Source organism: Lissotriton helveticus, chromosome 8 (genome assembly GCF_964261635.1).
Source record: "Lissotriton helveticus chromosome 8, aLisHel1.1, whole genome shotgun sequence".
Classification (NCBI taxonomy): domain Eukaryota; kingdom Metazoa; phylum Chordata; class Amphibia; order Caudata; family Salamandridae; genus Lissotriton; species Lissotriton helveticus.
The window spans coordinates 237,701,571-237,773,659 of record NC_136069.1 but is presented as its reverse complement, the minus strand read 5'-3'; positions in this window follow the sequence as shown (position 1 = coordinate 237,773,659).

Genomic DNA, 72,089 nt, shown 5'->3' with positions numbered 1-72,089 from the left:
GAAAGTCTTTGGGCCACAGGCCTGAATGACGTGGGTTGTCTTGCAATTCCACCATATGTTGTCACTATTAAAGAAAATGTGAGAATGCCGCGCATTCCCCAATACCGTATCTCTGCTGATGGGGAGAGAGCACTCTTGGCTATTGTCACAGCCTCCTGTTTAATAAATACTATCTTCTACGCCAGACGAAGAGTCCGTGTCTCTGTTTCTGACAAGGCAGGTGAATCCAGGGGATTTCAGGCGTACCCTGTGCCACCGAGCCATAGGGCTACGGTTCTCCAAGAGGCCCAGGGAAGGGGGCCCCTCCGAAGGACCTTAATTGCAAGGCGACACCTTTCTTTGAAATAGATCGCCAGGGAAACAACAGGATACATCACCAGTGCGTGGGCCCATGCTGGTGGGCTGAGTGCGAGGCCCTGGGCAGCTGCCCATGCTGCTCATGCCTAGCGCCGGCCCTGGAGTCCACTCCTTAGAAAAGTGCTCAAAAACATCTATAGGAGATGGTGGGGCACAGTTTTGGGCTCTTCCTACTCAAAAGCCACTCGCTGGTAGATCAAGAGGGCAGATATGTTGTGGTAGAGGTAATATTGAAAGGTGCTCTGCTATCTCTGGTAGCGTTTTATGCCCACAATACAGGACTGGCAACTTTCTTGGAGAGTCTGACTTCGGGTCTGCTCTGATAAAACACTGCACCCTGACAATGGATACGTGATCTCATTGGGGTGCTCAACGCTATGCTCAACAGATTGAATTCCCTGTTATGGGGCACATTTCCAATTGCAGCCTCCAGATCCTTATGCCAATTGGCCATCCATACCCAAGTAGGCGCACTTCTCGCAGACACACTTCTCGGGGAATAGAGACTTTTCCTTCTACTCAGGCCTACATATCCTACACACCAGGATTGACTTATTCTGGTGCAACTCAGAGGCAGGACAGAGAGTGACAGATGTGGAGTATCTGGGATGCACACTGTTGGATCATAATAAGGGCTCCCAGTTGTATGGATTTTTGTTATTTTTTACATTTCTGACAGTATTTATCCATATTTATTTTTTGATCATTGTATCTGTAATATTCCACATTTTATTTTGTTTCAAGCAAAAACAGAAGATGCATCTAGTTTTTTTCTTTATTTCTTTCATTGCGTTCTCAGTTGTTATAGGTTTAGATAGATGTATGTAGATGGGTAAATGGGTTACTGCTTTTAACAAAGAGATCCTTTTGTTACTTGCAGCTAATACATGTCAGTCCTTATATGTAGCCCTCACTGTCTTATGCAGCACATCATATACATGGATTTACACACATATGATATAGTGTCAATGTATGATGTAAAGCAGTCTGACACCTTACATTATGATGAGTAGGGCTATAGTGCTATAAAATTAAAAAAAACACAATAGTGGAATTTAAATTGTTATTTGTGTAAATACTGTGACAGACTAACACATCTAACATCCCTACAGTGCGTGCATATCTCTTGACTCCAGGGGCTAAACAAAGTCAAAAGCAGGCCTTTCTTAAGTACCTGTGAAGTGATAAGTTGTGCGCATTTGTTTTCCCTCAATTGCTTTTAGGTATGTGTCTTCCTCCTCACGGGGCCCCACCCCCTATAGCTGCCAGCCAGGATACTTAAACAAAAGGAGACCTGATGGCCTCTTAATGTCGACCTTTGCTATAGGCTCATGATGACATTTGATATGCCCTCTCCCCGTCCTGCACTCGGACAGGATCGTCTTCTCCTCACAGACAGCAGCAAAGGTAAACATATTTATTGGCATTTTTCCGTTTCTATTTATAAATACAGACTAAAGAAAAATATTATTCTGTCTGTATTTATATGCAAAAAATCCAGTTCAACGGAAAACCGGGAGCCTTAATCATAATCCACTAAAGCTTTCACTCTCAAGGGCCCTCCACATTCACGTATACCTACCCATGTGGCGCCTCAATGTAGAAGCGCTGAAGGAACCGGGCTTCCGAAGGGTAGGAGGGGTTCACATCATCCAGTACTTCACCAAGAATGATGGCACTGCTTCGGACCTTATGTTGGAAGGGACGCTTTCAATGTGGTAATCAGGGGCCTGTGCCTCAAGACCATGTTCACATCATCCAGTACTTCACCAAGAATGATGGCACTGCTTCGGACCTTATGTTGGAAGGGACGCTTTCAATGTGGTAATCAGGGGCCTGTGCCTCAAGACCATGTACAGGGTGAAACAGGCATTGTTGAGAGAGTTACTTTGATGGTAATCGTGGGTAGGTGGTAGCGATGGCATGGTGCTCAGTCCCCTACTGCCACTCGCTGCATCCATCACCAATAGACACAGTCACTATTTCCAAAAGGCAGTTCTTCCTCATCTGCTTTAAGTTTTTGATGCTCTACCAGTAACAATCATCATTTTTTAGCAACCTTGTGGATTATTTACAAGCAACTTGTGCTGAAGATACATCACTTTTTCCCATATTAAAAGTGATGCACCGATGGTGCAAGGGGCTTGTAAATAAGCCACATGAACTCTTTGGTAACAGTGCAGATATGAGGCACTAGAAGATGTAGGTTGTCCCCATCAAAACTCTTTCAACCCTGAATGGAGTGGGGTCCAGGGATTCCTAAGTAGGAGCTGTACTATGCTGCAGCCTAGCTCCTATGGCGATGAATTGGCTAGCCAGTTATGGAAATCTGGAATGAGGCACAACTGGATAACCCCCTCATCTTACAATGGCTTTTAATAAGGGGAGGGTTGACAACACACTCATGACAGTCACGAAGTGGACATGGGACACATATCACACCACACGGCAGACAGACACCATGGACCCTATTATGTAAAGAGCGCACACTTCACCCCCAATGTCTGGGGGATCCATGGCACACAGTTCACCCCCTCCAGAGGGCTGCCATCAGGTGGCACTGACGTCTTATTTGCCCCTGCCCCTGCGTCTGTAATAGGGCACAGGTGTAGAGACACATGAATGCCCTCATGTGCATAGGATCATACCCCCATTCAAATGAGGGAACACGCTTTTAAGATAGTGCTTGAGCTTTATGTGCACCAGAGCTATCAGTATCACAGAAGAGGATGCACAAGCACCTGTGGCCCCTTCTGTAATAACAAAGTGCCCCAGGGTGCACAAAGCAGGCACTAACGCTCAAATACACCCGAGATCCTCCTATGAACCCTCCCTGACTGCTTTCAACTTACACATCACTACAACACATAATTATGGAAGGAGGCAGGGATACATAACTGGGGATATCTGTTTAGTGAGGGCCTGTGAATTCCCTTAAAAGACCTAAGGGGCCGATTACGATGGCGGGCGGCCTTGAGTCAATGCAATGCAGCATTCCTACACCCCTAATTATGATACGACTGCCACCGCGGTGGTCACATCTGGCAATTTAACATTGCGGCAGGTGCTGCTGGCTGCAGCACCTGCCGCAATGGTAAATGGTCATGTTGTGCATTTCCCTGCACAACATGCTGCCACTTTGTGCATGGAAATGTAGGGGGGTACCCACAGGTGTACAACTGCCCCCCCACAGAAGGGGCCTGTAACGGGCCCCCCGAAGCCAGTCTCCGCTAGCCTTCCTGTGGCGGTTCCACCACCATGGAAAGGCTGGCTGACGTCAGTATTGTGATCTGGCAGGCGATGCCTTCGATGCAGTGCCCCCATATCCCCGGCCTTCTCAGCTCCACCAGGCAATCGTTACGATTGCCTGTGAAGGAAGTGTGGCAGGCGCTCTTTGCGCCCGCTACGCTTGTGGCACGATTCCCTCCTCCATCCTAATGACGGGGGAAATGGGAGCCAGATGGCAGAGGGATCGTCACCACCGGGCCTGCGGTGGCGGTCCCTCTACTATCGTAATCAGCCTGAAAGATCCTGTTACTATGTAGGACCAGGTTCCTTCCTATTACACTGAGCTCTGTAGAACCAACTCCAGATAACTTGAGGCACCGGACATAAAGAACCAGTGATCTTGACAGGGCTGCGGGTATTGATTGCATATGAAAACCACTGTAAAGCCATCACAATACTCTACAAAGCTCTGTTGTAGGTGATAGACACCTCGATGTCCCAATTGAGACTATGGTGGGTGGATGGCCTGCATCTGGAGATCACGGATAACCCATGGGAGAGTGTCAGGAAGCAATAAAACAGTCTCCAGAAATGAGAGACTGAAATTCAGTTTATTTTTTATTTGACCCTGAAGGGCATAGGACAAATACATCACAGGGCAACAACCCAATGTCCACGCTATGCAGTGACAGAAAAGGATTCCCTCCACATGGTCTGCCACCGGGTGGGGCTCTCTCTTCTTCTGGATCGAGTGTTGGAGACCCTAGCTGATATGTTATGTTATGTTACGGGTTTGTTGAGCGCGACAGCTGCCCCAGCAACGGGGAGTCCCGGCGCTAAGAACCATAGCATAACCTACTGGGAGGGGGAAGGGAGGGCAGAAGCTTACAGTAGTGGGAACAGGTGAGTTTTTATTGCTTTGCGAAAGGCGGACAAGTTGTCAAGGCGGCGGATGTTCAGGGGAAGGGAATTCCAGAGTTTTGCTCCTAATAGTCTGAAGGAGCGACCCCCGATACGGCAGAGTTTCGTGCGGGGGACCACTACTAAATGTGGGCCCATGGAGCGAAGATTGCGTTGGGGGGTGTAGGGTGTTAGAAGCGGGCGGAGGAGTTCGGGGCCATCAGTTTTTAGGATTTTGAAAGCAGTGGTGAGGGCCTTAAATTGAATGCGGGCTTCCACAGGAAGCCAGTGGAGTCTATGTATGGTGGCTCTAGCAGAGCATCTTCTGGGAAAGCCGACTATTGCCCTAGCCGCTGAATTCTGAATTCGCTGAAGCCTGGTTGTCTCGGCTTTGTTAGCGCCTAGCAGTAGGACGCTGGCATAGTCCAGCCAGGAAAGGATGGTGGATTGGGCTATGAGCTGCCGTGTTTTGGGGTCAAAAAACCCTAGAATGGAATTGAGGCTTCTCAGCAGCCCGATGCATGTAGCTGCTACTCTTTTGGTGTGAGTTTGGTAGTTCAGCGAGGAGTCCAGCCATACTCCTAGGTTTTTAACCAGAGATTTAGAAGGAGGGATGGGGCCCAGCAGGGGGGGGGCACCACTGGTCATTCCAACAACTGGGGTTCTTACCCAGGAGCAGTACCTCGGTTTTCCCTGCGTTCAGTTGTAAGCAGTTAGCCGTCATCCAATGGGCAACTGCAGCCAGTCCATCCCTAAATCTTGTGGCAGAGGTTGAGGGCGCCTCAGTGAGGGTGATTACCAGCTGTGTGTCGTCGGCGTACGACACCAGCGTGAGGTCCCATTCTTTAGCCACTGCCGCAAGGGGCTGCATATACAGGTTAAAAAGGGATGGACTGAGGGCAGAGCCCTGCGGAACTCCTTGGCCGATAGAGTGAGATTGGGAGGTGAACAGGGGTGCTGAGACACGGAAGGATCTGTTCATCAAGAATGAGCGAAACCATTCAAGGGCCAGATCACTGATCCCGATGTTTTCCAGGCGACTCAGTAAGATATTGTGGGAGACCGTGTCAAAGGCTGCGCTGAGATCAAGTAGTATCAGCGCAGCACTTCGACCGGTATCCAGTATCTTCCTGAGGTGTTCGGTGGTGGATAGAAGGACGGACTCCGTACTATGCCCAGGCCTGAACCCGTGTTGGGAGGGGTCCAAGATGTTATTTTGGGCCATGTGGTCTGATAGTACGGTGTTCGCATGGGCTTCAGCTAGTTTGGACACCCAAGGGAGCAGTGAGATGGGCCTGTAGTTCTCCGGCTTTGTGGGGTCCAGGGTGGGCTTTTTGATAATGGGAGTGACCCATGCCTGTTTCCAACATGTAGGTACCGTAGCCGATGAGAAGGATAGGTTAAGGAGTGTGGCCAGAGAAGGAAGAAAGAAGTCCAGAGCCTCTAGAAAGTGAGCCGGTTTCATGGGATCTGAAGGGGCGCCGGATTTCACCCTTCTACAGAATTTAGCTAGATCCTCATGAGAAATAGCAGGCAGACAGGTGAGTCTGGAAGCTTTAGAGGAAAGGTTGGGAGATCTAGTGCAGTTAGAAGGATTCTGTGAGAAGGTGTTATAAATCTTCCTCACCTTTTCAATAAAGAAGATGGCGAGGTCTTCACACTGCTGAGTGGAAGAGATACACGAGGCAGGATTGCCGCGGTTTTGTAGCTTTTGGACCAGTTTAAAAATCGTTTTCGTAGGGTTGGGGCTGGAGTTGATTTCCTTGGCATAGAAGGATGCGCGAGCAGCGTGCATAGCTTTATGATACGATTTGAGTTTGGTCAGGTAAAAGGTTTTGTCCTTGTCCCTATAGTCTTTTCTCCAGTATCGTTCCGCTCTTTTGCATTCCTTTCTAAGAAGTTTCAAGTTCTCGTCGTACCATGGATTAGAGGGGGTGCTACGTCCTCTGGTCCATTTGGCTGGTATAAGTGTGTTGAGTCCTTTAGTGATCCAATCCTGAAAAGCGGCATACGACGTATTGATGTCGTTAGTGGTTGCGAGGTTAGGTTCTCCTAAGATAGCGGGGAAATCCTTCTTTTGGAGTTTGTGCCAGGGCCGTTTAAGACAGGAGGAAGGCAAAACCCTGTTGGGGTGTGTATCGGCCGGTATCACAAATATGACGAGGAAGTGGTCAGTCCAGCCCATGGGTTTGGGAGGATCAGCTCTGGCTTCCGGGATATTGGTGAATACCGGGTCAAGTAAGTGACCAGCAGAGTGAGTGGTGGATTGTATAAGGGGGATCAGCTGTAAGGCTGTTAGGTCCGCTAGGAGATTACTGATGGTAGGATCCGAGGTGGAGTGAAAGTGGAGGTTTAAGTCTCCCAGAATCGTAAAGTTGGCGGAGCTCATAACCAGAGCGTGGGCTACCTCTAAAAGTTCCTCTGTGAATTTAGAGGTGGGCCCCGGGTGTCGATAGATAAAAAGGCTGGAGAGGGAGAAATGAGGGCTTGTGGTGATTTTAAAACGGGCACACTCACATCCCGTGATGTCTTCCTTCAAAAATGAACAAGAATATGACGTTCTGTAAATAACGGCAATGCCGCCTCCCCTAGAGTCTCTATTAATGGATGTCATAGAGAATCCATCCGGTAACGTAAGGTTAGGGATGCTGGTTAGTTCACTGATCCCTAAAGACCCCGGCCCTCGTTTATGAGGTTTTGCCATAGGGAGGTCACCATAGGCCTTACTGCTATGCTGCCCATCTTCAAAAGAAAAGGACAGGAATGTGGTGTATCTATCAGATATGGCACATTCCCGTCCTTTTCCACTAAACTGGCTCACAATGGGCTGCCGTGCGCCAACACAGGCACCTTTGCACCATGGTGCTAGCGTGCCTGCGTAGCAGGGATGGATATTTTTGTGGAAACCTTCCCACACAAAAACAATCACAAGAGGCGTTTTTCTCTATTGTGTGTGCTGCAGAATGGTAAAGGGGCATCTGACCGCAGTTTTTCCACTAACATGCAAGATGCAATGATACTACTGTACCCGGACAGTTTGCATGCTTTGGTTGTGATGCTTTCCGTTTAGAGCTTCTTATGCTGTACCTCTGTATTTGTTTACCCTCTATGTTGCAAGGGGGTCAAACCCCACTCACATTGTATATGATAATGAAAGGCAGAGCCGGCCTCTGGCCCAAGTAATATGTAACAAGCTCCAGTTGATTGCTAAAAATCAATAACAAATTAATAAAAACCAATTGCTAGCTTGTAGAATTAAGGCGGAAAAATATCAAATTAAACGAATTTAAGAGCTTATTTTTTGTATTCAATTCTACACCAATAACGCATATCCAGTTCGTTTTTAAAAAGATGCACACATGTATGCATTAGAAAGGCCCAAAATTGAACTTTAAAGCCAAGCTATAAAATCAGTTAAGGGTCATCTCAGACATATAGTTCAAAGATCCGAATAAAAGTCACTCAGCACATTAATAGCCGGAAAGTGACACAGAACTGACAAGCGACTCACTTCCATTACACCAGGGAGATTGATTTTTTGCGAAAGCAAAGAATAGCAGCCGAACCAGTGGTATTTACTCCATTAAGGCGAAAGGCTACTGCAGCCGATGTGAAGTGTATAATTAAAAAAATGTCTCCGCAGATCCCATGAGTTACAACACATTGCGCACTGTCACATGGCTGTCACGGAAGGTCCTTACAGTACATTATATATACATTCGTTCTAAATAGGAGCAATCGCTTCTTTATTTATATAAGTAAAATTATACAATAAAAAGGGGTACATTTTTTGATTATAGGTGTCCATTGCTGAATACAGAAATAGAAGCAAGCACTGAAACTACAAAAGAGGACGGTATGTTGAAGCCCAAAATGGAGTGCAAGTGGCATTTGCAGTTACTGTGAGCTTTTCAACAAAGACAAGTTATATTTATAGATCTGTGGCCAGATTTGTATTGCTAAAAGGCAGGTCAGTAGCTCGTGGTCCCTGGAGTAGCTCGATAACACTTTGAAGCTTCGCTTCTTGCCAGTTTAGGTCAGTTCACTGCAGAGTGCATAATACAACTTGACAGTCTTTTAACTCATCTGAAAACATTCACATTTTAAAAGAGATGTGCTGCGCGACCTCCTATTAGTTTGAAAACATTGCCACTTTTAGAAGCCTTATGTAACCAGATGACATTCTGAGACTTCACGTTCTCACATAGCAAGTGAGTACTGTTCTACTGTTGGGTACTGTGGCAATACATAAATATACAGTTTGCGAATTTTAGAGATTACAAAGAGAAGATTCAATCCACATTTTAATTATTTTCCTATGTATACTTATTTCTTTACTGTGTCTGTGCGGGACTCGAAAAACATGATTCGTTTATAACTGAAGTTTGCTTAAGATTAAGTAAGCAATAACAATGAACCTATAATTTTTAAAATCAGATGACGAGAAAATCCCAGGGAGATCAATGAAAAATATTGTCAAAGCCAATAGATCTGGTTTAATGGGCCAATTCATGTAATAACGAAAAAATATTTGCATACACAAATGCTTTTTTTCACATAAAACGCCTCCTTGTATTGCCAGCTGTAGAAAACATTTTTTTAAAGGATTAGTGTCTGCATAGACTGCATATAGGTGATAAAGAATTGAATGTGACAAGCAGGGAGATATGTGAGTGTACATTTCAGCCTAATTAATCCCCCATGCGTCCCAATCGGGCACTCTTGCGGAAACAGAATGATACACTACATAGAAAATAGCATAAACTATTAATATTTAATTATGTATTTAAAGGTTTTTGTAGAGCTCACAATTACTAACAGTTTCCTGGTGTTAAAAAAATAATACACTCTATACAGCAACTTGCAGAGTTTATGGGTCCAAGCAATGGATTTTTAGAGCCCTATGAGATGTTAAGATATTTGGCTCTATGCGTAACTTGGGCGTCAGTCTTTCCATGCCTGAGCATTAACTTCAGAAATAAAAGGAATTTAGGTACAGTGATCAGACAGGTGGAGGTTTTACGTAGCAGTGTGGGAGGAATGTATTTGGTAGATATCTCAGATATATCTGAACACTGTGGTACTGGGAAAGGTACTTATAAACCATTAAAAGGTCCCTGAACTGGCATTTCATATGAACAGAGAGTCAGTGTCACTGGTCAAGTAAAGGTGAGATACTGTCAAACTTACTCCTCCAACAAATAAACCTAGCTGCCTCATTTTGTATAAACTGTAACCTCCTTATACGGAAATCCAGAAGTCCAATTTAGAATGCATTGCAATAGTCCAGTCTTCCTAAAATCAGGGTTTACCCAAAAAACTGCCATGAATGTTGAGGAATAAAAGGGCTGTTTCATAAGCAGGAAGCACATATACATTAACTTATTATACTGATACTCAAGTGAGAGTTTGCATGCTACCAAAGATTGGGACCACCACATAAAGGACCAGATCGAGGTATTATCAAATATCAAAACGTCAATTTGACCTGAATTTAGCCAGAGAGAATTGGCATTCATCCATCTAGGTATCTTGATCAAACAGCCTTTGAACTTCTCCTGGAGTTGGGAAATTATGCCCTCTATGTGGATGGTTATTTGGCTATCATCCACACAGTGATAAAAATGGAAAGCCAAAGGAGGCAATCAAATCTGCCAGGGGATCAACATATATATTAAAAAGAGTGGGACTGAGAGCAGACCCCACAGGAACACCACAATCAATATCTTTAAAATCTGAGTGAAATGTTGCCACCTAGACTCCTTGAGTTCTATTTCTAAAAAGGATTCTAGCCATCTAAGTGGCTTGCCTCTCAAGCCAATAGTAAATAATCTTTTCAGTAAAATAGCATGAACACATTTAATGAAGGTAGCTGACAAATCAAGGAGTATGAGTGCCTTCCAACCAAGACCATATGGCTGTCATGGGTAGCTTAAATATGTGTGTGTATTGTGCACGCCTTTATATTAATCACTACACACCAACTACTCCAATTTATCCTGTGCTGCATGCAACACTTCGACATATGTTGTCAACATCTGTGTAACAAATTAACAAAATAGGGCCAAGTTCCAGTAGTACCTTGGACTCAGTGTGGACTGCATTGGGATTTATCATCAATGTTGATCAAAATATTCCAACGTATTATGAAGTTTATGCTTGTAATCGTTTAACAAACATCAATAAAATAATTTGAACCTATTGCTAATACATAGTCCACTCCGGTTCTTATGACCTAGCAAGCGTAATCCCAACAGTTCATGTGCATTTGTAAATGCACCGTTTTTTACAATCAGAATTGTGATTTACAATGGATTTCAGGATGAAATCCCTTCTTTAGGGGCCACTCTATCAAAAGAAACAATAGTACAAAGAAAGGTGTTGAACAGTGGGTAACTAATGTTTATTTACAAAAAGCAGGTACCAATTCCCTCTCTAAGGATTTACTACTCATAACAGTTATCGAACGAGAAAAAAAAGGGGGCCATCTCTTTACAAATCCTACTGGTACTAGGGTCAAATGGACACACCCAACTTGATTATATACATTTTAGATACCATCTTCTCCTCCATGATAAGTCTAAAATCTGGCCATCAATTAAAATGTAGTTAACCTTGACCCAACCTTTCTTCAGATTCCACTGTCAGGGCTAATGATGATGAAATTAAAGACATTTTATTCTGAAAAAAATCTGCCAGTTCTGAGCAATGCATTTGCTTTGAGGGAGCCTTGGATACATGCTGCACTCTTTTTACCTGAGATTGTAGACCGTAAAAAGTTCTGTCGTAGGATTGCTTGTGGCAGAATTGTGTTATGAAAATAACTACACCTAAAGCCTTTCGCAAGCTCTTTATATATCCCAAGTTCTATTTCATAAGTTTCTTTCCCTGCCACAGAATAATGTCTCGAAATCCCATCTAGCCATTTATATTTCTTTTTGCCTGAGTGAATTCTCAGGCGAGGTGTCCAGGAGCTAACGACAGACAACAGAGTAGTAAAACCCAAGCAGCTATTCCCTTTTCTTAAAGAGCCTGACTTTCAGCGCCTTTCTGAAATCCTGCTCCGAGTTCAGCAGGCATAAGTAGGGAGGTAAGTCATTCAACAGCTTGGAAGTTCCCACTGAGAAAGAACTACTCCTCCTTCCTAGCTTTTGAGAAGCTGGGGACAGCAAGGTAGCTTCAAAGGTTGGATCTTAAGGTCCGCTCTTGGTGGGAGGGGCAAAGTCTCTTCCTCAGATAACCGGGGCCCTTACCCTGAAAGGGCACAGACAGCAATGGTCAGGGCCTTGTATTTAATCCTCCTGGCTACTGGAAGCCAATGAAGTTGTTTGAGGTACAGGGAGAGGTGCTGGCGCAGCGAGATCTTGCGGATCAACCAGGCTGCTCTGTTCTGCACCATTTGTAGCCTTTTGATCAAGAGCCCTGGTAAGCCCAGAAAAAGGCTGTTGGCATAGTCGAGGTGGGAGGTCACAAGGGCATGAACCGTGGTCCTCCAGCTTTCTTCTGGTAGGAAGGCCAGACATTTTCTGATGGTTCTCATCTTTCCGAAACAGGCTGCCAAGACATGCTGGACTTGAGCCGAAAGGGTCAAGTCTTTGTCCCACCTGACTCCAAGGTTTTTGACTGAGTCCTTAGGTACAGGTAGGACCACCATAGGCCTGAAAGAGGGGGGAAGAAAGATTTCAAAGTGATCTTTGAAGGAGAACACCAGCTGGGTGTCATCCACGTATGAGAGCATGTATGTTATCAAAATATGGTCTGCCTTGTGGGCTGGCTATTGGGGAAGCTGTTGCAGCTCCACATCTGAGCAAATATTGGCTATCTGAGGGGTGACAGTGACCAGAATATTATCATAATGAATGTTTAAATCCCCCAAAACTACTAGGAACTCAGTCTCCAGAAATTAGATAGATACTACTTCTTGAAAGAAGCCAATAAAGTTCTTTGCAGGACCAGGTGGTCTGTAAATAATTAAGGCCTTGCTGCTTTTGGAGCCTCTATGTGTCCAGGAGGAAGGGGCACATTGTGCTTTTAATTGCTCCTTCTCTCCGTCAGCGCAGGATGCTGTGCTTGAGACTTTCTACTAGCTGGCCTTACTGCTTTTGGAGCCTCTGTGTGGCTAGGAGGATGGGGCACATTGCACTTTTGTAGCTCTCAATCTTTGTTGCAGAGTGGGAGGCACCCGGGCGCATGCCTGGGCAAAGTCAGGGCCAAGAGTGAGCCCATCTATGCCCGTCATCACCTGGAGGTGGTCGGGCTGGGCCACCCCCTTTTCGCCGCACTCAAGGTGTTGATGACATTTCTGTTGGGAGCCGTATGAGTCAGCCTTTTAGCTTCAATATGGATGATGTGCAAAGCTTCTGCTTTTCCCTTGTTACCCATGCCAAGCAATACTATGGATGACTTTCTGCAGTGGGCACAGGAGTAATTCACAAGCATGTCAAACTGGATGAGTGATGTTTATCTTTTTCCTTGCCACTTGATATACAAACCTTGCAGACTACGCCTTATAGATCCTGAGCTGATGAGGGCCCTAACCCAAGTATGTTAGAAGCGATGGCAGGTGCATCTGATACCTTAATTGATTTTGTTAGTACCCCAGTTATGGAGCCTTTCAGGCACTCCGAGGGGCTCCAATCTCAAACTCAAATTCAAATCACTGGTGCTAAAGCAAATGGTCAAGTGGGAAAGAGGATCAATGGGAGATAAATCAAAGAGACAGTGCCTGGCACTTCGACCCTATTACAAAGCCCAGGCCCCAATTACATGAGGAAGGAAGGGGAAGGAGCAACAAAGCTAACGTAGGGCATCTTTGATGGGAACCCTGAGCCTGATTTTGACCCACCTCGAGAAAATTGAGGAAGCGTTGGCCCAACTGAATCTCACCTTTGCAGGGCATCCATCTACAATGGTGCCTCCTCCTGACACCCAATTGACTCTAATGTCATCCAGCCCATCACCTGCACCAGCAGAGCCTGCCATCTCATCTCTTGGGTCACTGTATCATCAAGTAAGGAGGGACAGGCGTCAGCTCTTGGAGAGCAGATCCAGATCCAATGGTAGATCTGAGTGGAGAGGAAATGCTAGGTTGCAAGCTAATGGGCCTTTTGGTGCTTCGGGCCATAGGCCGGGTAACTTTCATGAGTCTTTATCCTTGGAGCTCCCAACATTGCAACTGCCCCCACAGGTCACCTCTTTTATTCTGGGTTTGAAAGGTGTTTTTCCTCTGAGACAAGGTATACAGGAGTACTACTATCAACAATTAAATAAGGTGGTGTACTAGCTAAACAACAGGTTGGGGGTCCATTGTAATTCCATAGCAGAATTCATTTGGTTCAGAGAGTCTCATGGGTAGGAACTAATCCTAAACTTGATAACAATGACTGTATCCTTGTCAATTTTAATAATAGAGAGGTACCTAAAGACATTCTGATAAGTCTCAACTTTACTGTGTCTGCTCCCTTTTGGCTTTTTTTATAGACCAATTAGAGAATGATCTCAGCGTCCACCAATCTTCCTCACCCTGTGACTGTCTCTAACAGATGTATTCAAAACAAATAGTTATGAGCACTTAAAGTTTGTAAAGGATTCAAAATTCCATTCCAAGGAGTCATAGCGTTTCAGTCAGCTTTAATCCGATTCACATTTCATCTCAAAGCCCAATATATTCCTGTACATCATGGGGTGGATAAATAAGAACAGCCAGCCATCACGTGTTTTGTCACCCTGCAATTTAGCCTTAAACTTCCTCAGGGCTGAGGTAGAATACATCTGTAGCAATTCTAAGGGCGAGGCAGTGTAGGCCAAAGATCCAATTTCAATATCAGTGATATATTGTTTATTGTTTCAAGTCCCAAACACTGAGAGTGCTCCTTCCAAGATATGTATATGACAAAACGACAGGACCGGCCCTGCAAACAGCCTTAGGAACTTCCATAATGTGTTGAATTTCCTAATTTAAAAAAAAGTCATCCCAAGGCTGTCTTTAATTTTCAATTAAATTTTTCTGTACAAATGAATGTAATAATGTATATGGTGTAAATAGTAATTGTAGTGGACTCTAAGGAGTCGGTATGAATGTTGGTATGGAAGGTGTGAGAGGATAGAATAAATGTAATTGTTCGTTTTAGGTTGTGTTAAAAAGCAAACACTAAGAAATGTATATAAATGTTGTGATGGTATAAAAATAACTAAAAAATGTTGCTTTGATAAATAAGAATAAAAATAAAAAGGTTCAAGTCAGGCAGAAAAAGAAGTCTGGGGAATATGGTGTTATGTTTCACGATGTCCATCTACTTGGTCTAAAGAAAAAAATTGCGGTACTGGTATTTCGTTTTGTCATATAGTTAAGTGAGGCTTGACCTTACTGCATTGAGCCCAAACCCTATTTTTGGTTTCAAAAAAACCTTCCAAGATATGGGCGTGGTCAGATGTATGCCTATTTCAAAGTTACACCAGCTGGATCGACTTTCAGACTAGGCCATTGCATCCAGTCAGCCAAGTTGCTCAAACGTTGACTGCAGGACGGATAGCCTTGGATCTTCTACACCAATCATATTATCTATGTCTACTGAGAGAGGCACTGCTGGGAATAGCCTTGAGAATGGTATAGGTAAAACCATAATGTTAGCCTCATGGAATGTGGCAGGTCTGGTAAACAAGTTAAAAAATCTAGATTGGCAAAATGTAATCAAACAGTATACAGTACTTTGCTTTCAGGAAACCTGGCTGACTGGTACTGTGTCCATTGATTAGTTTTCTACGTACGTATGCCACACCAGGATCTATGGGCCGGGCCAAGGGAGGACTTATTACTATTGCATCCCTTACCTTCCCCGGTCAGGTTATGTGGACGAGCTTGAGTTCTCCACATTATCAACTTATGTTAATAACTTATCTAACAAAGAATATGCTACTGATAAATTACAGGTGTGGCAAAACTACTGCACGAGGAAATTGAGCGTAGTTTAAGTAAGAGGTTGCTTTTGCCTCGTGTGGATGGGTGATTTTAACACCAAGCACTGCTATTTGTCATTAGCTGATTCGCGCAAGCTGATGGGTGATGATGGAGACCCCATCACCCACTTTTTTCATAGCCCTTTTGGCGATGAACTTCACTTTATAATTATGAAATATAAATGAATATTTGTCTTTGACTCCCTGAACATTGATCCAGTTATTACCTCACATTTTTGGGAGAGGTAGTTCTAGTCTTATTGATTTCATTCTATTTTGCTAAACCTAATAGAATGGGTAGTTGATTACACCCTATCAGTGCCCCCCCTTCAGTGATCATTGGCTTTTAGCCATATCAATTCACAGCGCTTTCCTTGCGAAGAGATAGTTGGAGATCAACCCTTTACTGCTGACCTATACGAGCAATTTAAACACAAGGAAATGATGGACGGAGTGCTGAAACTTTTCAGACACTCACCTCCAGTCACAGATCTGGGTTGAATCCATCATCGTTCTTTAGCTCACTTCGCCACCCCAGTTCACACACAGCTATGTGCAAATCAGCCATGACCTTGTGCGTCATGGGAACAGTCCAGAATGAACTGCCAAGCCGGGTCTTCCCTAGACTGGAAACAAGCATCCTGGGACCGGGTCCTGGCTAACAGCCCTCATCTGCCAGGCTTGCTTGAAGCCAGTGGCAAAGTGAGCAAGGGACCCACGTCTGGGCATACCCTGCCAACTTAGGGCGAACACACCAAACACAAGGAGATGATGGACGTAGCGCTGAAACTTTTAAGGACACTCACCCCCAGTCACAGACATTGGTTGAATCCATCATTGTTCTTTAGCTCACTTCGCCACCCCAGTTCAGACACAGCTATATGCAAATCAGCCTTTACACTGTGCCTCATGGGAACAGTCCAGCCCAAACAGGCTTGCCACGATGGAGTGGACGTCTGATCCCACTAAAACCTTAATGTGGAATACAACTCTTTTGTATTTGAAGCTGTTTTTCCCAGTTTAGAAATGTTTCTGTGTTTGACCTTTAATTTTAAATAGGCCTGATGCAGTCTGTGTTGTTAAAGATCTATGGGCCCGATGTATGACCTGCAAAATAGTGCATCGCAAATTGCCAGTCATTTGAGACTTGCAATTTGCGAGGTGCTATTTTGCATGTACAACAGTGTGTTTAACACTGTGTGCGATTACCGATGAGGTAGCAAATTGCGAGGCTCCTGAATATTAATGAGCCTCTCACAATTTGTGAGCCCATTGGGAATGACAGGCCCTCCAAGTGATGCAGTCTTGCTGGGCATGTCTGGAACTGCTTTTTTGATAAAGCTGTTTTTCTTTAAATGCAGTCCGTTTTCCTTTAAGGAAAACAGGTTGCATTTAAAAAAGAAAAAGAAAACTTTGCTGTTTCATTTTTTAAGGGCAGGCAGTGGTCTCTGGGACCACTGCCTGCTCTTAAAAAAATATTTTCCAACATACTCATAATGGGGAAGGGTTCTCTGCAGACCCCTTTCCCTTTCCGAGTGGTTTGACACCTACTTGAAGTAGGTGTAACTGCAAGTGTTTTGGGGCCACAACTGTGGTCGCAAAACACTAGTACATAGCATGTTGACTCGCTATTGGGAAGGAATCCCCCTTCCTAATAGCGAGAGTTGCAAATTAATTTGTACATGCTCCTAACCTTTTTTGCTGCTGCAAAAGGGAGGTTCTCATGTTAGACGCCACAATAAAGTGTCATACATCTATCCATAAGAGCATTATTTCAGTTTGATAGAGAAGGAGTATATTCTGTTCTTTGTAACAAATTTTAATCCACTTTATTTAGTTTCTAAATCAATGATGGTTGAATGTCTGTCTTCAATTTGCTTCCCCTGCCACACTCTTCTTCTTCCATTTGTTTTTGTTTTGGTCGAAAATTGATGGAAGATCCATTATCATACCTTTACTATATGTGCTATATTTAGAGTATGTCATTCACTGGTGAATCCTCCACATCTGCGTTGGAGAAAAAAGAATACATACAGGAGCAAACCCACCCCACGCGTATATTCAAAATAAACAGACCAAGTTGTCCTTGTCATTCAAACCCTGGAAATGTATCTTCAACTAGTTGCGGCCCACTAGCAGCTGCACAGCAATATCAAAGGTCAGTGAACTCATACTACACATTTCAAATTTGTAGTAAATAATATAAACATCTTGTGTTACACAGATAAAAGTATGCCTTTAGAAAACATAATGAAACAATACCTGACAACGGTTCAAACATGTCAAAGTTACTCTTTGATATTTGTTTCTCTACTGCCCCTGTAGTGTGTTGACCCCATAATCCCATATGTCAATGTTTTTCATTCATGATATGTGTAGAAATCAGAACTTGTCTGAGGAAAAAATATAATTCATAAAAATGTATCATTTATATAAAAAAATTCTCACTTGTGAGTTGTTCTAAGTGTACATTGTGTAACCTATTCACGTTAGATATACAAAGTATATCACAGCATTCCATGTTACCATATCATTTGTGAGCCTCTGCCTTTCTAACTAAACATGTTTTGGTCTGTCTCTAATATTGATAGCTATATAATTCACAAACTGTCAATTCCACAATCCACCACAGAGGAAACCAAAGGTTAGTTATTTTCTAAAATACTTTCAACACAACAAATATGATTATGAAGAATTATATTTAAGCCTGGGCAACACTTAAAATATGCTTGCGCATTTCGTGTAATATGGTGAATGTTTTTGTCACGTTTGCTGTGACATTCTCAACATTACGCCATACACCACTTCACAGGATTGCTGTAAAGATTTACAGTGAATGCAAAGGAACAACAGAATGCAGACGCCTATTGTTCATTGAGCTCTTATTTCAGTGCATTCATGTTTCAAAAATGTAAACATTTCAGAGTGAAATTAAAGGCAAGTAATTTTGTGTAAATATGCAGTGAATTTGCGTAATTCACAAAAACAAATTACATGAATTTTGAAAACCCATAATCATATCTACATGTGCATGATTATTTCAACTCAATAACACAATATTAAAAACTTCTACATCTGCTTTTTTGTTGAGAAATTCAGATTGTATTGCAATGAATACATTTAATAGGTGTCAATCCATCAAGGTAATGTTCACCTTTAAAATTCTAATCATTAAGACATACAATTTTTATTTTGAAATAAAAAATAACATACTCTAAAAGAGAACAATTGGCAAATATATATTTCCCGACTAACCACTAAAATTAAAACCCAAACAACATACTTTTTAATTAAAATAAATACAGCCCCAAGTTTGGATGGGGTGGGGTTTGAGTGTAAACTAGGTGGGAAATTGTAGATGGTAATTAAAAGGTAGATAGTACATTCAATTGTAGACATGTACTTCCTTTGCCTACTCACTAGCAACCTTGTCCTCCCTCTGCATTGGGAGCTTGCTCCACTGGGCAGAGTTGTCCAGAAACCTGGGTGGTGGGGTAACAGTGGCATTGCAAAAAGAATGGGTGTCGAGCTGGGGTCAACAATGATGCAATTCAGGGCGGAAGTCTATGGGTAAGGGATGTGCTCTGCTGTTTTACCAGGAGCCAGTTGAACGTAAAGACCCCCTGTGTGCTAGAATGTTAACCATCTGGTCTATTTTCTGTACCAAAACCTGGAGGACAATTGCTACTGCTATCTATCCAACACATAGGTCATTTAAACCTGCAGTGCCTTCTAGAAAATAAAGGCTGTTGGGTGGAGAGTGGGGAGAGAAGTGCTTGGGGCAAATTAGACTCCTGCCCTATGTCTCCTGGCGGCTGGTTGGGCACTAAGAACTTCATGGTCATACAAGCGAGAAGGTGTTACACGCACATGAGCACTCTCACCCAGTGTGCCACTGGGTCCCGCGTTGTCACTTGCTCCTCGCTAGAACTCCAGTGGCATTGCTTATGTTACCTCAAATGATAAGTCCCCCAGCTGATTCAGCGGAATCGGAAAGAAGACTACTGTTCATTACCATGATATCAATAAGTCAAAAATATGCTAGAAGTAAGAACTATGTATATCATGACATGAGTAAATGCATAATACTCATGACTACTAGGTAGTGAGCACCCACATCAAGTAATATTCATAATGCTTGTCAAGGTGAGCTGCTAAAGTCACTAATTTAACCCAAGGTAAACCCCCTGGCAGTTTTGGAAAGAAGCAGACTAGCTTAATTTAGAGGCAATATGCAAATCATTTATGCATCACGCAAATAATCAAAGCACAACACATTGTTTAGAAAGATAGAGTACATTTTAATAAATAAAACCTCACCAAAACACAAAAATTCATTAAAGGAAACTGGAGTTATGATTCAAATGTGAAAACGTGAAAATAGGACAAAAAATCTATAAGGGCCATCCATGGTCATCTGGTTGTGCTTGACCAGTACCTAGGCACAAGTTCAGGCAGATGGTGATGGAGCATGGGTCAGACAGACAAACCAAATTTGACCCAGTCAGAAGTTGTATCTTCAGACTTAGGGCCTGTTTATATATCGGTGGACAGGTTACTCTGTCCACCAATATATTAACTCCTTTGGTTGTGGGGGACTCCTGGTCCCAGATATCTTTGCGCCAGGAGGCGCCACCAGAGGAGCAATGTTCAGGACTGCTTTGCGCTACAAAGCTCTGCCCCTACTTCCAGCAGCGCAGGATGCACCTGGGCCAATAGCGGGCCTGTCCTCACCCATCATAGCCCAGGAGAGGCTGGCTGGGTCACCCATTTTGGTTCTGGGCTTTGGCTTTGTGTTTTCTTGCTGACTGGAGTCGGCATTTTTTGATGCATGTTTTCACATATGACTTCTGTTGCACCTGGTCATCTGTCGGATCTGGTAGGAATTGCTTCACCTTTCCCTGTATATACTGTTACCCAACCCACTGCTTAACTTACTGGATGTGTGTACTTGGTCATCTTGTCCACTCTTAATTGTATCCATTCTATCACAGCTAAGGCTGGCAGTCCTTCTTGACTACACAGGCAGGTGAATGTTGTGTGAATAACTTTGGGCCGTGGGTTTGTACTCTGTTAAACTTGGATACTCATGGGGAATCTTAAACCCCCAGTGACTGCAATCACGGCATGAGCCACCATGGATGCCTTTTTACAGTGTGCTGCTGGAGTATTGGACAAGGAAATCGAGCTGATTATCTGCCGCCTTTTATGTTCCTCCCTTTCTCCCTTTTTGCATTTACCTTGTGGATTACCTGACACTACTGTGGCTGGCTCTTCTTTTCAGAATCTGGGACCATCACTACCAGCCCCTGTGTCAGACAGAGGTCGGGAGGATAATATTTCAGTACTCTCCCTGTAGAGACCCCATTCTATCTTATGCACTCCAGGACCCAGTCATTACGTTGCCACCTCCCTCCCGCTCAGCTTCAGTAAAGTCCCTCAGGCAAGGGGAAAAGGAAATACCCGACTACTGGAAACTAGTACAAACATCCTAGAGTTTCTGATGATCTCCCGTCATGCAATACTTCTCTATTAGCTTTAACAAACACTGGTATGATGGCTCTGATTAATTCTTTTTATAACTCATTTATTGTTGCACTTGAGGAAAAATTAGAACCCATCAATTCACATTTAGCAGCCATCGAACAGGTACTTTGAAAACAGCCAATGTGCCCTTCAATGCCCAATGTTCTTAACTCACTTGATTCTGGTTCTGGTCCATCCCCTTGTTTTGGGTGAAGTGACCTGCAACATCTGGTTCAGGCAAGGGGTCCTGAGACATTAATAGTCCAGAGCTCTGGCACCAGTTCAAGTTCCTATAATCAATAAAAATTGTCAAAACCACCCTCACTTCCATCAAGACTGGAAGCACAACCTTGAGTGGGCACCAAACGATATAAGACACATCAGTAGGAGCAGTTGGAACATCTAGATTGGAGGCCAAGAGGTCCTGCAATAGTGTACCCAGCTCATCCAGGCCGGTTACACTTAATTTACCACCTGAAGCCACCCCTTATGTGGTAGTTCAGGGTATCTCTGCCATCAGGTTCTCCAGATGACTTTCGTCAATTAATCGTCAATTAAAAATCAAAGTCCTTCACTGGTTATATCAAAACTCCACCCTAGGGATCTGGGTGGAAAGACATATTATCCTGGTATGAAGAATGTGCTTGGTAGGCTGGGCCAAAAAGAATCTTTAGGAGTCTGCATCATCATACATTTTAGCAGATCACATGTGGCAGGTAGAATTTTGGAATCCACCATTTTTCTGCCTCTTAGTGTTCCTATCTCATCCATTGTGGTCCTTCCTCTGGCATTTTCCTATAGGCCAATGGATTACACCCCACATTTTGGACAGAGGCGGGTCCGGAACACCCGTCTATGACTTGGGACACACAACAGGTGCTTCCAAGTGGTTTGCAGCTTTCTAACAGATTTTCCCTTTTATCTTCTTTGGATGGATGCAATTGACTGTCTGGCATAACCCTGAGAGTTGGCATCAGATGTTTCTTTAGCACAGAGTTCCTCAGACATATTAGTTGGTGGACGTAATGACTGTAAGAAGTTGTAGGAGAGTAGGATCTGCTTCCTATGGTTACCCCCACTTTTTGCTGTGTTTCACTGGTTTTTCGAGCTTAGTGTGGCTGTGGCCATGCTAATCAGGACCACAGCCTAGCTGTTCTCTCTCTAAATTGATTGCATGTACTTTAGGTACATACCAGATTGGTTACTGGGTCACCCTTTTGAGTCCCTAGTATATGGTACCTTAGGTACCAAGGGCATAGGTACCCCAGAGGCCTACCAGGGCCTGAAGCATGTCTTATGCCACCCGTGGGAAGCCTTCCAAAATGGCACCACATGTCTGCACTTGCAGCCTGGGTAAGGTGGAGTAAGCACTCCTTACTGGGATGTAGTATTCTTATATCCACCAATTAAAACAGAAACATATTAACCTATAAGTCACTCCTATGGCAGGCCTTGACAATCCTGAAGGCAGAGTGCTTGGTTTTGTGTGAGTGGGTGCCCTAGCATGAGTTGAGCCCCTCTTCAGCTTTCGGAATCCCTTCCTCACGGTTAATGCTAACTTTGGTTTGACTTGATCAAAACATGTTGTGTTTGGTGTCAAACACTTTGGAACACTACACCCCCCGCTAGTTCTGGTGGCGGGGGTAGCATTCCACCCTTCTAGGGGCAGAAGACATGAACACACTTACTTACCCGGTAAATAATTAAAGGAGCCACAACTTCAAAACAATGAATGCTGCTGCCACAGACAAAGGTCTGACCTCCTGCTGCTGGACGAAACTCCGGCAGGGGAGGCCTGGACAATAGGTTTCCTGTCCAAGGAGGTGCCAGCACCTCCCCAAACAGGCTTTAGTGTATTGGGGCAGGGTGGGTTGCATTCCGTGAATGCTTTTCAGACACTGCCTGGGGCACACAAGGTGCTCCATGCATTTCCCAGTTCAAACCAGCTGTTGGGGTACCCAGCCCCAGCTCCGGCGCGAAACTGAACAAAGGGGAAGGGTTGTAACCACCCCCTCCCCAGATCCTCCCATAGGTGGGACCCTAGAGTTAGTCCAACCCCTAAACTTGGTATAAGTATAGGAACCCAGTCACTGAGACTTTAGATTACCCTGGACAAAACTCTGAAGACAAATTTTGTACCTTCGACATTTCATATCGACTGGAAGACGGAAAAAATCTCCCTTGGGGTCAAGGAGTGACCTCCCTGTTCAAACAGGCACCAAAGAAGCATCTTGCTGATCTGTATTTTCGAAGCTCCCACCGGATCCCGAAGAATCTGGGACACAGGACATGGACTTCCAGACATCTACGAGGCTGACACGAGTCCCCAGAGAAGCTGAGACTTGTAGCTATCATGAGAGACATGTGACCGGAACTCCTGAACATCCTGCAAGTTTGCAAGTGCACCTACTTCCAGAAGTTTCCAAAAGGTGTGCATTGGGCTATTTGTTGTCCTCGCCCGAGCACCTTTTGCACTGAAGCTGAGAGGCCTACACTCCACGAGTGTTCCGTTGGGCCTGCTTTTTTCACTGCAGCTCGAGTCTCCTTCGCGACCTCTAGTGCGTTGTCTAGTGGTTGCTCCAGACGTGCCCTGACTCCCCTCCAAAGGGTGAGTCCCTCAGACCTTGCTGGTCTGCATGGAAGCCAATCTTGTCACCTTGTTGCGTCCAATCCAGATACCAATGCTGCAGCACTCGACATCCGACGTGGGACAGCTCGAATCCAGCTCCGGGTTGTCGTCGGCGCCTCCTCGAACTCGTGGCTGAAGAGACAAGCTTCAACTACTTCACCTCAAAGCACCTGACATCGGCTGGCATCTTCTTGTCACCATCCTGGTCATTGGCTAGTAACCCCGACTCTGTCCCCTCTGCTTTCAGGCTCTTCTGATCTCCGATCCACCCTTGGATCCATCTGGACACTTTTCCTCTGTTCACCTGCAGCACTTCTGCGCAGCTCTCCATTGGAATCGACAACGAAATCCGACACAAAAAGACACCTATGCTCCCGGCTTCCCTGGGTGAGGTAACACGAGCACTTTGGTGCTCCCGTGGGTCTTGAGTCTCGAAGTGTCTAGTTCTAAAGGGGTTTCACCGCAGTCCACTCCTAAGTGTCCTAAAACTTTAAAACAGTAACTTGAATTTCCTCCATTGAAGTCAATGGTGATTTCCGGCTGTGTTTAGACACTGCACGTGTCCCCGTGAGGTCTCCTGCGTTCCTATCTTGGGTGGCTTCTGGTTGCCGCAGCGTTTCTACAGGCCCTAGGCCTCACTTCTTTCCCTCACGTGGTTCTTATACCACTATTTTAGTATATGGTTTGTGAGGCCCCTAGGGTAAAATGTATACTGTGCTATTTACTGTGTCCTATTTAAGTTCTTTTATTGTACTTTGGCCTCTAGCCTCATAAAGAGACAAGAGGGGTTGTGTTTAGAATGAATACATATATTTTATATATATATACCTTGTGAGGTGTACTTGCATTTGATCATTCAAGAGATTATAGACTGGTAAAACAAGCTGCTTTACATTCCTTCAAGGCTTAGCCTGAAGGCTGCTCTCCACAGTTACCACTAGGATCGCTTTCTATAAGGTTGTCTTTAACCTACCATCAATAAGGGTCGTTTGAACTGGTGCAAGGTGCCCACTAGAATAGTGTAGATCATATGCCAGGCCATATTCTCACATTGGTGGCAGCGGTGGGATTCCAGCTTGCATTGTTCTACCAGATAATCTTGAGAATATCATTTGAAAAATCACTAAAGGTACCATAGGTACATATAATCCAAGCTTAGAATACAGTAAATTCTACTGTACTTAGAGCTGTGTGTGTTAAGGGCTTAGCACACCCTTGCCACAGCTCAAGAGATGTTTAGTAGGAAACCAACTAGAGTAGGTAGTGCCTTCACCACACCTCACTAGTTATGTCTTCAGTGGCAGGACCTAGTGTGTCCTTGCCAGATGTCAGTAAATTACAGACATCCAAATATGACACATTCCCTTTCTCAGAGTTAAGGGCTCTGTGTTCTAAGAGGAAACTTAAGACCGGCAAATGTGCCAACACCCCATGCCTCTGAGAGGTATTGCTGTTAGATGACCTAAAGAAGGCTTCAGAGCCTGTGAGGGTAGGCAGTGGGTTGGGAGCAGCAGATGAGGAAGATCCCAGTGGCCGTATCCCACAGGATTCAGGCTCTGATGCTGACCAAGAAGTTGACCATGAACTAGACCTGGAGAATCCAGCTCCTACTGGAGATGAGGAAGGCCCAAAGGGCACTCTATTTGTCCCCCAGGAAGAGTTGGTGGTGTGCCCAGAAAACTAAGATCACCTTCAGTAGAATCTAATCATTCCGGTCCATCTATAGGGTCCTCTGCCTCTTCTCATAGGAGGGCTACCTCCCAGGAGAAGAAAGAGTATCAGGTGAGAATGGAAGAGGCTCAACTGAGAATAAGGAGACAAAGAGTAGCCTTAGAAAAGGAAACCCTAGCTCTTGAAAGAACAAGACAAAAGATGGGTCTACAGCCCCATGGTGGCAGCAACTTCCCTAGTGGTAGGGATAGGTCTTCTGACTATAAAAACCTAAACATGATTGTCCCTCCCTATCAGACTGGGGATGACATTCACAAATGTATTACTGTAGCGGAGAGGGCCAGGGCAAAGTACAGAAGGTACCCCAGGAGCAGTGGCAGCAATCTTGTGGCTCTCCTTTGCAGACAAAGGTAGAGATAAGCTCCTTACTGTAAGAAAAGAGGATGCTGATGATTACAAGGTCCTGAAGAGTGCTCTGATTGACGGGTTTGGCTTAACCACTGAAGAGTACAGGATACAGTTCAGAGACATCCAGAAGGCACAGACTCAGGACTTAGTTGACTTTGTTGGATGTGCTACTAAGACTCTAGAGGGCTGGTTGCTGGGCAGTAAAGTGTGTGACTATACAGGATTGTATAATCTGATCATGAGAGAACAAATTCTTAATAACTGTCAGAACCAGCTGTTGCATCAGCACCTGGTGGTCTCTGATCTGACCTCTCCCCAAGAATTAGGAAAGAAGGCAGACAAATGGGTCGGGTCAGAACCAGGGTGAAGAAGAAGGTATAGAAACTCTGGCTCTGCTGTGTGGCGGAATTGTACTAGTTCCCACTTCTACCTCTTTCTATTTCTCAGTGGTAGACATGGCGGACGTTGTGGAAGCGCATTCAGGGGATGAAGACACCAATCTCAGCAATAAGAAAGGGGAGGAGTGTGGCCCTGTGATTCACACTTGATAGTAGGAGACTGCTGTGTGCAATGCCATGCTTCAGAGATTGGTCTAGAGCACACCAGGATGCAGGTTTCATTTACCTGCTTTTGTTTGATCACAGTTTCCCATCATACAGTGCTCACCATTCTCTTGGGACATTGTTGGGTATGTAGTGGGAGAGCATCGTTAGCGCTTCACTGCTGGGCTACAGGTTTAGTTCTTCTGAACTTCAATCCTCAGCTTAACCTCAGTATAGTGTGGCTGATGCACCTAGGGAGTGGGACTGAGTGAGAGATACATGTCAAGCCCGGCGTTGGCCAAACGAGGGAAGCACATGTGACATATGGGGGAGGGTAGTCCTAAGCATCAGCTGACTAACTTAATCAAGGCACTCAGGAGATGCACATTTGACACATGGGAGGTGGGTGGTTCTGAGTAGAAGCTGTCTAACTTACTTAGGGCACTCAGGAGATGGTATCATTTACTTTGTGCTGGAGCCTGGCACCTTGCCATTCAAGAATGTCCTACAGTTGGCTGAAAGCTGACTTTTGTCACAACTGGTTCCTCAAGTGCACTACATCTAGTCTATCCTCCATGTTAAGCTCGACATTTGCATTTTTTGTAAACGTACTTCTTTTAGTTATATATTGTTATACATCTAGTCCTTTGTGGCTCCACTAAAAGTGGTCCTACATGCTGCTGTAATTCGGCTCGGAAGTCCCTGCTAGTTTAGATTGAGCACATTTCCTGGACTTTTCACTGGCTTTAGTTGAAGGTCCTTTTTATATATTGTTTTGTGGCAGGCAAAGGCATTCAACCAGCTTATCCTTCATATTTATTTTTAAAGCTGTTACATAGGAACGCTAATCTACCCTCACAGTATCTTCCTTATTCTAAAATTACTACTAGAATGAATGAGGGACTAGTAAATTTGGGTAGTTGTCAAGGGAGCCTGAACTTTCAGACTGTCACTTTTAACCCTTTCTATCACAGGAATTTGGCAGTGTGTCCAGTGCAGAGGTCTGAGATGTGGACTGCTCGCCTGCCATGGTTGGCCCTAGTCTGGAAATGCCAAGACTGTAGTGAAAAGCCCTGACTGGTCTCCATGGAGAACCTTTTCAGAGTGAAGGCTTTTCCTTGGACAAGAGAATTCCTTATGTGAATAATAGTCTATGACTATCTTAGATATTGCCGACACACAAACTACCCTGTCAGTCCTTGTATATCATCAGCATAAAAGAAATAAGGCCAACAATAACATTTAAAAAGAAGAACAATAAAAGAGCCTTACGAAGAATTTCTAAATGGAAAAATGGGAAAATATAGTTTCTGCAGCAAGTTCACCCTATAGATCAGACATCAGAAGAACCAAAAAGGGTGGAACTAGAAATCTTTCCTTCGATAGAGCCCCCACAAAACAAGAAAACGTACCCATAATTTCACAGAAAGAAAAACTACTCGCAATTGAACCCCCTCATGCCTAACTTTATAAGCCAAAATTCAGAAAATGACATTCGTCTATGAAACATTCTGAAGGAAGAATCTACTCAAATTCACAAAGGTCTAGAAGAAAGTGTTCACAGAACCAATACTGCACTTTAGAGGTAATTAATAACCCTGGGCAGTGAACTCTGCTCCACTCGCGGAGTTTGCGGACTTTCCTGCATTCTGAGTTACGTGGAAATCGCGGGGTTCTGAAAAACTCAGCTTTGCGTTGCAAAACTGAGCTTTTTTCCTTGCTCGCATTCGGACAAGGAAAATAATTTTCCATCAAGATTTTTCCTCGTTTACGATCATCAACATCAAGTTGGCGAGAGGGAGCGTGGAAAATCAACATCTCGGTGAAATTTCTCACAGCGGGGGTCAGGTTTCTCATTTCTAGTGGTCGCGTATGCTGGCAACAGCTCGTGTTGAGAAACTGCCCGTTCGCGTTGAGAAAGCTGCTGCGCAAGTAAAAATCTACTCAAGCAGCAGAAAAGGAAAGCAGGGACCGCTTGCACTGTGCCTGGTGCCGTTCGCAATGATTGTACAGTGGGGACAAGCATCCAGCACGTGCAATCACCGCGAACAGCATTTTTCTATTGTACTCTGCCGCTCGCATAGCTCTGCTTAGCGCAGTGGAGGTTTTTTTGCACTTCGCGTAGTGCCACGTAGTGAAACTCCGCAAACTCCACTAAGGGTTAGTAATTAACCTATTTTCCACAGGAAATTACCCTTCAAATCGATAAAAGATTCTAAATCTCCTCCATAAAATCCCTTTCCTTCAATCACATACTTCTACAGAAATTGAGTTGGTGGCCTTCCTGAATAAATCTGAACTCATAATGGTAAGAGTGGAATTCTGGTTCGGAATAATTCCATCTATATTTTTGAAGAAGAGTAATTCCCTTTATATAAATGGGTTTGCCTTAGTAGAAGTCAAAAAAACGTCTACAGTGTTCCCAACAAGGTTAGCAGAGCCTGTAGAGATGAAGAAGCATCAACATATCCTATCCATCCATATTTTCAAGGGCCTTTCATGTGCCTTAGATGAAAAATTAACCATTTGCATTAATTATGGGGAAATACCGAACTGGAATCACAACTTACTTCAACCAGAAATATCACCAAAGGACAACACATGGTCCTGTATCTCTGGCAACCTAAATAGCAACAGATAAGGAAGGGTTAAGAATCTCCCTTTTTATGCTTTAAATCTGTTTATTGATTTATGGGAGAGAACATCATCAACCACCTACATCCAGTGGCCAGTGGGGAGTAGCAAAACATTATGGACTGAATAGAAAGAGAGCAGACTGTAGTGTATCTAAGAATGATATAGGGAGGGGAAAGTAATGAGAGATCCTCTACATATGACTGAATATGTCACACACAGATGCCATGCATGTCGATAGCGAAAGTATCACAGATTAGCTTGGAGTGACCCAAGAAGGCAGAGAACTCACAAATACCGTGGGCATGTTAGTTCTTTAAATTCTTTTGCTAAGAATTCTATAGTTGAACCCCATGCCTTATCAAAGCCTGGTAGTGCATGTGTAATGTTCACCATCATTTTCTCAATGCCCACTACCTCCCACAATTTGTGCAGCCAATCTAGTCTAGTCAGGACAGTCTCAGAACCCCATTGGGAAAGCAAGACCTGCTTGGGAGCCCCCATGGCCAGAATGATGGCCCTCACTTGGCAAGATTTGAGAGGATAGGTCAATGTATTTGGAAGCCCCAGTAGTATATAGCTAGGGAACATGGGTAAATCTGTGTCTTAGGTGTTGCTTATGTCACACAGTACAGATTCCCAGAATTGCAGAATTTGTGGGCAGTGCCACAACACATGAGTGAGGGTGCCCTCATGACCATTGCGGATCCAGCATTGTGAATCTTTCCCAGTTTTCCATCAGCAGCGGGCCACCCTGTCCGGGGTATAGTACCAATAGTGTACTATTTAAAGTAACATTTCCTTCCCGGCTGTGCTTTAAGAAGAGACTCTGGCCCTGTGAATAATATCCTGCCACTCCTTAAGGGAGAATTTGCACTCCGACTCGGACTCCCATCTTTGCTGTGCCGGTGATTTGGTGTGTTGTGCGGGTGTGATGAGGAAGGAATATATATCTAAGAGCAGACGTTTGTCTAATTGGCGGGTTATGATCCATTTTTTAAAATATTTGTTAGCAGGTGACTAGCATGAGGGCAGATGTGGGGCTATGAAACCCAGTGCCTTAGGGCAAAGTATTGCCAATAAGCATAATTAGGGAGGTCATTGCAAGGGCACAGTTGGGCAAAGTCCATCATCCCTTTGGTATGAAAGAGGTCTCCGATTCTTTTAGAGTTAGCTTTTTGCCATTTACTGTAGCCCTCACCTTCCATGGACAGTGGGAAATCTGGGTGGCCTGCAAATGGAGTCAAAGGTGATGTGCGTGTGGAGAGGTGATGGGACTCTTGCACCTTATCCCATACCCCTACTGTGGCCCTCGGAACAAGTGAAATATACTCACTCCCTGTAGGCTGGTATTTTTTAGGTAGCCAGGACACCTTCCAGATATGGATTCCTGCCACAGCTCAGTCAATAAAGCAACATTGTTTCTCAGAGTTGAGCCTGCACCATTCAATCATATAGAGGAGTTGGGCTCATTGGTAATATCTCTCTAGGTGTGGGACTCCCAGACCATCATCCTTGTGCTTCAGTTACTTTTGAGTAGAAGCCATAAGGGCCTTCTTCTCACCCCATATACAATCAACTATTAGGTGCTGAAATCTTAGCTAAAATGAATGGGGGAGACTGCAGCGGTAGAGTTTGCATCACCTACCAAATATGAGGGAGTAAGGTCATCTTAACTGCGGCCAGTCTACCCAACCATGAGAGTGTGTGCTTTTTCCAGGTCGAGAGCTTTGTCCTGGCATTGGCAAGAAGAGTGGAGTAGTACTCTTGTGCTGTACAGTTGGTCATGTGGGGTACCTGCAGGCCTAGGCATGTCACTCCATTATTCGCCCAGGCAAAGGGGAATGTGGCCGCCAATAATGTCTGCTCAGCCCAAGGGACCATGAAGCTAAGGGCTTGCATTTTTTGGAGGTACATTTTAGAACCCGACACCAAGCCAAAGTCCTCCATCTCCAACAGAAGAGGGGGCAAAGAGGTGAATGGCTGAGTGAGGATGAGCACAACGTCATTGGCATAAAGCAATATCTTGTGTTCCATGTCCCCCATGGGGATCCCTGAGATTAAGCCACAATGGCAAATGAGTAGGGGTGGGTGAAATTTGCGCAGTCGCGCTACGCAAAGCTACACAAAACGAAAAAAAGTCTCCGCGAGCATGCAAAAGTTCACGAGGAATTGCTTGTTAAGCCTGTTCGTGTTGCTTTTTTCCTGTTTGCGAACGCTGTTTGCGTGCTCGGCGAGAAATATCTTGCGAACACGCATTATGAGAGCGCGAACAAGCAAAATATTCTGCGGATCGCGGAATTTTTGGCAATTCCGCATTCTCCGCGGAGTTACCCAAATTCCACAAATTCCGTGAACGGAACGGAATTTACCACCCAGGCCTACAAATGAGTTCCGCAAGGGGCTCCATAAAGAATGCAAATAGAAGGGGAGATAGAGTGCATCCTTGGTGGGCACCCCGCGATATCCGAAAGGGATGGGATAAGATGCCATTTACATTGACCATAGCTTCCGGTGAAGTGAAGTTACAGCTCACTCAGCGCCGGGACCTCCCCCCCTGACCAAATCTAGCTAGGATCAAGTTCATGTAGGGCCAGTGCACCCAGTCAAAAGCCTTTTCGGCAACAGGAGTTAACAAAGCCACTTAATACTGTTGCTACAGCACCACTCTGGGGTGAAATTCGGATTCATCAGGGTCTATGAGACCATGCTTATATGGTGCCAGATGGGCAGCTAGTATGCTAGTGAAGATTTTTAGGTCAATGTTTAACAATGATATGGGTCGGTAAGAGGCACCCCCCATTGTATCCTTGCCCAGCTTGGGCATAACCACAATAGCAGTCATTTGCATGAGGACCAGGCTACCGGATTCAATAAACAAGTTAAAAATAGGGGTGGGCATAGTTGGCGGAGTACTACTATGCAAAACTACATGTAGTTGAAGAAAAACTACGTGAGTTCCGCAACTTCACTCCACTAACAGAGATCGCACATATTTTTAGTAACATATGAAGTATCTCTACCTCTACATGCTAAAATGCATATAGTCATTTTGCAAAAATTAAAGTGAAAATTTAGCAAACACTGAGAGAGGTGATGATTTTGGGATCCTCCCTAACCTAGGGGGAGGACCAAGCAGATGCCTTGAACACAAAGAGCATATCATGCTGACCAATTCATTGGTGGTCCCATTCTCTTAGGACCACCCCAAGCAAAGTTATTATGGGCAAAAATACAATCCCAACCAAAGGCCCTGCAAAGCATTATGGGGCAAGATTAGCAGTGGACAGTGCATATTATAGTAGAGCTGCAGTTCAACTCGTCGTTGCTAGGTGTCCCTCACGAGTCAAATGCAAAAGCATTGAATCAAGCTGCAGTTCCACTAGTCGTTACTATATGTCCCTCATGAGTCAAATGCAAAAGCATTGATATTATTACATCAAGCTGGAGTTCCACTAGTCATTACTAGATGTCCCTCACAAGTCAAATGCAAAAGCATTGAAAACCTGAGCTGAGAGCTAAAACTATAAATTCTACCAAGAGCTGAACTGCAGCTTCATGAAAGGGTTTCAATGCTTTTGCATTTGACTCGGGAGGGACATCTAGTAACGACTAGTGGAACTGCAGCTTGATTCAATGCTTTTGCTTTTGACTCGTGATGGACACCTAGTAATGACGAGTTGAACTGCAGGTCTTTGTAGAATTACTTTGATATTGGATCCTATAATATTCACTGCCCACTGCTAATCTCATCCCATAATGCTTTGCAGGGCCTTTAGTTGGTATTGCATTTTTGCCAATAATAACTGCGCTTGGGGTGGTCCTAAGAGGATGGGACCACCACTGAATCGTTCAGCATGATATGCTCTTTGTGTTCAAGGTATCTGCTTGGTCCTCCCCCTAAGTCATCAGCTCTCTCATTATCTGATATTTTTCAATTTCAAAGTTCACTTTTGTGAATTGGTCATATGCTTTTAAGCACGTAAAGTTACTTTATCAAAGCATTTGTGGGTGCAGTTTAGAAGCTAACTTCACTACATGGAGGAGCGAAGCGAATTTATTTGCCTAACTATGTGCTTTTCATGGAATGCGTAGTTAACAAATCTCCACAAACTACGAGAGCGGAGCCGAGTTTATTGCCCAGGGTTAGTTAAAAAGGCATGTGAGCAGTAGAATGGGGACGGGTGCAAACATTTTATAAATACGGCAGTGAAGCCATCTTATCCAGGTGCCTTGCCCATAGAGAGCTTTTGGATAGCTCGAAGCACCTCATCAGGCTGGATGTCCACATCCAATTTGGATGCTTCCAGGCTAGACAGGGAGCCCACTGGGGCCGTGCCATGTTTCTGCTGCAGATTTGCCATTAAGGGATTCCTCAGAATACAAGGCAGAGTAAAATCGTTCAAACTCACCAGCAATGAGTTTATTGGTCAACAGTGTCACCCCGTATGGTCCCCCAATCTCCGATAGCCGATGAAGGGCAGTCTGGGTCTGGGTCCGGAGTGGGTGTGCCAGAAGCTTCCAGCCTTGCTACCGCCTTCATAATACAGTTAATAATGCACTCGAGGTCCAGCGCCTTCAGCTGTTTCCAGGCTGCTGTAAGGTGGCATCTAGTCTAGAGAGAGCCCGTACGCTGGTGCACCCCTTCCAATTCCTTGACCTTTCACCCTAATTGCCCCCGCTTAAATTCCATGTCCCTATTCAGCCTGGCAGCTATTACAATGAACTGTCCTCTGTCTTGAATCACTGCTTTCAACATGTCACATAGAAGCAAGGGGGGCATAACGCTGTCGTCATTGAAGTCTAGGAAAGGTTGTAAAGCTATCTGAACCTCCTTTATGTTATCATCATAAGTGAGCAATTTATGGTTTAACCCGTTCCGTGCTGCCATCGGCCATTGGTCGACGGCAGCACTACCGCCCCAGTGCTGCCGTCAGCCTATGGCCGACGCGGCCCGGCCCGTTTTGTGGAAGTGCCGCACTTCCGCAAAATCGCGGCCACCGTTAAGGCGTTAACTGCCACACCCGTTGGCGGTTCTGACCCGCAGGTAAGTGCAAGGTGAGGGTAATAGGGGAGTGATCTGATAGTGCACAGTGTATTTAATGCAGTGTCTCACACTCTGGAGGTCTACAAGTAAAGGGCACAGTCCGCAACCCACTATGGCGAAGAGCTCTAGTGGGCCACTACGCGAAACTTGCTTATAGGGGAAGAAAACACATTTTTAAGGATGTTATTTCATTTGCCTGTAAGCACACCTACAATTCCAAATATTAAGGCTATTAACATAAAGCATGTATACCAACAAGCTACATTGAGACCGGTGTTAATTTGGGTCCGTTTGTGGACCATAGTAGAACTTAAAAACTATAAAGGGGTTTTGTTCAAGATATTGAGACTCGATCAACATGCAACACTTCCATGGGTTAGACATGCGCAAAATTGTTTCTGCAAACTAGGTATAATCTACTTCTGGGATGCACCAAGCACAATAATGATACTTTCAAAAAAGATCTTTAAAAACACATATTGGGTGTACATGCAACACTGTATCCACCACTGTTCTGAAATAGGCAGGTTAGCATCCCATTTCCTATTAATAAAACCACTCCCCTCTTTTGAACAATACTTGGATAAAGTTCAACAGAAACTGGCCAAGTCATTGTACATGAAGTTTTGTGGTCCTACAGGTCAACTGTAACACAGCAAAATGGTCACATAACTAGGGGTGGGCGGAATTTGCGAAATTGACTTTCGCAAACTATCGCGAAATTGCACAAAATCTCCGCGAGCATGCAGAACTTTCACGAAGATGCGGATATTGCTTTTACTGCCCGTTCGCGATGTGTTTTTGCATGCTCACGGGGAAATGTACCTCTAACTTTCCCATGTGGTCGCATCTTGCTCGCGATGCCTATTTCCTCTTCCGGGTCGAATGACGTGTTCGCGATCGCAAACTCGTGCGGGATAGCGTGACAGGTTACCAACAATCCAACATCTCATGGCGCACGCAAACGGATAGGAAAACTTGTCGGCAAATGCAGGGACAGAGTAAGTCGCTACTGCATGTGCAAGAACGCATTTTTAAAGCGCGAACAAGAAAAAAATCAGTTTCGCAGCAGATTGCGAAAGTTTTGACGTTTTTGCGCTCCCCGCGGAACGCGAAAATGTCAAAATATTACAAATTCCTCAAGCGTAACAAAATTTACCACCCAGGCCTACACATAACAACAGTGATGAAGGAGAGGCTTATTGTGTCCTATGATCACTCAACGCAGTCGAAAAAAACACCCATTTACTATTTGTTTGCCCAGTGTATGGCACTATGCCATACCAAAAAAAATTGATTAAACCCATTTGTCAAAATCTGGGATCTAGGTCACACTCTGGAGCACTCAGAATTTTTAAAACTGATACATTTCAAAGAATTGTTTTCAGAGTAAGCTGATATTTATTAATACGCAAGTGAAAAGGCATGAAAGTTTTGGTATGTGCTGCTTGATTTTATCTCTAAAAGCTTTATACCGTACAAAATTGTGTGCTGGATTATTTGCAGCATTTGAACAATGCACGTTATTCACTTATGCTTGAAACCAATATTGCTTTTATGATTGAACATTATACAATAGCATTAGAACCAGAACACTATGTTTTATATGTACAACAGATGTATCTGTTATTTATTTAAGAAAAGCTCTGAGCAAGTGATTGCCACAGGAGAAACACATGCATTTTTGATACCTGATTTTAACTGATTGAAATGTATAAATCTGCATCCTTTATGGTTTTTTAAACCGAATAAATATTATTAAATGAAATACATGAAATTAGACACCTACACAGTGTACGAAACTTGGGGGATCAGAGGCAAGACCAGGGTACCTGCAGTCCCAGTGCGGGGGTCTTCAGTAGAAGTTGCTGGATGCAGCACCCCCACCCAGGACAGAAGCTGCTCCCCCAGGTGCCCACAGAACAGTCCGTTGAGGACGATGTGGGGTGAGGCACTCATTGACTGGGTGAGGGTTTCCACCTGCCTTCAAACCACCCCCGGAAATCTCCTTCCTCATGTTCTCACGTTGGCCCTGCTAGGCCTGAGCCTAGTCTGCCCCATCCAGCCTAAGCAGGCTCAGGCGCCCCAGTCCATCTCACTTCAAAAAAGCTCACTTCCTGGGCCCCAGGGCTATCAATCCTCCACAGAGACCCACTGTCCTAATTAGTACTGCAGTTTGGTGAGAGTCCTCAAGGATGCATCAACGTCTTGTGGCCGCTCCGGGCCTCGGAGGTTCACGTCGGCCTCCAGCGATATCTTCCGCATGGTTCCCCCTCTTGTCTCTCAGATGAGACCTCTTGTTCCCCACCGCACAGGGCTCCTCCATCCCCGCAGCATCTCTTACAAGCCCGGGGCCTCGGACTGTCGGGTCTACATGGAATGTTTTTTCTCCTGGTCCTGATCTTGGCCCAGTGCAGTACTCCAGGGCCAGTACCACCCCCGCCTCAAGCTTGTGCAGGGCCTGCCTTCCCACTAACCCCAGGGGCTGGGACCGCCACAGTGCACCTCCGCCGCCAAGGCCGGGGTCACCACTCTCATTGAGGCACTCCCCAGAGTCTAGGAACCGGTTGATCAGGTCTCCGACACGACCTCAGGAGGAGCGCCACAGCAGGGCCTGCCCGCTAGAGGCCACCATGATGGAAGATGCACTGCCGGTAGCAAGGCGGTGTCAGGCCAAGCAATATACAGCAGCTGAGGGGTGCATCCCGGGCTCCCTGCACAGGGTTCGCAAGTGCACAGGGCCCCCCTCAGCATCAGGATGCATCCTTTGGTGTCTGCTTCAGGCCTCAGCCTGCAGGGCTCCATAAGTGAGCGATTACACCGCCACAATCTTGGCCACAACCCGAAACTTCCTTCTTAGCAGAATTATTACCATCAGAACATTGCAGGTATGGAGCCTCAAAATTCACGCATAATTTTAATGGGAACATCTACAGGAATAAAGATCTGGAAGAAGCATGTTCTATACCAGTACCAGAGTTTCTAACTTGTTTAAAAATAGAAACACATTTGATTGAGTGTTTTATACCCTTGGTGTTTATTCAGTCCAACTGATATATTGTATGTAATCTTATTACTTTCACTGTTCTTATATTTTGTACATTATTGTAATTCTTTATCCTAATAAACCTATTTTTGAACTTAAAAAAAATAGATACACGCAGGAAAATACTACTCGAATTATCTAATGGAATTAATGGAGTGATACTGAATGGGAGATCAGATGGAGATGTGTCGGCTGCATATGCCAGGGAACATCCAGCTCTTCTATACTAGACTACATCATTTGCAACCAGAACTTATATCAGAAAGCTTTGCACCTAAACGCCCAGTTTACTCAAGAAAATGACCACACACTACTGCACCTGAAATTTGAATTAACTTGTCAGTGTGCTTCTTCGTTGGCTATTATGCATGCAAACAGTAACACCTCTGTGGAACATAATGCTTGCTAAACACACAATATTAAAGCCTATTGGGGAACCATTAAGGACTTGGAGAACAGTTGCAAAAGGGGAAATAGCACATATATCTCGGAATCAAGCTCAGGCATTTTTCTGTCTGATCTGTATGGAGCTCGCATTGAAAACTGCATAAACAAAAGTTTCCAGCAGAACATCGCAACCACCCCTAGTGACATAAACCATCACCATATGGGGAGTAAAAGTCCTCATAAAGAAAAGCCATTACTAATAGACAAAATAAGTTAGGAAAGCATGATACCAACTAACAACTGTAGAAGGAATTAGGTTTAATTGAATAACCGCCCCCTCCCCCATCCCCAATGCAGTTGGTAAAGCCAACCCAGAACTGTGGGCAAGAGTATTGACGCCATTCAGAGAGGTAGTAACAACAAAAATGGTTCTCGAATCATGGCAAGGTAGTATTTTACATCCTATATATAAGAATGGCTTTCCATATAATCCAGTTACTTATAGGCTTATAGCTCTAACCTACGTGGAGGCGAAGACCTTGCATCTTGGCTGCTTAAGGACCTCAAGGAATGGGCATCATCATCAATAGAATACCAATATATCACTTCAAATTCCGGAGTGGAATTACAAACCTACTATCCCTCACATTGATGGCAGAGAGGGCAACATATAAAATGCAGAAGTTACACATTTGCTTTGTCGACCTGACAGCCGCTTTTGACACTGTTTGACAGAAATTGTTATGGTCAAAGTTGGCAGCATGGGGAGTACCGCAGAAATGACTAAATCTGATAATACTCCTATATACAAACACTTGGGTCCAGGTAAAATGTGGGCATGGCAGCAGTTTGACCCGGCGTTCTTAAACATCAAACGGTTTACAGCAGGGATGCTTACTAGCACCATGTATTTTTTTATCTATTTATGACTGATTTACCTCTCTATCTGCAAAATATTAATGCTTATTGCCCTAACTTTTCAGGCTGCAATATTAAATATTTACAACATGCCAACATGCCATACTACTAAGCCATAAGCCAATAGGTTTACAATGCCTTTTAACTTCTTTAAGTAATAATAGCATATTAAACCACTTACAAGTTAATATAAAGAAAATCAAAATCATGTCGATAGGAGGATCTAAATCAAGAGTGGAAAGTTAGTGGAACAGTGATTGAATCGGTGAAGTCTAATAAGTATTTAGCAATTACATTTGATAATACTGTGTTTTTTAAACGTTATATTAAAAATTTAGAGGTAAAAACAACTTCACTTACATTTGCTTTAAGAATTCTGTGTGATATGTCTCTATGCCCCAGCAATGAACACCCAGTAAAGGTTATGAAGGCGAAGCTGATTCCTTCTTTGTCCTATGGATCAGTAATCTTTTGAATTAGATATCAAACTCTTCGATAAATTACAAATTAAAGCTTTAAAATATACTTTCATGGTTCCGAGGAGCATCGGTCATGCAAAAATCCGACTGGAATTTGAATTGACCAGCCAAAAGATGGTGAGACAATCTGCATTTTTTAAAAGTTTATATTTCTTGTCCGAGCCTGGAATTCATGTTAATCTGTGTTGGCAAGAACTTATAAAGTATGATTAAACAAATGCCTGGAGAATTTATTTGGCGAGAGTTTACATACTTTTAATGTTCAGTCAGTCAGTTAATAATACTTTATTCACAATATTTCTTTGCATCAAAGGAGATGCAAACAATAAATACATCCATTTATTAAAAATGTGTTAATTAACTAAAGTAGTATTGATAAACCATATAAAATTCAGTTACAAAAACATTTTTAACCAGTGGTTACAAATTACATAAATAGTTAATTCACCTCTATATGAAATCAACAGAACATTCAGAGTTAAAAGGCCTCCTAAATTGAGCACCACACCGTTTAACCAATAGCAACAAACATATACAACAGTAGCCTGACCTTACAAACCACTAAACTGCTTCTCTCTGTTTGCCAATAACCCATAAGTACGTAGCCAGAACCCAGCAGACTAAAGGACTGTCAAGGTGTTGGAAATTGGTCAATCCTTGTTTGTACCTTCTGAAATTCATTGAGTGAAGATATAGAGTCAATATTGATTTTCTTCGTTGGGATTAAATAAACAAAAAAAGAGTAAATGATGAGCTGTTCTAATCACATGTTCTAACCGCTTCGCCACGGCGCACATTCCGACGTGGTGCGACGGAATTTGACACATGCGCAGATCAGCCGGCCCCTGCCGTCTTCCGCACTCGTCCACCATGACCAGGAAGCGGATAAGGTACTTATTATGGTATATTATAAGGTAGTTGTAGAGCGCACGGCTACTCAAATAACAGTCGTAACAGAAAGAAAGAGACTAATAAAAGTCATAACAGAAAGAAAGAGAAACCTGGAATTGTTGCTGAAACATCCAGGTTTTAAGTTGTCTTTTGAAAGTCATTAAGTCAGGCGCCTCTCTGAGTGACATCAGCAAAAGGTTCCAGACACAGGCAACCTGCACTTGGAAAGAGCAACCACCGCTTCGGGTGCAGGAGAATTTGGGAACCACTATCAGGTGTTGGTGAGATGTTCTTAGAGTTCTGCCAGGTGCATAGAGTAGAACTCTTTTTCTGATGAAGTGGGCCCCCATTCCGTGTAGAGCCTTGAGAGTCAGGAATAGGGCTTTGAAATTAATTCTGTTCCGGACAGGCAGCCTTTGCAAGACCTTCAGATGGGGAGAGATCTAGTGACCTCTGCGCTAGCTGGCACTCACAATTAAGTCTAGTATATTCGATAGAGACCTAGTCGACCTCGGTCCTACATCTAAACTATAGGATGTATTATTCCAATGCGCAGAGCCTATTGGGAATATAGGAACTACACTACATTGAAAGACTTAAAAAAATTATAAACAAAATGGATCATGTTGTCGACAACACAATCTGTTATACATCAAACCAATTTCACCATCTTTGGACAGCTTATGGCATTAAAGTCCCCCACCCAGATGACATCCAGGGGTTTATAATGAGGAGTAACAATTAAAATAATTGCATGTTCCAAAGATTCAACCGCTAGTGACATATCCTCATCAAATCAATAATTATAAAAATTGATTACAAATATATCAGGATACGTATTCCCCTCGCATAACAAGGCATGAAAACAGGGTGCCATAACAAAGAATTTCACAATTTTTACATTAATAGTATTAGCTAAAAGGGTAGAAATGCCAACTCTAGCTTGGCCTGAGTTGGCTTTAAATGCTGGGGTTTAGTAGGAGCGGTAGGCATCTAGGAAGACTGAGCCCACCTCCCACGTCTCCTGGAGGCAAAGGGTGTCATATTTATTTACCTCCCTCAGCCAATCTGGATTATCTGTTTAGTCTTTAAATCCTGCTGTTCCAGGGAGGTAGCTTTAATGTATGAGCCGTCCTTCCTCTACTCTCTGTATCCCGAATAGACTAGGACTCAGACTCATCATTGTCCAACCCAGAAGTAGCCTTTGAGGTCAGTCAATCGCAACCCTCCAAGCTCTCTAGCAGATCTCACCACCATTCATTGGCGCATTGCTTTGAGGGTAGGAAGGACTCGGGAATCTAACTATACCCCCACCTGTCCTTGCAATAAAATGGGGTTTATAGAAATGGTATAAAAGTTGGGCATAAGCGATGGTAGAAATGGAAGATGACTTAACATGTCCACCACTAAATCAATCATGACTATCTAGGTAAACTACAATGCAATCTCTCATTATGTTAATTATAGCAGGGACCACCGATCAAACACTCCTTGACATTAGGATATGCCTTTGTAATTGCGCCACCCCGTGTAAACTTAACAAGCCAGTGTGACTTCTTTGCCATAAGTTGTTCCATTAACTCCACCTGGCTTTGTCTCTACTCTGGGGCATTTGCTAAAACAAGAGCATTTGGGAAGCTCTTGGAGGCAAATCTAGAATCTGTATTCTTTTATGTCTCCCTTCATTTAAACCTTTGCCTCATTCCCATATACTCATTAAGGTTTTAGCCTTCATTGACATTTTTAGCTTGCTCTCTTGGGAGGGAGTGAACAAGATTAGGTAAAGTGCAGGTTTTATTTACCATGTGAGTAGGATCTTTCCCTGAGCCTGGATGGGCTATCAATAGAACAGAGGCATCTCTCACACAAGCTCAATTTGTGGTATCCCTTCCTTGGTTATGTTTACTCTGTTGTGCATTCCCTAGGTTGCTATGGGGATAGATTAAATGTGGACCTTTTACATTCTCACCCTGCCTAACTAACTCACTAGGATCAATTAGTTGAGTGAGGGAGCTAGGTAAAGGATTTAGAATGGTGGGTCAATTGTAAAAAGAACTGCTCTGAGTGGTCAAATGATTACATATTTGGGTAGGACGTTGATCAATGAGATCCAGTCTATGCAGAAATGGCTGTAATTGCAACACAAAAAAAGTTTCCAGTCTATGACATATCATCTGTATTCTGCATGGAACACTCAGTTCCGACCACCTTTGTCATCCTTTTGGCTTCAGGTGCAGTAATTTGCTTGGGAGCCCCCCCTTCCACTTTATGGCAGGCAAAGCGGCATGAGCGATATGATTGACAGACAAACTTAGTGGTGATCCCATGTTCTCCTACCGCCCTTCTGGGCTGATGAAACCAGGTACCAGGTTGTCAACAATAAGAGGCTGTCTAGATCTTACTGCCTCACGAGATAGCCTGCATTCATTGATCTCAATCTCTACTCACTCACAGAGGAGCAAGTGATTAGACACCCTAGAACACAACACTCCTGACCCTCTCAGGAATACTGGTTGCAGTACACACCCTTTCGCTCTCACAATCGTACTAGTCCACAATAAGATCTAACAGAGACATAAGAACAGTTTAAAATGTTTATTTTAACTATTGTGCTAACACAAATATGGTCAGCATAGTAAGTAGTCAATACATCATAAAAGGAGCTGTCATATTATGAGAGGGCAGCCTAACCTCCCTCCCCTTCTACAGTAGCAAAATGATTATACATCTGCAGATCTCTGGGTGTTGGCAGCAGACCTCATACATTAGCATGCACAGATGAAGTGTCTACATCACACAATCTCTTCCCTTGAAAGATCCCTATCCAAGTGTGTCATTACCTATTCTGTGCATAGCTATATGACAAAGTACTTGTTCCCAAACAAGAGCTGCATTTGTGTGTTTTGTTTAGGTGCTGAGGCCTGATCAGAACAAAATAACAAGGGGTATTGTTGTTTGACCTTGTCTACAGCACTCAGACTGAATCCCAAGAAAGGACTGAAATGCGAAACAACAGCAGGTTCTGTGTGAAAGTACAGTGCTGTTGTGGAGCATTTTAGAATCCAACCGTAATTTACCGATTCATGCCCTTATATAGATATAATGCACACTGCCCTTATATAGACATAGAAATCAAGCCCATATTTAGACATAACCCATCCAGTCCAAACACAGGCATGGCTACTTCCACTAGTTTCAAAAAGCCACAACGATTTCTTGGAAAACTCAGCTTCAGCAGTCAGGGACATCCCCTTACTTGAATATTGATTTGTCCTAGAAATCATGGCATTTTCAAAGAACTACCATTCCCTTGGGGTTCTTTGGTGACATTATTATGTCCGACTTTACGTCAAACAAGGCACCTTCAAGGTATAAATATGCCTACACTTGCCCTAGCAAACACAAGGTGGTTCGGAGCAGCTCGACTATCTACTTGCCCAGCACAGCTCACTACAGCAAGTGCCGAAGGAAGCCGACCCTCCAGCTGACGCACTGACAGAGAGACTGCCTTTCTCTCGTGGAGAATCCAGCTCCAGTATTTCCAAGCTCCCCTCGCGGTGTGTTGGGAAATCGAGTCCCGAGACAGTGATACCAGACCTCCTTCAACCTAAAATCAAGGTACGGAGCTGATTACTAGACCCTAAGAGAAATCTTGGTTAGATTCTTGGCAAAGACAAACTAAACTTATGCTACACCTCACTTACTTCTTCCCTCGTACTAGACTTAGGTTAGGTACATCAGGGAAGGCGTATATTAGAAGCACCAGTTGAGTATGTTTAGCCTTTGTTATTTATGTATGTATTTATCTATGGTCTGGGAACCATACAATGCTTTTACAACATTATTTTATAATACTCTTCTTACTGTACGCATTATACTTTGCAACCAGAATTACGATTGTAGCAGTTCATTTCTTTTGTGTGAGAAATAAGACTGTTCAATAAACCCTTTTATTGAAAATGCCCATCTCTCTATTTCTCTGCACCTCTGATGAAACGAAGCATGCAGGATTGACTGCGTAAAATATCTATCTATTGTTTCCTCGATACTGAAGATTAGTTTTATCTTGGGGAAACAAAGTTGTCATGTTTTTGCGGTTGTCAGAAACAAATCCCTTCTTGTGTATTCGAGAAAGTTTCTAGTGACCGCTGAGCTAGCTGGCACTCACAATTAAGTCTAATATATTCGATAGAGACCTAGTCGACCTAAGTCCTACGTCAAATCTATAGGATATATTATTCCAATGCGCAGAGCCTATTGGGAATATAGGAATTACACTATATGGTGCCCAACGTTTGGTAAGGCACTAATTTAACACTAGATAGTAGAGTATCTCAGTTGTGCTTTTCACAGAGACCCCTTTTTCCCGTAAAATACTCCAATAGACATCTGGAGTGGGTAAATTGATAAAATATCCGCCATTACTGAGTAGGACGAAAATCCTATGTATGAGTTTTTTGGTTTGTTCAACATTGAAGGATACAGTGTTCCAAAATATTGTGCACCTTATCTTTGTTTCCTTGAAACTTGCTCTGCAAACTTTCAATAAACACTGTTAATAACGACGGCAATAACACAATCTGTGAAGCTGCAGCTGCAGCCCAACCAGGTTTAGACATTACAGGTTTTCAAGAAAACGACGTGGATGCTATAATCATCCCGGAAAACTTAAGGAAAATCATCGCTATAAAGCTTATAACAAATTGCCTATCACCTAGAGGTGGTAGGGTAATTTTTATCATAGAGGCACATGAATATCGGCAGACGGAGGTATTCTATTCATGGATTGTCTTTCCTCAAGCAAATCCAGTAACACATGTGTTCCACTTCTACAAAGTAGAGGAACCTCCAACGGAATACGTTCCTTTCGTCCTACAACATCAAACCACATTACCAGGCTCGGTCCACTAGGTAGAGCAGGAGCAACATGGCCGGTTCTAGCCAGCTATACACCACATCCTGACATTGAAGAAATGTCAAGTGAAGAACTATTAGTTCAACTAAAACAACTAATAAAAATACATAGACAATTGGTTCAATATGTCATGCGGACTCTAACAGTCCAACCTCCTATAAGGATTCCACAGCAAACCTCTCACATGGGGAACACAAATAAAATCACACCACAGACTATACAATCAGTCATTGGTATATTGCCCGCAAAAAGGGAACAAATTTGATTCTGGATAAACAACAATGGGTCTACATGAGAAATATGACAGCAGGAGTCTTGGCATGGCTCCCCTCCTCCTTTCGTGATTCTGATGGTGTTGTAGCTATACACACCATGGGAACTCATCACACTTGAGATTGCGTCAGACAGGCGGGCAGCTGGTGCAGGGACTGATGGGGAATGTAGGCCCCCAGCACTGCAATGCTGGAGTGTTCGCATGGCTTGCCCCATCCTTCTGTGATGCTGATGGTGTTGCGGCTACTCTTCAGTCTTTTGAACAACTGAAAGTAAGAAAAGCCCTAAGTAGGCATTGTCTAAACAGATCAACAAATGTGTTATCTTTTAAGCACGACAAAGATGTCTTCGCAGCGAAAAAGCATGCCTGGACCATTATTAATACATTTGAGAAACTTGAGCTCCAACCATATCTATGGGCTCATCTACAACTGTATAAAAGGGACCTATTCCTAAAGTTAAGATTTTGCAGACATCCAACAAAGGATGGCACCTCTAAATGGGTACAACAAACGTGAGAGACTCTTCTTATGATTCAATCTACTCAGCATCGGGAGACTCATCACCCCGTTTGACAGGTTTACTGAAATATTTCAAGGAGCCTTTGTGTGCCCTACAAGGATTGTGCACTCTCCGTCCTTCCTCTTACAAGTGCTCCACGCTTACTCTTGTCCTGATGAAGACCCCAAGTGAGGACCAAGTCACCCTCCTTCTGCCCGGGGTCGAAACGTAGACCATCTACCACGTACCAACAAACTCATAGCAAAAGAACAATTTGATGAATATTTGTCTATGATTTATGCACACATGGGAACTTTTGACCGACATTAGGCTGGAAAGGACTTATTGAATATAATAGTAAATATGCCCCTGTCACTACACCTTTACCCTGTCCCTCACTCATCAACTCACCCCCATTACCCAATACCGTCTTCTTTCTCCATGTCACACTGAGAGCACTGTAAATATTACATGCACTTTGAATGTATTCAAGTTGATACATGTCGAAACATTAATGCTTTGATTTATAATTGCAATTAATCAATGTGTCACTTATGGAAATTACATTTCCTTATCTTTGAATTTAATCAAAATTCTCTGTGGTGAATTGTCTGTTTCTATGTATATAGTTTATAGTAATAAGAAACTAACACAACCACTTTTTGAAGTGTAGGGTAGTACCAACATGTTATGGTTTAAATCTTTTATTGAATTGTATCAACTTACAATACGTTCAGTGCTGCAAGAGCTGTATCACAGCCATTTTACTCCTTTAATGCAGTCATAGCTTGGTGACCGTTGCAGATGGAAAATGTAATAAAATTAGATTAAACATAACATTAAACGTAAAGAAAACCTATTGTAACACCTTCCCACACCCCCACCCCATCCTGTACCAACATTTTAACAGTTTGCAGCAACAAAATATTATATAGTATGGTTCTATTTTAGCCTGTTATTTGATTTATTTAAGAACAGGTTTGATAATTATGTGTAGGCACTGAAACATTTTACAGTTCATTTGCACAATGCTACATAACGAGTACAGTTTAGCTAAACTGTCTTTTGGTGCAATCCTATAACCCTGTGGAATGTTTTTTTGTGAACAATGGTATACTGTGAGAAAGATGTGTTTAGGAGTAGCACTTTGCTAAATTTGCGGTAATACACAGTAAGGCTTTATACTGGACAATTTCTCTGCTAACTTGAGAGTAGGCTTTACTGAATATGTGTAAGCACTGATGCACGTATTGTTAGTTTGCACAGTGGCATATAATGTTTAAAATGTAATTGAATTGTTTTATGATGGTTTATGGTTCTATGTAGGTCAGTTGTTTGGTTATTTGTGAGACTGGACATTACTGGTCATGAGCAAGCACTAAAGCACTTTATAGTTAATTTGCACAACGGTAAGTCTACAGTTTTTAAAAATGTATGGTGTTATTTAATCATCATACGTTAAACATATTATGACCAATGAATTGCTGTGACAAAGGTGTGTATATGTGTAATTAATGTCCTAGTATGGTACTTAATAGTATGGTACTTAACTAATGAATTATTTTGTGTCCAGTTGCATAATGAGTAAAAGTTATGGAATTTCTGATGGTTCTAGATAATTGACATATTTCAAATAATGAATGAACTGGGTTCTACACATGCCATCTCTCTTTTAATTGTAATGATTTTTATTAAGGAAACAATAAAGAATTTTATTAGCACAGAAAGAGGGCCGAATAATATGGAGCACCAATATCATCAACAAAATGAATGACGCAATAATCTCTTCGCAGCTGCAGCAATTTGATGACCATACTGACCCTATTACAGTTTTTGAAAATACTCTCTCCTCCGTTGTGAATACACTGCAGAAGCTATCAACACCTCAGGAACTAACTATCCAAAGAACAAAAAGAAAATCATCAGATCAAATTACAGTTAGGTTCAATTAATTAATCAGACTATAATTTATCAACTAGTCATAAAACAAGAAGAAAGAAAGTTCCATAGTACAAAACAGAAGTAAATTAATGAAGGAGACAAGTAGTAAATAATTAAAAGATAAACATTGGGCAGACCTCTAAGTAGCCGCTATGCAAAAAACAGAAAGTCATTCTGGAATTTAATCGTTAAAGTAACTTCCACTAAAAAATCCTTAAAAGCCCCTCCATTATTACCATGTTACTGGGAAAAACATCTCCTCGACCTTTATAAAGTAAACATCATTTCCGACAGCCTTAGTGAATCATGTAACGTGAAGTCTCAGGCAGAAATGGATCAGCACATAACAGCTCCATCTGAACAGCAAATCGCTTAATACATAAGAAATGTCAGAACTTCAGCAGCTATAGGGCCAGATAAGATCCCTGTGAAAGTCCTCCAGAGTAATCCAGATTGATGGAGAGAATTTCTAGCTCCCATTTTTCTTATTGTATGAAACTGGCAACATTCCAAAATTATGACTGGAGAGTATCAGTATACCACTCTTAGAAAGAGGCTCTCACCTTATACCCAGTAACTTTTGCCAAATTGCCATTCTGGATGCTATTGGAAAGATCTTTGTGACCAGTATCCTGAAGGGGCATTTCTTATGGTCCAAGCCAGTTTCTGACCAGAACACTCTGCAATGGACAATATTGCCACCTTGCAGACAATTATCAACAAACATGTAATTTTTAAATCTCAGGTTGGTTACAGTGTGTTTGTATATTTTAAAACACCTTTCAACAGAGTAGATGGATCCACACTGTGGAGGAAGCTAAAAAAGAGCGGAATGCCAGTCTACCTCCTAAGGCTAGTCGTCTCATTACACTCTCTAACTTGGTGCAGGGTAGAAATGGGGTAGGGGAGGGTCTGACTCGATTGATATCAAATAGACTCTAGCATCGAAGCCTTGTAGTACCTCTTTTGTTCTTCCTTTGTATAAGTAATCTACCAGATTGCTTTTTAAACACAAATAACTTTCCTCCAAAAATAGCATCAAGTAATATACATATACTGTTGTATGCCAATTATGTGGTCATACTGGACCTTACACTGATTGGCTTACAACACATCATAAATGCACTATTTAGTTACACAAATGAAAATTTCTTAAAAGCAAAAAGTTTTAAAACAAAGGTGTGGTATCTCCCACCTTTTCCCCCCCGGCAGCTCCGCAGGCAATGGAGCTGCTCGCGGTGACATCACTTAGAATGTCACTGCGACCAGCGTTCCAAGGCGAGCGCCGGGGTACAGAGTGAAGCTGCCACCCGCCGTGGCCATTGCTGTGGCTGGGGTCGCTGTATGCCCTTTGACAACTTGAACTCTAATAAATGTCTAACTGGACCCGAAACTACCTGCGTCTGATTGTATGACTAATATTACAAAAGGTAGTACCGTTTAGGGGGAAAAACACTATACTCACTTTTACTGGACACTCGGTGGGAGGTCCATTGAGGTAGTTAAAGAATATACCTATCAAGAGATAATTTTCTCTCAGATATCAAGATTCCTACCATCTCCAGCATATAGCTGTTAAGGCCGATGATCGTATTGGAGGCCTGAAGAGACTATACTCTACAGCTGAAAAGAGACACTTCCATCCCCTAAGAGAAGTATATTGAGCAAAAATCAGTCTTATTTTGTCATACACCCTTTAATACATTGCTACACATAAATAGCATATTATAAATATGAAAGAAGGGAATCTGCTCATAAAAATCGCAAAGGTAAATCAAGCTGTCCCTGTCCAAGCACTGAGCCTCGAGCTCTCCATAGTTAGTTCTTTCTCTAGAGCCATAGCAAATATAATAAGATGGGCATATACCTTATTACATGCCAAAGCTGGATCCCTATGGGACCGATTAAAACTTGAAACATTCAAAAGTGAGTCAGGGCAGTATACTTGTAATAAGAATCTTAATACAGCGATAACATTCTCTCAGAACACAATAGGCCTTTTACAGTCTTGGACTCCTGTGCTTTTGAAGTTATTCTTGAAAAACCTGAAACCAAAATTAACATTAGACGCCGAGAAAGCATTTGACAGAGTGCCCTGGTACTTCCTAGAACAGTGCATGTGGGCGTACAACCTGGGAGATTTGTATATGCGGAAAGTATTGGCACAGTCAAATTAGCCGCTTATGCGGATGACATTCTCATAGTTACAGAGAGCCCCAACTCCTCCATCATGGCCCTCATGGAAACCATTGGTAAGTACTCATCCCAATTCGGCTACAAACTAAACAGGAATGCATGCCACTTAACATTCACACCACTAGAGAGGTACTGGGAAATTCAGGCCTAGCCTGGCAACCCTGTTTCATCAGATACCCAGGGATACAATTCGGCAAAGACCTCAAAAGCACACTCGACCAAAATGAGAAACTAATGCTTCAAAAGACAAAAACGCTCCTGGAGACCTGGTCGCCCACATTTATAACATGGTGGGGGAGGATAGAGACAATTAAGATGATGATCACCCCAATGGTCAACTACCTATCAGGAATGCTCCCACTTACACTCACAGACGTGTTCCACCGAAAAATGGACAAGATGACAAACAAATTCCTATGGCGGGACAAAAAAGCGAGGATAAGCCTGAAAAAATTAAGATTAGATAAGAAAATGGGAGGACTAAACATGGCAGATTTCAGAACATTCAAGACTGCCTTTTCAGCGAAACAGGGAACCTACTGGGTCCTACCTAGCCAGGGCTATACGCCGGGCTGGCTTACTATTGAGAAAGCCATACTAAACAATCTGGACCCAATAACCCTCCTCACTGGCGACAAGCAGACACAAAACACTAACCCTATATTTAAAAACAAGAGAAACGCCCTGCTTAGGATAGACCAAAAAATGGAGCACAGCGTTAAAAATTCAAAGTGGCAATCACTCAAAGATAAAATATAAGGGGAAACCTCTAGACATAGACACCTGGAAAAGACTACGGATCTCCTACCCAGCTCAGCTGGAAGAAGGAGAATGCCCCTAAACTTTCAACATGTTAAAGACACTGCAAAATCTACCAGATATAGAACTTTACTACTTCCTTAAAATCAGAACAGCCCTGTCCAAATCAAAACTCACAAAACACAAACCCTCAATCACGACTATTTCTACATGCTTATGCAGATTGCGATACAACATCCAGACTTATTTCTATTGGAAAGGCCAAAGCATTCGGTTATCTGCTGAAGGAAAAGAAGCTCCAAGTAGTTGCAAACATTTCCTGTTCAGAAGATTCTCAACACGTTGACGTTGAAAACGCTGGGAAGAATGCCATGTTGGTGGGCTCAGAAAGTCGATTCCATGAGCATACTACATAATCGAATTCATTGCTTGCACCAGAACAATATCTGCCTACTGAATCTGCCACAAAGTACCATAGCTTTCACACCTACTATCAAATCGAGTGTGGCAATCAACTGAAGATAATCTCAATCCAAAAGAATGGGGTTGGTATAAAAAAAGATAATTCATTTTGGCCCACAAGATATGACTTGCCACCAGCTCTGGACTTAGTATGAAATATGATATATTGCTCCTGCATGACACACTGTGCAGCCATAAGATGCACTCGCAAAAAAATGTAGTGCCCTGTTCAGCTGCTTGTGGAGAGTGTCAAGTCAGTGGCTGCGATAATTGTGTTACAAACAAATATGAAGAACTTATAACATGTATTATTGGTAGTCTGAAATATATTGCATATATAGGCATTTTTTTTAAACTTTTTTTTATAGATACCCATTTTTCCATTGAAACATCCATTTTACCGGACAAAATGAAAAATAATGCATCATGGCATGGCCACCATTTTGAAATTTGATTTTTGGGGCTATCCCGTAACCTGATTTTGGCGAGTTCTGTGGCAGAAAAAACGCTTCTGTTGCAATTTTGCACAGATTTGCTGGTTATTTTTCATAGTTTGACTGAGTAGAATGTATTGTTACCCTGTGGACTGCGATTAGCCCTTACAGGCATAACTCATTTCCCCAAAATATTTTGGGCCCCACAAGGGGTATTGTCATGTGAAAGGAGGGTCAACCCTCTGGCAATTTCAGTGTTTTAAAAACCAAAAACAATTTTTTTATGTTCCCATTGGAGGCGAAATTGCCTTCCCAGGGGGAAAAACACCTTTTTTTACTTTAAAGCTTGCCCCCCTCTTGGTGGGGGGGCAAGCTTGTTAACACACAGGCTGACCCCTTACAAAATCCCTGGTGCTGAATGGTTTTCCTGGTCTGGATCGTGGCTAGATCGCAATCGACAGCCAGGAACTGTTTCAAGAAGGCCTCCTTGGAAAGGGGAGACTCTCCTTTCCAAGGAGGCCTCCCTGAAACCTGGGAAGGTATTTTTAAGGTTTTTTCTCCCCACCAGAGCGGAAGAGAGCTCTTATGCTGCCCCAGTGAGGAATCTTTGCTATCAGTGCACCGAGTGGGGGGTGGGGGGGTGTTGCTTGCTGCAGAAGCAATTCCACAATTCCCCGCCCTTAATTTTAAAAAAGGAATTCCCCTGTGCAAGCTCTGGTGGATCCTTTATAGCCCTCTCCAGTGTTGGCCAAATGCAAAAGGGGTTAAAGTAATCAAAGGTGGTAAGGCAATGTTAAAAATGAACAAACACCATTTAAAGTTCTATTTAAAGTATTGTGTGCAGGCAATTTCAGGATCTTAAGATGGGAACAAATAGTTAGTATTTTGCCTTGGGAAAGGTAGCAACCCTAAGAATGGATAGGAATTTGCTTACAAAAAGCATATCACGCATCTTCTCTCCATTGGTTCAAGCAGTGCATTTTAATTGACAGGCCTTATATAGAGCAATAAATTAGATTCTGAAATTCAGACTCGAGTAAGGCAGGGGCAGGCATTGGGCACGCCGCATATATGGCGATCGAGCCGGCCACCGATGACGACAAAGGGAAGGCGTGTCAGGTGGCGAACAATGGGGACGTGGCAGGCGCGCCTCAATGGTGATTGGCTTCGGTGGCTCGTGAACCGGAAGTGATTCGATCACTTCCGGTTCACTCATCAGCGAAACACCGGAGGCTGGTTAGGGAACTTCCACAAAAAGCAGGGGAGTGGCGAGGTCAGCCTCTTTTCTTGACGCTCCTACAGCTGTCAGAGCTCTGCTAGCCTCACTAGGAGGCTTAATCTAATTTCCTTGTTCTCCCAAGGAGGTCGGCGGTGGCGGCGCGTGGTTTCCAGCCCAGGGGGCATTGCACTGTGAGCAGGAGAAAGCATAATAGCATGCTTAGGAGGAGGCAGTCGGCGCTCGTCGGAGGCAGTGTGTGCGGCGGGAAGTATCGGGGCATTTCAGAATCAGTCAGCCCTTTCGGTTTGGCTCAGGGAGCCCCGCCGCCTCAGTGAGAGGCTTCACTTGATTCTGCTTTATCTTTCAGGTCTGTGCTTGGATGAGAGGCAGCACCATTGTGTCTCCAGCTACAGCAGCACCGGTCGCGGGCATCATTTCAGGTTGGCGCTCTTGTATGAGTCGGCGCACTTGTGCCTCCAGCTGGTCGGGTGCATCAAAAGGGGGTGGAGGACAAGGCATTGTTGGCACCCAGCTGAGCAAGTTCATAGGGTTACTGGGGGGACCGGGGCATTGCTGATTACTTCAGCCCCTTGGTTTGGCTCCAGAGGGCCCCTCAGCCTCGCGAAGAGGCATCACTCGTTTTTCTATTTGTTTTTTCAGGTGTGCTGGCGGATCGGGTTCAGCGCTGAGCAAGTGATTTGAAGAGCAGCCTGAGCAACTGGAGGGCGTATTTGTTGCTTATGGAGGCACAAAACCAACAGCAAAGGGAGAGCAGTGTGTGCCGCTACTGGTCCTGAGCATCAGCGTGGGGGTTGGATCGGTTTGGAACTTCAAGGGGACACGGACAGGCCTGCATTCCAGCGCTCCTGGGAGCCACACTGGTTTGAGACTACTCTCCTGACCCATTGGATTAGCTGGTGGGCGTGGCTCTGGCTGTGTGGGTGCTTGTTGCTGGTCATGCACCCCCTACAATTGTGGGGTAAGGGTCAGGGCAGTGTCCCTGGCCACGTGTTGTGCTGTGGGGTCTGTGTCAGTGACTAGGATTGGTCTAAGTTGACAGCCACAAGGATGCCTTGGTCTGGTCTGCCCTGTTCCCATGATGCACTGGGCCAGGGACAGACTAATTTGCATACAGCCAGGTTCTGAAACTGGGATGGTGCAATGAGCTAAAAAACGGTGTTGGATCTAGCCCTGATCTCTTGACTGGGTGAGAGTACTCTGCTTAATTCAGAGACTCTGTCCATCACCACCCCTTGTTGTAAATAATTTTGTCCACCCTAAGCGTGGAAGGGTATACTCAGATGTGAGTCCCTTGCTCATTGCGCCATCAGGATTCAAGCAAGCCGGGCCGAAGACGCCTGAAATGGCAGAAACCGGTCCCCGGAAGCTTGTTTCCTTCCCAGTGTAAGAATTGGCTTTTGTAGTCTGGTCTGCCCTGTTCCCATGATGCACTGGGCCAGGGACAGACTAATTTGCATACAGCCAGGTTCTGAAACTGGGATGGTGCAATGAGCTAAAAAACGGTGTTGGATCTAGCCCTGATCTCTTGACTGGGTGAGAGTACTCTGCTTAATTCAGAGACTCTGTCCATCACCACCCCTTGTTGTAAATAATTTTGTCCACCCTAAGCGTGGAAGGGTATACTCAGATGTGAGTCCCTTGCTCATTGCACCATCAGGATTCAAGCAAGCCGGGCCGAAGACGCCTGAAATGGCAGAAACCGGTCCCCGGAAGCTTGTTTCCTTCCCAGTGTAAGAATTGGCTTTTGTAGTCTGGTCTGCCCTGTTCCCATGATGCACTGGGCCAGGGACAGACTAATTTGCATACAGCCAGGTTCTGAAACTGGGATGGTGCAATGAGCTAAAAAACGGTGTTGGATCTAGCCCTGATCTCTTGACTGGGTGAGAGTACTCTGCTTAATTCAGAGACTCTGTCCATCACCACCCCTTGTTGTAAATAATTTTGTCCACCCTAAGCGTGGAAGGGTATACTCAGATGTGAGTCCCTTGCTCATTGCACCATCAGGATTCAAGCAAGCCGGGCCGAAGACGCCTGAAATGGCAGAAACCGGTCCCCGGAAGCTTGTTTCCTTCCCAGTGTAAGAATTGGCTTTTGTAGTCTGGTCTGCCCTGTTCCCATGATGCACTGGGCCAGGGACAGACTAATTTGCATACAGCCAGGTTCTGAAACTGGGATGGTGCAATGAGCTAAAAAACGGTGTTGGATCTAGCCCTGATCTCTTGACTGGGTGAGAGTACTCTGCTTAATTCAGAGACTCTGTCCATCACCACCCCTTGTTGTAAATAATTTTGTCCACCCTAAGCGTGGAAGGGTATACTCAGATGTGAGTCCCTTGCTCATTGCACCATCAGGATTCAAGCAAGCCGGGCCGAAGACGCCTGAAATGGCAGAAACCGGTCCCCGGAAGCTTGTTTCCTTCCCAGTGTAAGAATTGGCTTTTGTAGTCTGGTCTGCCCTGTTCCCATGATGCACTGGGCCAGGGACAGACTAATTTGCATACAGCCAGGTTCTGAAACTGGGATGGTGCAATGAGCTAAAAAACGGTGTTGGATCTAGCCCTGATCTCTTGACTGGGTGAGAGTACTCTGCTTAATTCAGAGACTCTGTCCATCACCACCCCTTGTTGTAAATAATTTGGTCTGGTTGGGTGGCATTACTAAGTTGGTGTAATACATGTGTGTGTCAAGCAATTTGGCGATTCACAGGTTCAATGGCCCCTAAGGCAAAGCGGAGCGATAAGTGCTCTCACATGGAGAACCTGATGGAATTAATGATGCAAAAGATGGTGGATATGGAGGATAGAACGAAAAAGGTGGATGAAATGGGGCAGGACATTGGGGACCTTAGGGATAAGGTGGATGGGCACGAAGAGGTTGAGGACAGGCCCAGAAGACTCAGATGGCTGGAAAAGGGGGAGAACAAAAAAGGGGGACCCCAAGGGGAGAGGGAGCGAATGGGCCCTTCTGGCCAAGAGGCCCTGTGCCAGTCCCACAGGCAGTCGTGGAGTGGGAGCCAGGGCCATCAGAGGGAATTACCCTTCCAGGCAGCAGTGAGGGGGGATGCCCCGCTAGGTACAGGGGGCAGCCGGAACCAGCAGGGCATGGGCCACAGACCTCTGGTGTCCCTACGGCTGTTCCACCACCTCAGCAGAATTTGATAGCCAGTTTGGTAGCTGTTTTGCCCTGGTTGGAAAAGGTTGGGAACTGGTTCCGCTGCCGTGGGGATGTGGGGCAGCGGGGTGAACCTACTGGACAAGGCCAGGCAGATAGTGGTTCAGTTAGCCCGGCATCAGGCGGTAAGCCTGGGGAAGGGCAGGGAGCTTCACCTCTTGTCGCTCCAGCTCCTATCGCTCCAGTGGGTAGGGCAACCCCCCTTGGGGCCAGCAAGGAATTGCAGGCAGCCAGCACAGGTGCGGGTACAGCAAAGGAGAAGCCAACAGAGCCAGCAGGTGCTGCAGCATCAGGTAAGCTGCTGACATTGCCGGTGTTGGGTGTGGGGGAAGCATGCACCCCCAGAGAAAAATTGGCTAGACATGTGACACACGAAAGGAAGGAATTAATTTGGAAGGGGTCTTATGTCAATACATTTTTGTTACTGTTGGATGAAACTGAGAGTGAGGAGGCTAAGACAAAGAAGGATTGGATGCTCCCGAGGGAATGGGCAAGTGAATTGCAGAAATATAGGATAGAGGAGTCTTTGAATAACTGGGTGAGGGGCTTCTGAGTTTACATGGCAGTTATGGCAGAACGGTTCCGAGGTTTGGCGGCAGAAATGGCATGCTACAAGAGCTGGATCATTGGGGCACACAACAAATATGGTGGGATGGGTTGGAAGGAATATGATAAAGATTTTAGAAGAGCAAATGCTTCTGATCCTGCCCTCTCAAGGGACCAAATTGACATGATGTCGTGGTTAGACCACTTCGGGCAGAGGATTCAAGACAGTGCCAAAAGCCAGTCCTTTCAGTCCTTTTGGTCATTTCTCCCTGCCAGCGCCAGCAACGGAGGAGGGAAAAAAGGGGCATGTTGGGATTTCAACAGGCGTACTTGCACTAAGGCTGCAGGCATGTGCAAGTTCAAGCACTCATGCTCTTTCTGTGGCAACACATCCCACATCGAATCCAAGTGTTTTAAGAAAACCAAGGAAAGCGGAGAAAAGAAGCAGGATTGATGGTGTTTCGCTAACTACAATTTTTTCTACCATTACAACAAGTGCCCTGATTCCATGGTTAAACAGATATGATTGTCCCTGATCTGCAAGGTTGTTATTAGAAGGTTTCAGAGATGGTTTTAGGATTCCGGCTCCAGATTATGTAGAGTCACTCGAATGCAAGAATCAGCTCTCGGTGAGGCCCAATACAGGGGTGGCAGCAACAAAAATAGAGAAGGAACTTTGCTTGGGCAGAATTGCAGGCCCATTTGACAGCATACCAGTGGACAATTTAGTCAGTTCCCCACTGGGGGTGGTCCCTAAAAAGCAACCTGGGGAATTTATGTGATTCATTACCTTTCTGCATCTAGGGGTCAATACATGAATGATGCCATTGATGATGAGCTGTGCACCGTCAGGTACTCGTCCTTTGATCAGGCTGTTGAGATGCTCAGGGGAATGGGCCCCGGTGCGCTGCTGGCAAAGTCAGACATTGAGTCAGCTTTCCGCTTGTTGCCAGTCCATCCTGTAGATTGTCATCTTCTGGGTTTCCAATTCCAGGGGAAGTATTATATGGATAAATGCTTGCCCATGCGCTTATTTTGAGAAATTCAATTCTTTTTTGGAATGGGTTTTTAGGCAGATAACAGGGCACCAGTATGTTTTGCTTTACCTTGATGACTTCCTTTTCCTGGGAACACCGGGAACCCAGGAGTGTGGGTAGGCACTGCAGGAATTCTGCAGGCTCATGCGAGGTTTTGGGGTACCACTGGCGCAAGGAAAGATGGTGGGGCCAACCACGAGGATTGAATTTTTAGGGATAGAGTTGGATTCGGCCCAGGGTTGTTCACGCCTGCCAAAACAAAATATCACAAAGTTCAGGTCAGCATTACAGCAATGCCTGGCGAAAGAGAAGGTTACGCTCCACCAACTGCAGCAGACTGTGGGTCAGTTAAACTTTGCTTTGTGAGTCATTCATATGGCATGCCCATTCTCACGATCCATTTCACAAGCCATGTTGGGTCTTAAAAAAAAAACACCATCACACCAGGTTGTCAGGAGAGGTTAAGCAGGATATGCGGATTTGGATGGCATTCCTGCATGACTTCAATGGCACGGTATTATGGCCTGGGCCGCTTATACCTTCCGCAAAGTTAGATTTAATGACTGACGCTGCAGATAGTGAGGATTTTGGAGCTAAGCCAGGTTCCGACTGGGTGGCACAGTGCTGGCCGGCATTGTGGTTTCAAGAGGGGTTGACAGGCAACATTGGGTTTTGAGAACTGTTTCCTTTCTTTGTGGCATTGTCTGTGTGGCCAGAGCAATTGAGGAATCAATCAGTGTTTTTTTGGTCAGACAACATGACGGTAGTGGAATGCATTAATCAACAGGCAGCAAGGTGTAAAATGATCCTACTTCTGTTGAAAGAAATAATTTTGTTGTGCATGAAACTGAATATGCAATTTAGGGCTAAGCATGTCCCGGGGGTGTTCAACCATGCCGCCGATGCACTCTCTCTCTTTAAGATGCAGGGCTTCAGGGTGCATCTCCCAGCAGCAGCGGAGAGTCTAACACCTTTCCCAGAACGGCTTTGGCAACTTGGTGCCCACAACTACTAGATCTCATGGCAGCCAGCCTAGCACCCAGAACCAGGAAGGCATACGAAGGGGCATTTTGGACCTGTTGTAACTTTTTGGGGACAGAATGGGGGGGAAGTGGCACGACGCTGGGGCAGTTCTCTCTTACCTGGGGGCATTGAAAGAGGAGGGGCGCTCAGTGACAACAGCACAGCGTCATGTGGCGGCTATCTCTTTCTTCGCACAAGCACGTGGTAGGAGGGATCCCACTAATACTTTCACAGTGTGGAAAGCTTTGAAAGGGTGACAGCACCTTTTAGGTACACTACCAGACCCTAGACGGCCAATTCGGGTTAATACCTTGGCCTCAATATTGGGGATTTTGGGCAAGTTTTGAAACACTGAGTCTGAAGTTTTCCTCTTTAGCACCGCTTTTTCATTAGTACTTTACTGGGCATTTAGGATTGGGGAACTGGTGTCCAAAAATAAAACAAGATCGTCAAGGGGGGTTGCAGTTTAGCCATGTCAGGATCCAAGGCAATTCATTGTCATATCCATCCAGAAATCTAAGACCAATCAGGAAGCCCGGGAGGAAGGGGTAGTCCTGCATCAGGCACAGGGCAACCCTTGCTGACGGATCACCAATTTAGAGGCCTTTTTAGCGTGCAGGCCCATGAGGGCAGGGGGTCCATTGTTAATTCATGTGGAGGGTACCCCACTAACACGAGTTCAATTTAAAAGGGTCATGGATGTGGTAGTGCAGAAGGCAGGTTTGAACGCCAACAGTTTTGGTACACACTCATTCAGGATAGGGGCTGCCACTGAGGCAGCGGCAAGGGGTTTCACCAAGAGCGAAGTGCAGAGGATTGGTAGGTGGTCCTCTAATTGCTATAAGCGCTATGTACTGCTGCATATGCTGTAGGTTTTCACACATGGTTTTCGATGATGTCACATTTTTTCTGTCCATTTTTGGTGTTTCTCAATCCTGTCACGCGGGGGGAAACTTGTGGTGCAGCAACAGCTAGGGTCTACGCTACGACAGGTGAACGCCTGGGATCACGGAACACACAGTGTGTGGGTCATTGGTCAATCATACGAGAGACGCTTACAAGAATGTTTTCTTTCTGGCAATTATGAGAAAACAACAAGGCAAGCTGGTTTTAGTATATCCTTCCACGGACAGGGTCGTTTTAGATTTACTGGACAGGGTTATTGCTCGCCCTTGGGTCATTATCCTACACTTGGGTGGGAACAATCTAGTGCACCTCGGTAGGCGAGTTCTGGTTGAAACACTGATTACCGAGGTAGGTTGGTTGGCGCGGCTATGCCCGGGATCCATCTTGGTGTGATCACATATGATTCCGAGATTCCAATGGCGAGGTGGGGAGTCTGTGAGGGCATTGAATCACTGGGTAAGGAGGATCAATTGCAAGATGGATAGATTATTCCGAACTCCACATTTACAGACAATTGTTCATGGGTGCATCAGAGGGGATCTTAAAAGAATGTGTCCACTTTCCAAATTGGGGTATTAACTCTTAATGGAGAACCTTCTGGTTTGGTTAGTGAAGTACAGAGACAGGTAATGGCCTTCAGTTGAGTGTTGGAGGGGGTCCTGATAGTCGGGCAACTATGCAGGCCTGTGGCGGTAAGGTCATGATTTCTCAGCATAAATGTAAGGTACTCAGCGGGTGGCGCTATTCTTTGATGGGGTTGCCCAACGGGGAGGGACAAATGGTCTCTCATGGAACTCTAGGGGCAGTTACAGCTGGTTGGCTGGAAGGGTGCGGGGGAAGGGGAGCTACGCTTTCCAGTATGCTTGTTGGCCACCCAGCACGCGCACGAGGGCGCATGATTGCAAGGGCCCCTTATGGAGATCGGGGGAATTACCCTCCTGGTGAATGGGCCCCCCTTGCGCAAGCGTACTCCGTTTGGAGTGCGGGCATAGTTTGAGCAGGATCTGGGGCCAGTCATTGACCTTACTGCAGGCTCAAACAGGGACAGGCAGAACGATAATGTGATTTTGATAACTGAATGTTTAGATTCAGATAGGAATGTTTATGTATTAGAGATATGTTAAGGTTAGCAAACAAGACATATTTACCTATTAATGTATTCAATGTATTACGCTGGACTTTCTGCGTATTGTGCATATAATATATAAAAATGTCTTTTTAATTTTAATTTCTAATAAATACGACCGGGAGTTAACGACCCCCTAATCCAAATAATTCCCTTGTGATGATTGACTTGTTGCCTTAACGGTAGAAGGGAGGCGGGCCACTTTGGAACCAAGAAAGAGGGACCATCATTGGGGTTTTTCGCAAAGGAAGAGGGGGTCTAGGCCGTACCGGGCCATATAACAGGAGAGAGGGAGTGTGAATATGTACACCAACAGTGTTTAGACAAGCAGACATAACAATCTACTGTATATGTCACCCTCCTTTAGAAGCGCAGTTCATCCTGCCAGAAAGTAGTGTACAAAGAATAAAATGTTTGTCTTTGAATCCCTGGTAAGTTTGAAAGTCTGCCTCAGTGAAAGTGAGACAACTTTGAACGCCTTTGGCCACCTTTGGTAAGTTCTGCTTTCTCATTTCACGGACTCTCAACAGATGTGTTTCAACCTATGGAACGCCCTGCTGTTCTTTGTGCTGAAAACAGAAGAAAGAAAAGGTTTGATTGTAAAGGGGACAGGCAAAGAGCAGCAGTGAGAAGAGGAGGGATGCATGGAGATTGGGCATGTGTCGGAGCCAGACAAATTAACATTCTTGAGGACAGAGTGGGGACTCACATTCTTGGGGCTCTGTGTTGGGGTAAGGCGTGAGATATGCTGGATTTAGAACGCCAACAGGGGACTACTGCGAACTGGAACAGGTTCCCAATCTTGAAGCGGTTTTTTAAATTTTCTTAAATGTTTCCTGTTTCACAGTTTTCTTAGCTTGAAAAGTTTGAAAGAATAATTTTCTAATTCATCTGATTTTGCAAATTCTACTTGATGAGTGAAAAGTCACAGTGATTAGCATAACCTCATAATCCTTCTGTGAAGCAGAAATATACTTGGTTCTGCACCTGTTCACACACATTTCACACAGCAGTAAATGAATATGTACTTGTCAACCTTCCCACATTTAGTGAATTTAGAACATATTACAAATTCATTTAGCAAATGTATATCTGCTGAAATGTAGCTTGTTCCACATCTGCACTAAAAAGCAATATATTTTATGATTATAACCTCTATCTTTGTCCCCACATCAAAGCTAACCGTGTTAAGACATATCTGTCTTATTAGACGCTTGTATGTCACTCAATTCTTTTGCTTTAAACCAACAAATATAGCAACACATGTGTTCTAGTATCTAAATCCATTTAATTTTCTACTGCACTGTCCTTAAATAACCCTGCTATATTTATTTTTTAAAGGAATGGATATCCGGTTTAGTTTGTCTCTTGTGGTCTGCACTGAACAAAAGGGTCACTTCATGAAAAACAAAAGCTTTACATCAAACTGGGTTTCATAGTCACCAGATTTGTATTGCTGCTAATAATTATTTATAAAACATTGCACATGAACTGAGGCATAAACAGCAGGTTATACCATACAGAAAAAAGGGTCATATTCCTGTTCCAGTATTCCAGTAGGGAAATCTACGCGTGGAGTTATCTACAAATGTAGTTTTACTTCTACGCCCGGGGGGGGGGTGAAAAACTATGAAGGAGTCCTATTAAGAAACTCTGGTCAGTGATTTTCACTGAGTACCAGGAGTACATATCTTCAGTGGTGGCTCCTTCGCTTAGGTGGAGGAGCGTCGCCCCACTGCCAGAAAGATGCAAAAGAAAGTAAAATATAAAATGATAATAATAGAATGTTATTAATTTATTTTGTCCTCCTGCTGCGGCTGAGGGAGCGGAGTGGAGCTGCAGGGGAGGACTGGAAGAACAATCATGTGCGCAATGACTGTTTGGACGGTCCTCACGGGCCACCCAAAACAATCAGGTGCACTTTCACCCTTCTACATGCATGGGGAACATGTCCACCCCTACAGCCCCTGGCTGAGTGCTGTGTTGCAGCGCACATGTCAACTCAGGCCCGCCCCATCCCTTCACCACTGTGCAAACACGCCCCGTGGCGCGTTTTAAGTTGTGGGCCAGAGTGCTGCAAGGAGGGGCTGACCTCCGACGCGATGCCAGTCTTTTTTAATTTATTTTTTATGAAGAGTGGCTGTGTGGCACCCCATCTTTTCCTATTTAATTGGGTCTGGGGACCCCATCCTCCAGGGCCTGCCCCCTATTTTTATTTATTTTAAACTTTAGAATGGGGCCATGTGGCCCCCCTCCCAAAGCCATATTTGGCCCCGGGACCCCATCCCCCTGGTGCCAGCTTTTCCTTTTTTTAAAAATATATATTTTTTAATATAATTGGAGAGAGGGGTCGCTTGGCCCCCATCCCGGGCCTCTTATGGCCCTGGAGACCCCATCCCCCCTGGCTATCCCTCTGCATTGGGGACCATGGGGGGGGCCCCAATCCGCCACGGTCCTGCTGGCTCCCCACATCCTGCGGGAGCCGGCATTGCTTTTCCACATGGGGAGCTGCTACGATGCAATCGTCTTTAGTATTTGGATGAGAGAGCAGGATTCCTGCTCTCTCTTCCAAATACCATAGCAAATTACAGTGTCCTGGGGGTGGGCACGCCGGGACACTGCAGGAGCCGGCCCTGGGGAGTGGCGGTCCCCAGGGCCATCAAGGGCTCCAGGCCCCCCTTCCAACATTTATAAAACCCCAGGGGCTGGTGGTCCCCGGGGCTTGAGGGTCCTTAACGGACCCCCACATTTAAATACTTGGTGCCACGGGGCGGTGGCTGTCCCCGGGGTGTGTGGGGGGGCTCAAGCCCCCCACACAGGATTAATATTTTTTTTTTAAAGCCCTGGGCCTGTGGCGGTCCCAGGGGCAGCGGGGGGGTCGTGTGCCCCCCCACACAAAATAATTATTTCAAGCCCTGGGGGTTGGCGGTCCCCGGGGCTTGGATGCCCCCCATGTTTAAAATTAAAGCCCATGGGGTGGTGGTACCCGGGGTTGTGGGGGGGTCGTGAGCCCCCTGCAAATATTTTCTTACAGCCCCAGGGGTGGCGGTCCCCGGGGCTTGGGGGGGCCTTGGAGCCCCCCATATTTTTATAAAGCCCTGGGGTGGCAATCCCCGGGGCTGGAGGGCTCCTTTGGGCTCCCACCTCTATACAAATATTGCCCCAGGGATTTGTCCCACCCTATGGAAAATAGGTCATAACTATAACTACCTACTGGTGACCGTCAGTAGGTAATGTAAATATATATATATATATATATATATATATATATATATATATACATATATATATATATATATATATATATATATATATATAAAGTTATTTCTAATAGAATGTTGTGGATTTCCTATGGAAACTAAGTCCTAACTATAGCTACCTACGGTGATCACCAGTAGGTAATGTTGCGTAATGGTTGTCGGTCTTTTTCTTATGTGGCTTACCAACCACCAGGCGTTTCGTAAAAACCTAAAAACTTGGCTTTTCCCTAAATAATCGCTGCAACACCAGTCCCTAGCTACTGTGAAGGTTGCTGCTTTTTACTGCCAAGCGCCCTGAGACCGTAAGGGGAATTGTGCGCTTTACAAAAGCATTTGACTTATGACTTATGACTTATGACTTAATGTATGTATATATATATAATAATTTGGGATAATTTTACAGATTCCAGAAATCCTGACGAGCACTAAGCCCGGCCCACTGAGGGTGGTACATGTGATTCAAAACTCCCTGTGCTGCCTGCATACTTACCTTTGACCTTTGATAAAGATAAAGGTAATGGATTATGTTACCAAGGAATGCTGATGCGAGTTTCCTGTATGAAAATAAACCTTTGGTTACATCTGCTGTTGTGTGCGCTTCTAAAGCTTTGGGCATTTTGTGAATATCTAATGACACAGCGGCCCTGCTGTGGAAGCTGCACCATCCACATGACAAAAGGAGGCTGCGAGGTGAGAACTGCATCATCACCCGGTATGCAGCACAACAGATGGGGACAATTTAAACTCGTAAGATGCATTCAGGGGGCCACTGAGGGTTTTAAAAGGACTTTAATTGTATGCTTGCAAGACGGGACCTACGAAGGAAGTGAGTTTATTTGGGATAATACTACAGATCCCAGAAATCCTGACGAGCACTAAGCCCGGCCCACTGAGGGTGGTACATGTGATTCAAAACTCCCTGTGCTGCCTGCATACTTACCTTTGACCTTTGATAAAGAGGAGAACACTCGAAATGCGTCAGGTCATGGATTATGTTACCAAGGAATGCTGATGCGAGTTTCCTGTATGAAAATAAACCGTTGGTTACATCTACTGTTGTGTGCGCTTCTAAAGCTTTGGGCATTTGGTGAATAAATAAATATATATATATATATATATATATATATATATATATATATATATATATATATATATATATATATATATATATATATATATATATATATATATATACACATTACCTACTGGCGGACACCAGCAGGTAGTTATAGTTAGGACCTAGTTTCCATAGGAAATCCACAACATTCTATTTGAAATAACTTTGGCGCCGGTTGCCGAATCTTCGTGAAGTTCTCCAAGAAGATGGCCTGCTCCACTCCGGTCCTTCCCTGAAAGGGGGTGATTCGTGAAGCGGGGGCTGAGAAAAAAGGGGGTCCCAAAACATGTTTTTCCCATGCTATTTTTAATAGGGACCTTTAATACGGGCTAGAGCCCGACCTGCTGAACGGAATCACACCAAATTTGGAAAAAAGGTAGAGTTTGGTTCGCAGGTGACACTTTTTGTTAAATGGTGTAAATTCGTGCAGTAGTTCCTGAGAAAATCAAAATTAAAATCATAGATATATCTATGGACGAAGTACCGTCCGAGGATTATACGCGTACCCTTACGAGCACGAGCTGTATGCTAAATGGCTGTCAACTGTCTGTCAACACTCCAAACCAGGAAGTGTTGGCAGCCATCTTGTGTCTCGGTAGAACCGAGGCACAAGAAAAATGAAAAATAAGTGCGCAAAAAGATACATAGGGGGCAGGGTAGGTACACCCTGGCCCCCTAGGCCTGCTCAGGGGGTCCCCCAAGGCAAAGACATTTTTTTTCTTTTAAATCGCGGGATGGGCGTGTGATACGCGTATCGTGTGAAAAAAAAATACCATGCCCGCTTTAGTACTAATTAGCTTTTTTTGTTTTTAGTTAAATATATGTGTGGGGGGGCTCACAGCCCCTGCAGTAAATGTAAATGTGTATGTGGGGGGGTTCTTAGGCTCCCCGAGCCCTGGGGACCACCTCCCCCGGGGCTTTAAAATATTTATTGAGGGGGGCTCTAAGGCCCCCTCAGTCCCGGGCACCGCACCCCCTGGGGCTTCTTGAAAGTGTTGGAGGGGGGCCACGGTGGCCCCCCTCCTGGATCCCAAGATGGCCCTGGGGACCGTCACCCCCAAGGGCCAGTTCCTGCAGTGTCCCGGGGTGCCCATCTTGCCGTCCCATAGCAAGGAAATATGTTTTCTCTTTCAAAATTGAAATCAGATTGCTTTTGCAGACGGGGTAATGGCGGCTCCCAAACGCATAGAAGTTGTGCACCAAAGGTGCTGCAGTCGTGCACCCTACATATTATAAGTTGTGCATCCAGGGCGTGCACAACAGGGGGCCGCATTGAACTGGGTACGCAACTTTTACTTTTTACATTAAAAAATAGCCCCTATTAGACCTTTCTAATATTCCTGGGGATTGTATCCCCTGGAACTTATAAAAAAATATTGGGGACCGTGAGGGGAGCCACTATGCCCCCACGGTCCGGCCTGCTTTCCGCGTTCTTCAGGAGCCGGCATTTCTTTTACACATGGGGAGATGCTAACTTGCATGTGGAAATGAAATCTTGTTTGGATTTTGAAAGTAAGAACACATTTCACTGCTCTGTCTTTCAAAATGCAAACTAAGGGCCATATTATCAAGAAAGGGTGATACATTATCGCTGCTTTTATCGGCAGGAAACTGCTGCTAAAGCGGCGATAATGGGCTTGATAATATGCCCTTGTGAATTTCCATAGAAGCCCAGGTTCACACCAGAACCTTGGCTTCTATGGGAATTCACAAGGGCATATTATCAAGCCCATTATCGCCGCTTTAGCTAGAGTTTCCTTCCAATAAAAGCGGTACTAATGTATCGCCCTTTCTAGGTAATATGGCCCCAAGTTTACTATGGGAGGGTGGGAGCCTGTATTAACTTTTATTAAAACAACATTAAATAACTGGAAACGTAATTTAAAGATAATACATTTAAGAACTAGAAACATAACTTTAATAAAACAATATAATAAACAAAATGTGAAGTGGACTCCAATAGACGTACGGTAGGTAATCTGCAAAACAAAAAAGAAAATTAGTGTTTAAAATTAGATCGATGTGACTAAATGAGGTCAAACATTACAAGTCAAGGTAACACTTGATGATATTTCCTTCTTTTTACTTGTGCAGTGTGCCTGGTACATTTCACTTGTGTTATAGGCCCACGTTCAAGCGATGTCTGTATGGAAGTGCCTACTGCGTCAGTTTTACTTTACAGATCAACAGGTCTTTAAAATGATTCAGAGATAATACAGAATTAGGTGAAAGGTTAAGTCATTATGCAGGACAATATTCTTTAGAGCTTATTTACAAGACTCTTGCAACAGTTTTGTGTTACTTTTCCCATGTTGAAAGTGGTGCACAAGTGGCACAAGGGTTTTGTAAATAAGCTCTTATTTCTAATGCATTTAATTGGAGGCATTGTTTATCTAGGCCGCTCTGCTTACCTTGTGTAAACCCTGTGACCAGCAGAATTCATCACTTGATTTCAGCTTTGGTTCTACACGGCAGAGTGGACAGCAGCGTCCATTATTTTAAAAGAGAAAGAGAAACGATGTGAGAGAGAGTGAGAAAGAGAAAGAGAGAAAGAACGACGTTAAAACATGGGAGAGTGAAAGTTATAGATGGAGCAGTCAATACTGGAGAAAATACTCGTAGTTCACCTTTTGCCTCCGTTGTGTTTCCAAGCATGTGCTGGTTCATAGTGCACCCTCCAGTTTAGTGATCTGAAAGATAGTATATAGAGTAGTAATAGCATAGTACATACAACTGCACACCTATATTTTTGCTTTATTTATTTGTATATTCAGGATAATGTATTTTTTCAACTTCCACTGTAAGGAGGTGTCTGTGCGCTGTTTTTCTTCCAGTATAAGTAGTATATCACATACACTCCCACTGCATAGCGGTGAGTTCTCAATATTGCAGGGCAGATTTACAAGCCCCCTGAGCCACCAGTACGTCACTTTTTATGAAGTACTGGTGGTGCAGGGGACTCCTTCATATTTACAAGGAGAGGTAAAGCCACCCTGTGTGACTTTTCTTCTCCTTGTAAATATGTCCCTTTCACATGCAGCACTTTGGGGTGAATGGGCGTTTCATGGGTGTTGCTGTGGGTGTTCCAACACAAAACCTATGGAACAAGACACATCTCCAGATTTACGAGAAATTGTAAATCTGGAGATGCGTCTGAATGCTACGTTACCCTAGAGGTGGCGTAGCAAGGCGCAACGAGAAGAAATGCTTTAATTTCTCCTCGTTTTCTTTCCTCTTTCAATGCGTGCTGCATTCTACGCACGCATTGAAAGAGGAAAAAGCCTTTAGTGGTTGATTTTGTGCAGGAAGGTGCCCATTCCTGCACAAAAACAATCTCCCTTTGGCGCAGGCATCCTTGCACCATGGTGCAAGGGTGCCTGCGCCTGTGCATGGCAGCTGTTTGTGCACCAGCGGAGAGCACAGGAATGCGACATATTCTTGTAAATACAATAACAATAAATATATACAATAAATGAAGAATGGTGTGAAAGGAAGAATAAACACAACTTAAGAAACAAATCAAGAAGACTTGTTGTATATTGTTGTGAATGAGGATATCTCAGTGATGTGTTTCTCTGTAGCAACACTGAAAGGCAGTCTACACTGTGGACATCAGAGCTCATAATTCAAATTCAGTTTTGATTTACTAATTGCAGAGTGAACTGTACTCTATGTCTTCGGATTTTGTCAAGAGGAAGTGACAAAAAGCATTCCTTGATGTCTGTGCTGACTACTGCCTACGATCTACACTGCGGACAGCAGGGCTCACAATTCAGTGCGAGTCACGATTGCTGAATGCTTCTGATGCCCCGACAACTCATGGACCCTTTATGATACAATCTTTTGTGTATGATTTCAGATCTGCTGCCCCTACCTCAGTGCACCACAAGTCATGGACACATTATGATAGAACATATAGGGGTCGATTCCGATCCGGTAAAAAGCGCTCCAAATCGTCCTACGGAGCGTTTTTTCCCCGTACGAATCGTACCTGTAAACGTCCCGTACGTACGATGAAGTACGATTCGTACCAGGAGCCGTACTCCGTACGAGTCGTACAAGACACCGTACGACTCTAATCTCCGTACGATTCTCCCTCGGAACCCGCTGTACGCGACATCTGCACGGTTCGCGGCTGGTTTTTATGACCCAGCAAGTACGATACGTGTCGGGTACGCACCGTACGACCCTTTTTCTACGGGAGCTGAAAACAGCCGTAAAAGCAGAGTTCGCGCCGAAACAGGTACGGAATGGCCCCCCCGGGTATGGTGTGTACCCTCCAAGATCGCAAGGGTACGCACCCTACCCCTGCGATCAGGGGGTGTACTAGCCATACCCCCATTGTACGATCGGTGTACGAGCCGTACCCCCATTGTACGATCGGTGTACGAGCCGTACCCCATGTACGATCGGTGTACAAGCCGTACCCCCATTGTACGATCGGTGTACGAGCCGTACCCCATTGTACGATCGGTGTACGAGCCGTACCCCATGTACGATCGGTGTACGAGCTGTACCCACATTGTACGATCGGTGTACGAGCTGTACCCCCATTGTACGATCGGTGTACGGCTCGTACACCGATCGTACATGGGATACGGCTCATACACAGATCCTACATGGGGTACCGCGTGTACACCGATCATACAATGGGGGTACGGCTCGTACACCGATCATACAATGGGGGTACGGCTCGTATACCCCATGATCGCAGGGGTACGGTGCGTACCCCTGCAATTATGGCGGGTACGGACCGTACGGTGTGTATGTGTTTGTGTGCTTTTCCGTACGACTCGCCCTTACCTGACATGGACCGTACGAATCGTGTCCTCATACCCCGGTCCGGATCGTACTCGTCGGGTCGTACGGCATGTGTACGAGTCGTACGGTATGTGTACGAGTCGTACGGTTCACGGTTTCACCCTTGCAATACGTCCGGATCGCGATGATTCGGACGGATTCACGGAATACGGATCGTACTTCGCGACTCGGACGGACGGGTACAATTCGTACGGAGAGGGCTCCGGATACAAATCGTACGGACTTTTTTTTCCCGAATCGGAATCGACCCCTTTGTGTATTATTTCACATCTGATGCCCTTGACTTAGTGCAGCACAAGTCATACACCCTTTATGATTGAATCTCTATGTGTGATCGATAATTACTGTTGTACTTGTTGCCTGCACTAACCATTCCCTGAGGGCTGGCTTACACTCACCCCACACTCATCCAGCACAGACATCACTGCACATGTGAACCTGGTAATAAAAAGGGGCTGAGCGCACGTGCCCGTACCCAGTTCCACTATCTATCTAACTGTGTCTATGTGTTCATTATGTATGCATGATGCCCCTGGGCCCTACCAGATTATATTGTGATGTGGACAGCGCACGCAACCATGTTACCTCTGGCAGTGGGGAAGACATCAGTTATGTAAGTTTGTCTGTGGCATTGTATAACGACATAGGTAGAGACTGGATCATTAGAGTACTGCAAGGAGAATGTACAATGAATTTATAAGTGCATGGGGATTGGCGGAGTGATTGGATAAGTACATATGTTGGCAGAACCTAACCCCGAGCACAAGCCTGGCTCTAATTGGCTGCCCTTCATGTGCCAAAAACGGAAATTTGGGGTTTGCATGGCCCTATATTGCTACAGCTGCAACACTGAATGTGCAATAAACATTCATATCCACACAGATATGTCATGTCCACGATCTTTCATGTGTGGAAGTATGGATGAATGTAGGGTCAGTGATTCCCCCTACCTTCTATGTTGGTCATGTTGTGGGACTTAGATCACAGGGTGACACATTGGGCACTTGCGGACTAGGTGGCGGCAACACTGCAACAGAGACACCTGCATCAGTTGATTTCTCAAACAGCCCAGGGCGGAACCAATCCCAGAGCTCCAGAGTAATAGTTCACAGCCTCACACAGGTCTGGCATTCGCCAGGCCAGCCCACTCCACTTACGCTTACAGGGAGGAACGACAATGTTACATGTCCTCGGTCTTCCCTGTAGTGATCTGCTGATCACAGGTCTAGCTGTCAGCATGCCACAGCCACTCCCTCACGGCTGATTTGCACCCACACCACACCCATGCAGCACAGGCATCACAGAACATGTGAACCTGCCAATAAAATGGGCCGGGCGCACGTGCTAGAGGCCATTTCCATTCTCTCCCATGACTTGAAGTACACAGAGTTGGTGGTAGCCGAGGCACTTTGCAGAGGCCGGGCCTCCTGCCACGTGGCGATGACTTGAGTTCCACTGAGTTAGTGTCACCAGAGCTGAGAATGTGTGCAGCCTGCGATGATGCATGGCCTCAATACACCATCCTGGCAATCAAGACCCCATTTAAATTGTGAGCTCGGCTGGACCGCATGTACGCCAGAGGCATCTTGCTGTACAGACATGACTCCTCAGTGCAGTGCAGCAGGATGTGCTGGGGGCCTGTGCAGCGGAATCCAGCGACGGCTGAGGAGGTTGCTTCGGCACATGGTGGGCACTCTTGGACACACGCCGATGGCGAAGGTGAGCAGAGAGGCTTGTTTGCGGTCACCTCTGGGGGATGGGAGTAGATGGTATACAGCAGCCTGGGGGCGCAGAGGTGGGCAGACACCTCTGGGCAGTGGGAGTGGATGGGGTGCAGAAGCCTGGGTACGCAGGTAGACACCTCTGGGCAGCGGGAGTGGATGGGGTGCAGCAGCCTGGGTTCGTAGGGGCTGGCAGACACCTCTGGGCAGTGGGAGTGGATGGGATGCAGCAGCCTGGGTGCACAGGGGTGGGCAGACACCTCTGGGCAGTGGAAGTGGATGGGGTCCAGCAGCCTGGGTGCGCAGGAGCGGGACAGCAATGAAGGCGTGTGCAGTTGTATGTACTCTGCCATTACTGATTTTGTACTATGTTTCAGATGAGTGAGCTTGAGGGCTGCAGTATGTCCAGGCAAGTGGTTGGAGACACATCAGTGGTGGAAAGATGAGGGTTTTGTCCACAGTGTCGACGTTGACTCTTCCTCTCCCTCTCCCTCTCCATCTCTTCCTTTCTCTCTCTCACACTCTTTCTGTCTTTCTCTCTCTCTAACTCTCTATCTCACTCTTTCTCTTTCTCTCTCTTCCTCTCTCTCATACTGTATCTCTCTTTCTCTCTCCCACTCTGTCTCACTCGTTTTCTCATTCTCTCTCTCTTCCTCTTTCACTCTTTCTCTCTGTCTTCCTCTCTCTCTCACTCTGTCTTTCTTTCTCTCTCTCTCTTCCTCTTCCTCTCGCTCTCACTCTTTCTGTCTCTCTCCTTTGATGTGCACATGACGCACAATCTTATCTTGCTTTTTGACTTGCAGGCTGTGATTCACAGATTGTCGAGGGATGACACGCCATGGCTGTACCTACTTTTATTTTGTTGGTTTGTCTAAATAAAATGCTTATATGTAAATTCATAGATGACTGTGATTCTCATGTGTCCAACCTCTCATGCATCTTGATTGTTATAATTGTGCGATATCAGCTAATTTGTTACGTTCCATATTTCGGAAGGTTGCTGTCACATTTTTTTATCGGGG